Source organism: Coloeus monedula (genome assembly GCF_965178545.1).
Source record: "Coloeus monedula genome assembly, chromosome: 5".
Taxonomy (NCBI): domain Eukaryota; kingdom Metazoa; phylum Chordata; class Aves; order Passeriformes; family Corvidae; genus Coloeus; species Coloeus monedula.
The window spans coordinates 49,628,518-49,689,465 of record NC_138785.1 but is presented as its reverse complement, the minus strand read 5'-3'; the positions used below and the strand labels follow the sequence as shown (position 1 = coordinate 49,689,465).

At 36.9% G+C, this 60,948-nt stretch overlaps 1 protein-coding gene across 1 annotated transcript; it reads right to left on the bottom strand.

Annotated features, from left to right (window-relative positions):
* Positions 1 to 2,101: 2,101 nt before the first annotated feature.
* On the bottom strand, positions 2,102 to 59,401 carry GABRA2 (gamma-aminobutyric acid type A receptor subunit alpha2; the record flags this gene model as incomplete). Its single annotated transcript, XM_082282460.1, has 9 exons — positions 2,102 to 2,410; positions 6,445 to 6,647; positions 14,993 to 15,145; positions 15,948 to 16,091; positions 18,965 to 19,047; positions 21,384 to 21,604; positions 34,159 to 34,226; positions 56,672 to 56,787; positions 59,334 to 59,401. The coding sequence occupies 9 exons, from the start codon at positions 59,399 to 59,401 to the stop codon at positions 2,102 to 2,104; spliced, it is 1,365 nt and encodes a 454-aa protein (XP_082138586.1).
* Between the last annotated feature and the right edge of the window lie 1,547 nt (positions 59,402 to 60,948).

The following is a 60,948-nucleotide window of genomic DNA, read 5'->3' as shown; positions in this document are numbered from 1 at the left end:
AGTCCTAATATTTACAATTATTTGTACATATGTACATATTTATATATTTATTCATACCTGGACAATGTGATGTTGAAGGGAAAATTTATAATTTACAAATGAAACATTTTAAAAATGTATGCTTGTACCATGAAAAAACCCTTTTTTTTATTGCTTGCCTTCTAGCCTTTTGTTCATAATCACACTATTGCACACATCTCCATGTTACATGGAAGATCTACATTTACATATAAATATATATGAAAATAAGGATATTTTTATTTTAATGTTCTGAGTAAAGTGCTCATTTTTAAGCTACTGTTGATGAGAAAGGTTTAGTCTGACAGTTTAATTAGAGGAAATTCAAGGGATACACACCTTGCCCATGCTTCTCCCTTTCTTTTATAACCTACTAAATGTCTTTATTTTACTGATGTCAACTCTGTCTTAACTATTAATTCTATTTATAATATGCATTTGTGACCTTGGCATCTAAACTGTCACACAAAGTACAAAACAGAATCACATCAAAAGCAAAGAAAAAGCAAGAAAATAAAACAGCAAAAGAAAGCAGTGTTTCTCTTCATTGTTTTTAGCACATTTCCATGTCTTAAGATACTCTTTTATTTGATTTTAGAAATATTTGTACAACTTTTTTTAAACTTTGAACATATCTATTTTATGCACTATACTCAAGTTACTGTACAAAACTGCAATAAATGACACTATACGACTACATATGTCTCTACTAGAAGACATCATCATAAAGGTGTATCTTTTTTAAAGGTCAACTAATAACTGCTAATGTATGTGTGAATCAAAATATTTTTGATTGGCCAAGTATACTAAAATCTAAATACAGTACACAATTATTATTCATGTTATGATTTACCAGGCCTTTAGGGGCATAAAGAATCTTTGCAAAGGCTCAGATGAAAAACAATTTTACTGATAGTATTAAATGTTCTTATAAAATTGCCAATGGCAGATCCAATTTTGTTAGATTTGTGTATATGAAATACAGTTGATGCCTACTGATGATGCATGACCTTTTATTAAAAAAATAACATTCAAATCTTAGCAAAATCATTTCTAGTATACAAAGTTGTTGTAAAGTTATGTCAGCGAAATGTAAAGTTGCAATTTACAAAAGCAGCAGTAATTTTTATTTTATGGACAATTTCCTGAAATTAAATCATGGTTCTTGTCTCTCTTGAAAACAGTGCTTCCTGGGACAAATACAGGTAAATATTTTAATGGCAGGCTTTAGGAAAACATTAAACAAAGAAAAAAAGTATATTATATTACTGATAAACTTAACCCTGAAAGATTTCTGAGTGCTTTTATAAACCTGAAAATAATCCAATTAAGAACAAAAAAAAATAAAAATAAAATCCTGCTTTGCTGAACCAGACAACCCAGCTTAGTAACATCAAATAAATAAAACAGTGAAAAGAACAAGTATCTCACTAGCAGAAGTTGGTTGATACTGAACTTGATTAACCCTTTTCCCTGAAATCAATTAGATTAATTTATTAAAAACTTCAAAGAGGACAAAAGCAAGAAACTTGTGGCTTTTTCCATATCGTCATGTTTACTACCTCTTCAATCTAACTAGTATCCAGAATGTTTGTGAAGAGCAGAACTGCACGACCTCCGTACTCTGTTATGTACATGGGTACTGCTATTGTATGAAACAATTACACCTTTTTAAAAAAATCACTTTTTTAAATGACAGTTTCTTTCACTAAAGTAGAATTAGTTCCTTTATAGAAAAATATTTTAACTTTAAATTAAAAAAATACTGTTCCTAAATAATTATGTAGGATCACATCTTCATTTCATTGTACGGAGAGAATATAATTCTGTATATTTGAATCCTAGTTTAACAGAAGTCCCCTGGGTTTAACTTTTAAAGAGCTGGCTGTATTTGCCATGGGTGCTATCTGTTTACAGACCCATGAATTAACGCTGTGTCCCTCCTTTGGAGACACACAGACAAGACATTTATATACACACTGTACATAATGGTTCACAGATTAGCAGTTATTAGTCGGACTGTACATAGCGAACAACCTATCTGATTAGAATGATGCTTGAAGTCCTCAGTGCAAGTCAGCTTTTAGGTTGATGGCGCAAAGCCAAGTAAGACAGGCTCCCTGTTTAAATATGTAGCCCAATACACTAAATTAAAAGTACCAAATAAGACTGGAAACACTATTCTAGACATTCTGTCAATTTTGCTAACACTGTTGAATGTCTTCTTTGCTTCTTGTGGCTTCGCTTCTGGTTTTGCCTTGTTGGGTTCTGCAGTTGTAGCGCTCTTGGAGATGGTTGGTAGCACTGAGTCCTTGGTAATATTTGGAGCATAGTTGGCAACAGCCACTGCATAGGCATTGTTTTTCTTAATGACAGATGCTTTTTCTTTTTTCTATTGGAAGACAGCAGGAAGTTAAATATTTCATGTATATTTGCCAGAATAGACTTAGTAAAACATAATTTCAAAAGTAAAAGAAACAAGTGAGCATATTAAAATAGTACCATACTGAAAAATTCAGATATAAAGAAAGACATTTCCAGTCTATCCAAAAAGTAGGTTGAGGTGACATAAGATTGCTCTTGCACCATCAAATGCCCAACCGAAGTTATGTGAAGAAGTCTCTGTTACTGTGATTGTAAGCATAACTGGAAAAGAGTTGGTCTTTCTGTAGTGGCTTTGCATCTATCTCCTTACAATAGAATTGCAAGGTCTTTACAATGTTTTCTGTGAAGATTATCCGTCATTGTAGTAAAATTAAAATTAGGCCACCTTTCTCACATAAAACTAACATCACTATTATTTGGACATGTCATAACATACCACTAATAAATAAATGAATTTCAGTTAAGGGTGTACACTTTTTAGAGACTCTGGAGAAATGTGTTTACACATATATATACATAGACACACATATAGAAAGATCAGGAAGAGATTGCAAGTGAATTAAGGACTCCAGACTGATAGTTGTAGAACTGAGTTGAGATTTAGCCCTAGAACTATTTCTAGGGTTATTCATAGATTATTGTTTTAAAAAATGCATAACAATGATGAAAACAGGAATAAGAACCTAAAAAACTCTAGAAGAAGAGTGGGATGGAGTTAAAATAATTTAATGATGCTCAGAAAAAGGCAATTTAAGTCCTGCACCTGGGGAGGAATAAGCTATGCACCACTGCAGGTTGAGGCTAATGGGTTGGAAAGCAGCTTTGTAGAAAAAGCCTGGGGGTCTGGGTGGCCACCAAGGTTAACACAAGCCAGCAATGAGCCCTCACAGAAACAAAGGCCAACAGCCTCCTGGGCTGCATTACAGAGAGTGTTCCCAGCCAAGCAAGGGAAGGGATCATTCCCCTCAACTCAGCTCTGGTGAGGCACAGTTGGAGTGCTGGATCCAATTCTGTGCTTCCAAGTTCAAGAGAGACATAGACGTAATGAAACTAGTCTAGTGAAGGACCACAGAGATGATTTAAAGCCTGAGGCATCTGAAATATAAAAGGCCGAGAGAGCTAGGACTGTTCAGCCTGGAAAAGAGAAGGCTCAGGGGGAATCTTATCAATGTATATAAATATCTGATGGGAGAGAGTAAAGAAGATATAAGACTTTTCCCAGTGAAATCTAGTGGAAGAACAAGAAGCAATGAGCACAAAATGAAATATGGAATATTCCACTTAAATATAAAAAACCTTCCAACTTTTACTGTGAGCATGACCTAGTACTGGCACAGGTAACGTAGAGAGGCTGTGAAACCTTCATCTTCGAAGATAGTAAAAAAAATATCTTGACAATGACCCTGAGCACCCACCCCTAGCTGACCCTGCTTGCACTAGGGGAGATAAATTTGATGATCTCCAGAGATCAAGTCCAAACTCCACCAATTCTGTGTTGTTATAGGATTGTGTACGCTTTCGAAGGGCTAAACTTTAACCAGGGGCAGTTCAATGGAGAGTCCATGTGTACACATGGACACAGGGATGTTAGGGAGTGAATTCAGGCTTGGGGTTTTAGACCTCTATATAGGTTCACAGACTAGCTCTGCAATAAGACTATAATGCTATAAATTGATCCAGTGCTTTGCAGCAATCTCAAACTGAGGAATTTCTAATAACATACAGGAAAGAATGGAAGGCAGTTTCTCAGGAAGCAATATATATTATTTAAATAGATATAACATATATTATTTCTATATAAAATACAATACAATAATATAATGTCATTTAAAATATATGTATATAATTTAGAGACAAGCAAATAAATAATAGATTTAGTCAATCTCTTCCACGAAATACAGAATTAAGCAGATGAAGAAATAGTTAACTTCTGGAAAGAAGAAATAAGAAATCATCAGCTGCTGTATTGGTTTGTTTTGATTTTTAATCTAATGGAAGTGACACAAGTAAGAGAACTCTTGTGACATTTCTCATACATGTGCATTTCAATTTTTTACTTCCACTGGGAGGCATCTACTCCATTTGCAATTGTGGTTTTGAATTATATCCATTTTGATATTTATCTGGGCCATCTAAAAATCTTGATAAGATCTTCATGGTTAGATGTTGTGCCCAAAGTGCCTTGTCTTAGGTGCCTTGTCTTAGGAGATGGTGTCACATAAAAAGAGAATCTGGGAATCAGTTGGGAATTCAGCATTGCTCCTTATTGACTGGAGTGTGGAAAACAGTTGATCAAATATGTAGCTTGTTCCTGCACCTGCTTTCCCGTGAGACAAATTCCATGTCAACAGCACTTAGACAAGAATTTGCATATAATGTGAATACAGACAACTGTCACTGAGGAAACATATTTCATTCTAACTGGTGAAGAGTAAGCCTGGCTTTAGGTGTACAGATGCATTCAGCAAGAAAAAAGAGCAAATTACCGAATCAAATTATGCGGAACACTTTAATTCATCTATAAGTCCCTCCTTTCAGACACAATTAGCGTTTTTAAAAGGTATCTGTAATACCATTAATGAGACCTGCATAATAAAGCTGAACCATATTTTTGTATGAGAAACTATGACTATGTTAAAAGCTTAGGGTTTTGTTATGTCAGTTTGAAGAAAGTAGAGAACTGGACATGTGAATGGTATGTAAATCTTAGAATGTAATGGATAATATTGTCACTCCTAGGGAAGGAATACTGCCTAGCTGTTAAACAGTTGCCACTCCTAAGATCATGAGACAACACTGTTGTACAACTTTAAAGGAATAAGCAAAGGATGATCAGAGAGTTTGTAAGGGCTCCCTACATTCTTACAATGCCAGGGCAAATGTGCCAGTCTGAAAAGCTTTACTCATGACATGATGACAAACTTGCAGTAATTTGGTATCTACCTCTAGCAGGAGGTAACAGATCCTGAAGTTATGGATAGTTCATGCCATTCCAGAAGTCACAGGGAATCACGAAGAATGTACATTTCCTCTAATTCTTCTTTACTATCGACTGAACATTTTGCTTCTTTATGCATTCAAAATGATGAGAAATCAGTTGATGAATCCTGCTTCACATTTACTATAATCATTTAGGAAGCAAATAAAATTCTATCCTAATTTTAAGAAGAATCACAGAAATCTATGTATTTGTTAGAAGAAATCTGTTTTCATTGGTAAAATCAAGGACTGGGAAAGGACAAAATTATATAATATATTAAGTCAGTCAAAACAAGTGAGCTTTAATATTTTTTCTGTGTTATTCCAATTCTAAACTGCAAATACACAAATTTAGGTGTATCACCAGTTCATTCTTTTCATGAAATGAGAAATTCTATCAGGTTAAAACTTCTTCATGTTATCATGGCTACACCACTATAAAGAGCAGAAAATTAAGGCGTGACTGTGTTTCTGTGTACTCAAGGCATCAATACATCATAGGTGAAGAATTTTGTACATTTGCTATCTAAATTAGTTTTTAAATTAATGTTTACCTATGATTAGGGATAGGATTCAGAACTCTGGAAATGCTCAGAAGCTCTAGATTTTGTTATTCATGGTCCTTACATATATGGACATTAATTTGTTTTCCTAAACCTTATGTACCATGAAGATTAATATACATTATATATTTCTGGGGTTTTTTTTCTTATTTCCATCTCAATTGAATTTAAAAGAATTTAAAAAGTGATCAACCAATATAATCTGGATTAAATTTCATGAATAACCAGATAAACAGTTGTATCTGAGGAGTCAAAAAACAAGACAAGACAGTTCCCAAAAAAAGAAAAAGTTCTTGATAACTAAATCTGGATTAGTGAGACCAAATGAGATTAGCTGCAAAAGGAGTAGATATATTTCTGTTCAGGACAGAAAATACATCTACATTCTTTTGATTTAAAGCATCTTTTTATTTTTTTATATATTGCAAAATACCAAAACAATATATTAGAGCTGGTTTAGGAAATTGACTAGAAATAGGACTATTTCCTTAGGACTTACCTTATCATTCACTACACTTTTTCCATCCCAGGCCCATCCTCGTTTTGTGAAATAATTTACAGTTGCAAATTCAATTAATGCAGAGAATACAAATGCATAACAAACAGCAATAAACCAATCCATAGCTGTTGCATATGCTACTTTGGGGAGTGAATTTCGAGCACTGATGCTTAGTGTTGTCATTGTCAACACAGTTGTTACTCCTGCAAGGGGACACAAAAACAGAACATCAACAATTTCACTTGGATTTTGAATGTTAGCAAAAATAAACCAAAAAATATTAAGGTATGATTTTGAAACAATTTTTTTTATCTAAGTTGGTGACAAACATTGCTACAATTATATTAAAGGTTGTATCTGGATTTTCCTTTGAAGTAATTTCAGTTCAATTTCTTGTCTGAACTTCCCTTTTTTAATGAGCTGATGATCTTACTTACAGAAAATATATATTTATTTTAACCTATCAGGACAGGTAAGGAACAAAATTAACTATTCTTAATGGATTCATGATATTTAGCAACATTAGAGTGATAATGATTAATATGTTAATGTTTGGTAGCTGGCTTCTTTGCAATGGCTGCAGGTCTGGCACCCATATTTACTGAAATTACCACACAAATACACTTTTGTTATGAGAATTTTTTTTTTTTTTTACAGTAGCTGTCTAACTAATAGTTGAAGACATAAACAGGGTAAGTTTTCATTCAGGTAACGTGGATTGTTTTCTAGAACAGCACTGATTTGAAATGACAGATTATTATAACTGTCAGAAAACAAGAGTTGGTGATCCAGGAAGACTGTTCATTCACCGTGGCAGTTACTAAAAGAAGTTTGCAGTACTTTTTACATAATGAGGACCCAGTAAAAAAAAAAAAAAATCCCTCCCAAAAAAATCCAGAAAGAATATACATGGGAGGAAAGGAAGAGAAGAACATTTTTCTGAATCAGATTTAGCAAGCAGAAACCCACAGCCATAAACACAGTCTCCATTCCTTAAGTAAATCAGTTCTCCCACCTCAGGCTGAATCACACTTAGACAAACTAAACTATTCCCTTTGTGGCACACCATTAAGTAAATCTCCAGAATTAAAAGTGACACGAAGTGATATACTTAGCACAGATCAGCAAACCTACACTTCACTATGACAGGCAAAGGAGATGCCATGGCAGAAATATTAGTAACAGCACATCACAGCTTCAACAAATACACACTCATAAAATTCTTGTAGGAGGCTTCCCAAGAGAAAGTAAAGTCACTTTCCCTAAGCCAGATCTGATGTCAGCAATCTGTCACCTGGGTTCTGGGGGATTGACATAGCTCTGATTTTCCTTCTGCTACAAGAGAAGCAATTTTAACCACTGTGTGAAAGGGAAGAGAGGCAGCAATTACATCTACTGAGACCTCCTCAGGTTTCACAAATTTTCATCCCTCCAGTAAAGAATCTCCATCTCTGAAGGTGCTAAAAAGGGTGACAAAGCAAAGCTATATGGACTCAGCCTCAGTGCTTCCAAAGGTCTGTGCAGCAGGGAAAACAAGGCACAGAAGCATCCTGCTCTGAGTCACACAGTATCAAGACACCTCAGCAAACATAAATCTCTAATTGCTGTTTCTCAGCCTCCATAAATTAAAGAAGTGGATTTGGCCTGGAATCAGCCATGACACTGATGGAATCTACTAGACTATACAATGAAAAGGAAGCAGCTATCAACTGTACCAGATGAAAATGTGTAGACAAAATATATTTTGTAAAGAACCTAGTCTCTCCTAACACTTACACAACACACAGCTTAATTATTTTCAGAAGCTCAGAGAAAAGACAGCCTATCTTACATTTAAAATTATCACATGTAAATTTTAACACTGGTCCTGAGCTGCGGATAAATCATTATAATTATACAGAAGTATCAGTAAAGTGAATGTTTCTCAGATATAAGGTGACCTTATCCACATGTAAATATATACAGTTGCTAAGGTACCACTCTATTTAAGTCCCACTTTATAGAATTAATTAATCTTCTAGAAACCCTATTGACTTCTTCAGAAATCTGATGTAAGATTTACTGCTGACCTTTCCTAGTATCAGTTAAAACACTGTGAATTTATATCTTGCATCTTGCTACCACTTGCCAGTTTCTCTATAAAGATCAGCAAGTTACACCACTTTGTGACCCAAATGCTAATCAAGCAGCACACTGTCAACATGCTTCCATTTATTTATTTATTCCATTTATTCCTTCACTCTATAAATTCAGTGATGTTCAAGCCACCACAGTTATTTAAGCTGAACTGAATGGGAAAAAATTGGACAGAAAATTTAATCTGTAATACTTGTCAGTTTAGGATTCTCTAGTCCTTTTATATTGCTATTATTCTGCAGAGAAAAGACAGATGATTTTGCACATTCTAGTTAATTTGAAAAAATCAGTATTATGAAGTCTTCTTTATGAAAAAGGACTGAAAGGAAATAACCTGCCTCCTTGCCACTGCTAAACCTGAGAGGACTGAAAAATTATTAATGTGGAAGAACATGGTCAACTTGTAAAAAAACCTCATTTATTTCACAAAGATTTAACTTAAAAGACCAGATCAAAAGCATTCCTCATTGCTTACCTAATTGATAGCACTAGTGAACTAAAATTGGTATAAAAAACAGTGAGCAGATTTTCACCCCTATAATGAAGTAGTCAAAAAAATATTTAAAAGTCTATGTAAAAACTGCATGATATCTCACTATGATGTAGAAAAAAAACACAGTTTACATACAGATCAAGAACCATCTTCTATAGCCCAGCACCCAGCAGATGTGGCAACTGAATTGATGCCAGAAGAGATGGTCAGGTATTATTTTGTAAGGGACCATGAGCATCAATTTGTCTTTGAAAAAGATCCAAAAAATAAACCGTTGATATTTCCTTTCTCCAAAGCAGACCAAGCATTTTTTACTTGACAGTAAACATACTTACAAGGTTTGTACTCAGCAGTGCATAGCTATAAAGCTAAATATCTTCTGTCACTACAGGTTTATCCATTCAAGCCAAGACTGGAACTATTTGATTGCCTGGGAATTTTTTTTTTATGGTGCTGCTTTTGAAATGGCATTTGCTTACTAGAGAGAGAAAATCCATCTCCAGAGCTGCAAATTCAACACTTTTCACTGGCACTAAACTCACCTCTCTGGAAAACACCAGCTCTGTTATGCTTATAACAGTGGAAGACGTAACCTGAAAAACTAGAAATGTCTAACTAAAAGCATAGGGTGGAAATTGGAGGAGCTAGCACAGATATATTAAAGTTAAAATCTGTTATGATGACTACTTTATGCCCACATTTGTGTGCAAAAGTCAGGAAACTCCTTGACAGGGACAAATTTTTGGACCCTAATTTTACCTTTTGTGTATTGTCTGATTTTTCTAATTTGAAGAGATTTTAGTCAACTAAACATGTCCTAGCCTTTTTGTGCTAGAATGTAGATACCTTCTTTGAAAGTGAAAGGCCTAATTAATGAGTTACCAAAGGACATTTCTGTAATAAAGAGGCACTGCATCTTGGCAAATAATTTGTACAAAAGGTTTATAATGTGCTCTATTTCTTATAATTTCAGGCTACTCGTCCCACTATTTTATCATTTTATCACAGAAGTTTGCAAAGTTACACATAATGGTTGAAGAACATATCACAAAAGGATTGATAAATTACTTTTTTTTAAATTTAGGAAAGTAATTTCATTGTTCTAGTTCTTTTTAACAGCAAGTGCAAATTTGTTTTGGTAATTAGATATCCCAACCTGATCCAAAACCCAAATAGATTCATAAATACAAATAACAGCAGAAAGAAAAGACTTTTGACCATTTCAGAGATACAGATTACTACTTCATTTTATCACTCCAAGAGCAACTGGTTAAAGCTGTAAACAAAAGCTTGAAAATTCTGGATGCAGCATGATATTAAAGTATTGCACCATAACATTTCGCTACCCACTATGTTGTTTGCTTTTATTTACTCAATGTGTATGTGCTACTAGAAAATGCAATACAAAAGGAGTGTACCATGATTTTGCTCGAACATCAGGAGGTGCATCTGAACAACCACTGAAAGAAAGATTACAGAAAATAGCTCAAGCACTTTGTCTACCCTTTTTACTAAAAGAACAACAAACCACCCTTTTTAAATAGCTTGGGAGGCAAGAACCATATCATCATCTGTTTCTAGAAGAGTTGAATTCAATCAGTTGTGTAAGCTACATATCCATATGGTGAGGTTGCTACCATGCTGCTTCACTGTATCAATACTGAGCAGTGGAACACAATTTCCCATTGAGCAACAGACAAGCTTATTCCCAAAGCCGAATGGCAAGCGCTATTTACCCCAACTCCAGTAAAAGTTGCATGCAATTATGCCACCACTGTAATATGAGCTAGTGTCTTCCCACATCAGTGAGCTGAGGAGACATATTAGTTTGTTTGCAGCCAGCTCAGTCTCTTACTCAGGGCTAGTTTTTCACTGTCCACCATTATATTATTATATCTACATTTAGCAGAAATCCCCGATTAAGAAATTATATACAGAAATGTGTGAGTAGTAGGATATGTCTAAAGGCACAAAAGATAATCTGCAGCATGTGAAAGGAGAGAAGAATAAAGACAGTTGAGATTTTTTTCAATGAAGTGGGAAAAGGTACTTTGTATATATAGAACTGTTGAAAAGGACGGGTCTCTATTATTCAATTCCCTTGTAAAAATAACCAGAGAACAAATCTGAACTTTTCTTGGGTTCCTCTTTCTGTAGTGTCACAATTATAAAGTTGCTTTGGGTTTGTATGGCAAGGTTTTGGTAGTGAGGGGCTACAGCAATGGCTTCTGTGAGAACCTTCCAGGAGTTTCCCGCATGTCTCAGAGATCCAATTCCAGACAGCTCCAAGAGAGATCCACCACTGCTGACTAAGGCCAAGGCCAACAACAACACTGGCAGTGCCTCCAGGATGACATATTTAAGATGGAGGAAAAAAGATATTAAGCAGAAGCAACTGCAGCCAGAGAAGACAAGTGAGAATATGTGACAGAAACAGCTCTGCAGACACCCAGGTCAGTGGAGAAGGAGAGGGAGGAGCTGCTCCAGGTACCAGAGGAGAGATCCCCCTGCAGCCTGTGGTAAAAACCATGGTGAAGCAGCTGTGCCCCTGCAGCTCACAGAGAGGTCCAAGGTGGAGCAGAGATCAACCTCCAGCCCATGGAGGACCCCATAAAAGAAGAGGTGAATGCCTGAAGGAGGCTTTGACACTATGCAAAACCTGCGCTGGAGCTGGCTTCTGGCAGGACCAATCACTCCACAGGGGACCATGCTGGATCAGTCTGTTCCTGGAGCACTGCACCCCATGGAAAGGACCCACATCAAGAACAAGTGAAAACAGACACAGCAACTCAGAGTAACAATAAAATTATCACAGTGAACTGACAAAAGAACATAACTATGTGAATCTAAAATTCTGCATTTTGGACAATATACTAAATAATAAGACTAATTTTTGTTCTTTCCTGCTTCACTTAGAAAAGAACATATACCTAACTACATTTATTTTGTCATTTTCATTGACACTCCAGGTGAGTTAAAACATAGATAACTACAGCACTAAGAAAACTAATTTCTGACTTACTGTCACCTGCATCTAATGCTGCTATTCAAATACATGTGACGCTTCCAAATGCTATGACCCATTAAAAATGAAGCAAGAATCCAATAAGCTGTAAAAGATTAGTTTTGCTAATATTGTTGACACTAAATGCAAAACAATAAACACATTACTAAATGAAACAGATTGTAATCTTGCACTAAACGAAGGCATTATGAACCAGGCTTATCCTCTTTCACTAAGAATGCAATCAGATTTATCTGCTAGAGAAAACAGATTCAAGATTCATTTAATCAACGATGACAAAACTTCCGTCTTCTGATAATTTAAAGCAAAGTTGAAGCAATATAGCATTAGGCCATAATTCATTTGGGATAGGGTAGGTCAACAGTATTAAATAGATACCATAAAGTAAAGGGATTAAAGAGCTCAACTATAAAATAAGCCTCATTATATCAATCCCTTAATGTTAGCCTAGAACTTGAAACTACATTGCAAGAGAATAGAAAGGGAAAAGAAAAGTAACTTCTTTCACCCTTGAAATAATACATGCTAAATGGTGCTTTGAATAACTATAAATTATGTTTCTTCGAAAGGAACACTATTCCAGTAGTTAGTCCTTAGCTCTCAAGAAGGTCACTGAAATAAATTTTTCATTGATTATCATTGATTTTCAAAAACACTTTGTCAAAAATGAGTAACTTCTGTTTAACTATATTTTAATATGGATATATTTAATATACAATGCAAAGATGGGTATCTAGCAAGTGACTATTCCATATAAAAACTAAAAATTAAGTATAATCAGTAAGAGTGTAAAGGAATACCCCCTACAATTTTTATATTCCCTGCTGAATGTAGGTTGTTTTATTAACTGTAGTATGGGCTTCTTGTGTCACTGGATGGAGTCTACCTGAAAGTATCACACAGATAAAACTTGAGTGTACCTGCCCAGCTCTAACTGACAAGAATAATTCAGTACAGCCAAAAACCATTAAAGAGCAATAGATGAACTTTGTTTTGAAACTCTGGCTAACTGCATATTTTTGTAACACATTTGGCAAGAGGCCAGAGTGTATCAGAAATCCCAGTGACAGCTGCTGCCAGTAGGTACGGAGAAAGACTGGGAGATCCACCTGAGGCGGTGGATTTAGAGAGCCCACTGGCAGCTTATGCTGACAATCCCATCTAGAGTGTAAAAGAATGTTAAGAAATAGCTCCTCAGGGAAAATCCAGCCCAACGAAATGAAAAAGGCTAAGTCTGAGGAGCAAATGCCACATGCTGGGGCTAAGGCTTCTCCATAAGGCAGAGACTGGATGTGTCTTGTTTCCCCAGGTTCAGTGTGCCAGGCTAAGATAGCCTGGAGGGGACAGAGCCCTGAGTGGCACACAGGGTGCATGTCTATGTGGCAGGAATAAAATACTAGCACAGAACTGCTATGCCTGCAATAAACCCATCGTTCTTAGTAAACAGATTTCAGGATTCATGTCACTGAGTGGTGTGATTCTGTTCTTGCGGCCCTCCTACGCACTTCCCTCAAGACATCCTGAAGCAGGACACTTCATTATCCACATTAGACTAAACCCCAGGAGAGCTAAGCATCAGGCTGCCATGAAGATACTACTTATTTCCAAAAAAAGTAAACAAAAAATAAATCAAGAACAAGAAAGAAGTGTGCAGGAAAGGACACATTTCAGGAAAATTATCCCAGGGCCTAGTTATGGGTGTAGTAGCTTGTTAACAGTGACACAGTAACAGAAACTGCATTTTAGGAAGAGCAGATGTGAGACTTTTTTTGGACAAACCAGTCACACTGTCCTAAATGTATTGGAGTGGGTACAGAAAAGGGCAAAGACACAGGTTTAGAAGGATTTGACTGTACTTGCAAAGCTGGAAAACAGGAATGTACATTTTCATAAGCAAAAACAGATAAATTCACAGAAGATTTTGAAGAGAGACAAAAAAAAAAGTCTTCCTGATAGCTGCCTGGAAAACCATGATAAATTCTGGTCCCACTGTAACCACTGACCTATTTCATCTGACTTCAATAAGGCTCATATTCAAACCTGCAATTTTCACAATGCTTTGTGGCATTTTCTCTACCAGGAGCGACAGTAAATGCTTTGTTGTGCATCATACTTAATATGCATTTGAGTTTGGCCTATTTTTTGAACCGTACATGGTGTTTACTGATGACTAATAATACAATTTTATGCAACATTTCTGATGGCTGATTCCACACAGACATTAATTTTATTGTGCTCTCTTTCCCTTCAAAAGCAAACAAACTAAATGAACTTTGTTTTGCAAATAAGAAAGACATTTGTTACTTTGCTTAAATAGAGAGCCAAACCTCACTGTAAGAGAAACACCATTACATTGCTCTGCTGAATCTGTTTGCTGCCTCATAGTAATCTCGAGTTTGAAGTGTTGCCCAAAATCCCAGAACAGGGTTTCTTTAAAAGAACTGCAGTTTGAAAACTTTAACACAAATAATTCAGCAAATTCAAATTCAATTTGCCTTATTGATAAATTAGATACAGATAAATTTAGAAATTTGTTTATCTACCAAGTACAAGAATACTTGGATAATATCAATGAAAGTAAGATATTTCAGAAAATCATCTAGGTTTACTAAATTTACTTTTAAAATAGAAACATTGTCATCTTTTTCTATTCTGTGCATTTTTTTTTCCTCTTAAAATAAGTCAAGGATATATGAGGACATTTTGCTTGTATGTACTAATTTCCAAAATCTTTGGGATTCTCAGATGTGTAAAATGCAGTTGAAAGCTGTTTGGACTAGAAATTGTATCACATTCTACAAACATTTTAACTTGAATGAAAAGCCCTTCACTTCAGAAGTACTTCCTAGCATCTTCAGCTGTTGCAAACAGACAATGCTACTCAGTATACTCACCAAAGACTGTCCTGGCAGGTACAGATTCTCTGTTCAGCCAGAATGACACTTGAGAGAGAATGACAGTCATGATGCAGGGGAGGTAAGTCTGAATGACAAAATAACCAATTTTTCTCTTCAAGTGAAAATGAGCCGTCATTACCGTATATTCACCTAGGTGCCACAAACAAACAAAATACAATGAAACAAAATGTTATCATCTTAAGAATGTCCATTTCTTTGATAAGAGAAAGTTTGCTGCATTTATGTGAAACAAATGTTCTGGGGTTATATTGTAGCACAGATATTTTGTAATAAGAAGCATCCTACAGAATATAAGAAAGATTTTGAGTACAGCTGTATCTTATTCCCGCTGCGTTCCATGAAAGGTGAGTGTTAAGGAACTTCCAGGAACTCTTGCATGCACTGAGAAGAACTCCAGCCCTGAAGGTTTCTGCTCATAAGCAGCACTCTGTGTTCACACAACAGCTCCTTGAGAGCTTAATCACGACTAGAAAGCAGTCATGGGAGTCCATCACAGCCCGGCACATGCAGGAGAACAGTCTAGAGTCTAGTAGAATACTCCAGTGTTTAATGTCAAAACCAGGATGGAAGGGAAACGTGGTTGAAATCTGTCTGCTTTAGACAAAATCTATGTCATTTACAATATGAAATTTAACAAATATCCCAACCCTGGGTTACAAATATTAGGATTCAACATGGAGCTCCAGATATCATTTAAAAAACCAGTTACTGAGGACAAGTTCACGTCTGTTATCACCAGCTAATTATAATTTGAAAGAATCAGTAAAGTGCTGTTTTGTGTTACTTGTACAGTACATTGACTATGGCTTGTACAGTACATGCCTAATAGATCATATTTTGCAACATTCTTTTTCAGTAGCTTTTAACACCACCTAAAATACAGTCTTCACAGTCAGTAACTGCCTTTTTCTCCAAAATATCTTTTACTAACCTGTACTTGACTTAACTGTCTCTTTTCCAATTGTTTGGCCTAGAAGATCATACTGATTCAGTCTTGAGCCATCTGGTGCCACTTGCACTGAATCTGAAGCATTATAAGTCCAAATGTATGTCACTTCTGAAGTTGTATATGCATCTGTGAGAAACAAGGTAAAATACTTCGTCAGCAATTCAAATTAAACAGTTACCATCAAAACTCACAGAATTACAAGAGATACTTATTTTTCAAATAAAAACTCACCCCAAAGAATTTTAAAAGATATGGTAAAAAATATATTTGGCTGTTTAAAATAGCTTTACTGTAAAGTAAGTGCCTATTGTAGCACAGGAACAGGGCTTATTAATCACAATTTATTATTAATCACAATTTATTAAACTACAAACAACATCTCTTCTACACTGTTAAAAGACTTGTCAGAGATTAGATATTATACGTATCCTATAATTTGTGATAAGGCAGCTGAAAAGAATGATAATTTGCAAGATTTAGACAGGCATTTTTGAAAATTCATTGCTGTGTAGTTCTGACCTTCCATTGTCTCCACCCTCAAATTCAGGGACATATCACAAGCATTTTATTATTAGTTGAAATTCAGACTTAAACATGGGAAGCCAGCAGTGACAACACCCTGGTACCTTGCCCTGCCTACCCTCTTAAATCTCCTTAGTTGCCATTGTATTGGTGGACACACTGACATTAAACAGGCTGCTCTCTCAGTACATTCTCGCTCAAACATACATTTAGCCTGGGGTCTGTCAAGATAAACTAGTATGAAAGCAAATCAACCCTGTATTTTAAAAAGCGTTAATGCCTCTCCACTAAGTAAGAAAAAAAATGAGTATGTCCTGAAAATTTTTCCAGTCTAATATCCTATTAACAAATGGAGTTTGAAAGGAAAAGAGTAAACCACTGATGGAAGAAGTTGTATGTTCATTTTGATTGACTGAGACAAGTGCATTTTAAATCTTACACAATAATTGCAGTGCAATTAAAAAGTAAAGCATCATTACTGTTGGTCTGCAAACATTTTCACTTAAGAAATCTCTAGAGGCTCAGAAAGTAGCTTCTTCATGCAACTAGCCATAAATTGCATGACTAACAAAATCTAGCAGGTGGGTAGCAAGTAGAGATTTTTAACACTTCCCATCTATCCTTCCAGCTTTCCACAAAAATATCTCTGCTTTAATGCAAACCAGCAGTATGGCAAATTGTTGATTTGTCCCCATTCTCTTCACTGTCAGCTAAACTTTTTGAAAAGAATAAAGAAAAGCATCTATTAAGCTACAGTTTCTCTCATACATTCAGTTTGGCTTTTCTCTTATGTATAAAAAGAGACATTCATACATGCTGATGATCCTCCTAGCAATGTAAGATTAGCAGTGTATATCACAGGCAAACTTGCCTTAGTTAAACCAAAATCCTCAGGATTCCTGCTTATTTTCACCACTACTCATCATTCAGATTCTATCCCAGAATAAAAGCTGAAAAATGCACAGTTCTCTAGAAATGACTCCTACATAAAGAAATAAAATGTGTGTGAAGCCATTCAAAATGAACAGAAATAAGAGTCCCCTGGATGTGCCAACAGGCTGGAGCACAGTGACTTTGAGGGAAATGAAAGACAGGCTTTTTTTAAAATCACATTGCTCACATTTAAAATTCCTCTGATTATTAGAAAACCACAGGCAGGGAATAAAGGACAAGCTGGTAAGAAAAGCAAACAATCAAGCCTGAAAAAAAAGACAAAAAAGGAAGCGGTTCACGCGAAGTCCAATATACCTAGTCATAAGGGTTTCCAATTTAAAAATGCACATGCAGAAAGTAGCCTTTTGGCCTGAGTATGAGTTTCATTATCACAGGAGTTTTCAAGTTGTTTTCAGGCTACATAACAGTCTTCTTTTCCTGCAACACCTTATAAATCAAACATGCCTTGCTGGGCACGTATATGTAAATATTATCAGTCAGTAGCCAATTTTGGCTAACATCTCTGGTGTTAGTTATTCAGGCTGCATTATGTATTATAAATATAATATTGAGGGGGCAAGAAAAGGCTCCATGATGCACATTATATTCATTTCAATGATCTTTTATCTCCACAGCTAAGATTTCCCTCAAGTGTGGAAACATCATCAGAAGAGCAGGCTTGGTTTAATTTGCTACAAACTCCAAGGAAAAGGGATATGAGCACAGTGGAGAGAATGCACAGTGCTATGACAAGCATCATCTGGTTAATGATGTCCTTAGTGGCAGCATATCCCATTTTGTATTCTGGGGTTGCTACAATTATTGTAAAATCAGCCAGAACTTATATGTTTTAACTTGTTGCCTCAAAAAGACCCCATTTCCTTTCCTGGGCCCAGAAGACAATGTAGGCTGCAGCCAAAGGGAAAAAAAGAGAAAACTTTTGTGTAAAAGATCCAGAAAATATATATAATAAAGAAGAAGAAGAAGAATGGCTGTAATCTAAGAAAGTGAAATAATGCTGCTGTTAACATAATACATAGTGAGGTCAAATTCCACCTGTCTATAACATGCCGATGCACTAAGGAAAAAATTTTTTTATCACATAATGCCATTCATTATTGCCTTCATTGACTAGGAACATAAAAAATATCATTAACAATAAGGAGAAACTAAGCTGTTGTGATAAATGAGAAAACCCACTCATTGAAGACTTTGATCTGCTCTTTGTCAATACTGAACGGGCTACGTGCATCCAGTTCTGTGTTCATCTGTATGGTTTGCACACTGCAATCAAAGTACACCAGTGCAGAGTTGATCAGGTGCAGGGTGTTTATTGATAACTGGAGTCATGAAATCTTTAAAATACACTAGAAGACACAACTCTGGATAGGCAAAAGAGATTTTGATGTGTCAGGTTACAACTTTTTTAAAAAGTCCCATCTTGCGGTTTACATTTCTCATGTAACAATTTACTGAAACAAAATTATGCTGAGAAATGTTAGATATTCACTAATCAAAGGCTGTACTTCACATTACATACTTACAGCTGCCAAATTTCAGTGGACATGAGTGAGCATCCATGGGGAAGTCTTCCAAGTGCATTGGACATTCGGCTTGGACTGTAAGCCTAAAAGGCAAAAGACCACTCTGCATTTAAGTCATTTAGTAGGACAAGAAAATCAGTTCCACAGAAGTGAACAGAGTTCATCCTGATCTAGTAGATTAAATTGAAATTTTATATTAAACTAACAAGAATTTAAATCAGCTTTTACCTCTCCCATTTTATGTGCTCCTTTGAAAGGCATTTACTTATCACATCAAGAACCTGTAAAAGCTGACCTCAAAATTATGAGCCAAGGGCATTTAAAGAAAAATACAAATTAAGTACTTTCAGATTGTTAAGAACAGTAATTTTCTTCTCATAATATTCTGAGGTACATGTGGGCTAAAATGGCTCTTAAAGGCTCATTATAAAAGCATCTAGAATACAATTAACTTCCCAAGGAACTGTATTCCAGTCTTCTGAATTTCATTTTTTTACAGTTTGAATGGAAGATATAGAGAAAAAATATTTGTGTTCTTTCAAAAGATTGCTGCTTCTCATTCTCCATGTTACTTGTGATTATTCTTTATATTTATGTAAAGTGTGGCCACATATTAACAAAGCATCCACTTTTGCTCATTTTGTGAAAAAACCCCACCAATATCCCAGTTTCATATATGGGGATCAGTACAATAAAAAATAATTTAAAACAGTTTGAAGAAAGCTTTTCATGGACTACCCCACTATTGTTAATTTAAGAAAAAAAAAACCAAAAACACCCCTATGTTTCTCCTTCCTATCCTGTAAGTCTCCTCTGGGTAGAGATTTCTTCTCTCATTTTGTATGCCCTCTCTTCCTCTTCACTCAGCCTCAAACATCAGTTACATCCTTCTGTACTCCCAGTGGTTCCTAGTCATTGTACTCTCTGCTATTTTCTCCCAGCCTTCCACCAAAAGATACTTCATGTTTCTATTCCTCCACTCCCCAGGAATGTTTTTCTAAATTCAAGGGGCACTGAGAGATAAGAATCAGCAAACAGCTGAAGGCAAAGGAAAGAACTGCATGAGCCTCTGATATAAATCACACAATCATTTTATGTAGACACGATGAGAATAGCTGTTTAAAGTCTAGACAAAACAGTTATAACAGTGCACATATTAACCTCGTACCCTGAGAACCAACAGACTTACAAGTAATGAAAATGGTTAGTTAATTATAATTAATCTGACCCAGTTTATATTTCACAATGGTTTCAAACAGTATTTCCTGTATTTATAGTGTATGATTATTATACCTTGTGGAAGAAGAGAATTTCAGTCAGCTTATATGGACAATAGCTCAAATACTGATTTGAGCTCCAGCAAAAATACAAAACATGAGGTCTCAATTTACACCAAGCAAACTTTCCTGAATCTCTCTGACCACTACATTACCCAGCATCATTAGCAGCCTACCCATCAACACTCAATACTGTAAGGGTTTCAGAGTTGTGTACTGAAACTGGGCTTCAAGGATGCTGGCATGGCTGCACGGAGAAAGTACCACGGTACACGTTCACTTTAGAGCTCACATTTTCTATCTTACTTAGGCTGGGGTTTTTAAGTCTACATTCACCTTCAATTTATTAAGTACTGTCCAAAAAAAAAGAAAGAAAATAAGTCAGGGGCTTCTGGCAATTTGGTTAAAAAATTCAAAAAAATTCACATAGGTAACATTATTGCAAAAAGAGTTACCAAAGAAGAAATCAGTCTTATAAAATGCTGATTTATATCTATGTATACATGGTTTTTTATAATTTTGCATATTCTATACTCTATTTTCTAAGCAAATTTTAACATTTTATCAGCTAAATATTTATCTAGCTACTAATGATGCACAGGATGAAAAAAATTCTAAGTAAAATATTATAATTAGACATAAAGAAACAGTAATTACAGAGTAAGACATATATTCCTTGTAGCTCTTGCTGGAAAGAGTTTGAGACCTTATTACTTCTTTATTCTTTCTCTGTTTTTTAACTGCTCCTGACCTTAATAATAAATTTACTTAGGGGCTCACATATTCAGTACAATGGCTGCAGTAACAGGAAAAACTCTCATACTATTTTAATGATTCTAAGACAGAGTTGGTAAACACTATCTGAAGGTCTCAGATAACTTTATTCAGGTGTTCAGTATCTTTAATATATTACAAAAATATGAAAACTGAGGCATGGGTAGGAAAACTGATCTAATTCATTATCAGCCAAGAGACTTTTAACAGAACTGGAAACTAAACACACATTTTCCTAGCTTTCTATCTCCTTAGAGAGAAATAAAACAAGGGAGAGTTCTCCTGAAACCTGATTTAATTGTTCAATGGAAAAATCACATCAAGAAATAGCTTGAGTGGAGAAGAGATGAACAGATGAACAGACATACCTCATGGTGTACAAGAGTGTCCCATCGTCTTGGATTCGTAGAAGCTTGTTTGGCATTGTCATGTTATGTGCCACTGACTTCTTCCCGTTGTGAAAAAATGTATCTGGGGTCCAGATTTTGCTGGCCATTAGGTTGTTCAATCGAAGAATGTTCATTGGGCCCTTAAACTTTAATCTCTCATCCTTCCATCTCTGACGGAAGAAAACATCTATCGTGTACTCCTGTAATGGAAAAAATACATGCTTTTTTTGAAACAATGAAACACTAATCTGCTTTCTGAGAACAAAGAATAGAAAACCTCTGTTTGCAAAATTCCCCTGGTAAAATTGTCAAGGGAGAACAATCATCACAAGAAATTGTATAATACTGAGAATAATAAACAGGAAGTCAATGCATTAAGGGTATGACATTCTTCTTCATGATTGGTTTGTTGTTCATGTTGTTTTTATATTGAACTCTTTCAATATTTAGATTTCTGTATCTGATACACAAAGTATCTGTGACATGGGTATCTTCATTAAACACAGTAAGGAAGGAAAGTAAGGAAAAAATACACAGGAAGACATTAAATAGTTCTTTCAGCATCTTCTCCTGTAGAGTAACCAAGCATTTCAAGAGCATGGAGAATGGCTGAGACTGGAAGTAAGGAAACAAGGCAACCCCTAAAGGGTAGAGTATATACAAGCAGAATGATATAAGATTTCTCCAAAGAGGAATGCAAGGCTCTGTAGTGGTGTGGATTTTATGAACAAAAGTACGTGGGTAGGAAACAGTAACTGATGATTAACAGGTGACACTCACTGCCTGGTGAACATTACTCTGATGCCTAGTCTTGGGAAGGCAGTACAGTCTGCAAAAAAAGGATGCAAGCAAAAATAGATGACCTAGACCAGATGCCTGTGTCAACCAGTGCTAGGTATCCCATCTGGTGGGGTTTGCTGCTGTTTAGCTGGTTGCTGGCTGGGGTTAAACCACAACACAAGCAAACAACTGATTAAACACTGATAATGTAAATTCATCAACTATCTTCAAAATGGAACTGTAAATGGATTTAATGTTTTGCTACTGTCAGCACAGCACATAAATTGGATATGGGAGAGCTTAAAAACTATGTTGGAAGCAAACTGTATTCAGCATATTGGCAAATGCTACCTTGGTGCAATTTTGTTTTGTTGGACAGGTACAAAATGGTCTCATGATTTCAAAGTATTAGTATGCTGCAGCAGTCTGTACTACTGCAACTGCTCTGCACAAACCATTTTCAAGTAAACGATCTTTGAATGGAAAAGGCCTGATAAAATTTAACCAATATAAAATTTTCAAGGGATTTCAATATAAAAGTGACTTCAAAGAACTCATCAGCCTCTATCATTTTCTGCTGGCTCCCTTGTGTGCTGCTTAACAAGCATTAAGGTTCTTCTCCATCAATCATACAGCAATACAAAAGGAGTGCTGACTAGACAGCGACAAGTGACAGCTCTCTTCAGCTCCTTTGGTCTGTGAGCCAAAGAGCTGTGAGGACCTTTTCCAGGTCAGGGCCAGAGGCTAAGGAGAGCATGTGGAATAAAGGAAAGAGAATTTTTTTATGTGAAGGAGCATGACAGGGGCAGGAGAGAAAGCAGTTCTCATTACGAACTGTGACAGGTAGGAAGAGATATTTTGGAAATTATGGATACTTATAAACTAATTTGACAAAAAACAGAAGCTCAATTTTTAACTATACCAGAAGGTCGTACATTAATGTGATAAAATTTTGTGAATTTTCTAATTAAGATTTTAAATATTTAAAATAATATTAAATAAAACTAACGTGACAATACACTGAAAATTAATTTGGTTCTCTTTAACTCCATTTTCTATTATCTCTAATAATATTTCAGTAAATATATCTGTTTAATACAAAATTATGAACCTCTAAAACATGTCTTACTTTGATATTATACTCGATTTTGTACAGTCCCTTATCACTGCCAGAGACACTGCCTCATAACAAGTGGTTTGTTCATTTGTCTATGACAGACCACATTCAATTGTCCTCTTTTATTTGCTGATTTATATGTTGTTTTAGTTGTTAAACATCATGTGACTTAAAATCCCATTTACAAATAGCAGCTGCAGACAAGGCAAAGTGACAAAATGCATAGTATCATGGAGGATCAGGAGCAGCAGGGGAGTATATGAAATCTGGATAGAAATACCAGGTAATTAAAGGAAAATAATTGCCCTAAGAGCTTCCTCATGGTTTTTGTCTGAGGGGCTTACCAATAAATCATTTTTGTGGTAAGATTGATGTTTGAGGTATAAAGAATTGGGAATAAGAGCCTGAGGGAGTAAGACTTTGAAATTCCACTGAAATTCAACAGGAGTGAGTGATATGTCCTGCAGGTTCTTTTGACAAACACCCTTGCACATAAATGATTAGAATATAAATCTGAACTTTTTTTGCAATATTTCCATCAATAAAGAACTTCAAAGATCCTGCTTCTTAACTGTCTTCCAACATACATAAAAAGAATTACAAGAGAAATAAAACAGGAAAAAAAGCAGACATGAAACACCAATAAATCAAAACAGCAACACTTCACAAAAGCTCACATCTGCTGCAAGGCAACAACTAAGGAAGTAGAATGAGCAGGAAAGAATCTGAACTGCAGCCTTGAGAGATCCTGCTGATAAATCTGACTGGTCCACAGGTAATGGTTAATGGCTCAAACACTCTTAAGGTAACCACCAAAGGACTTTGCCCACTATGGCAAACTGCATGAAGAAGCAACTGCTCATCTGAGACCACAGAACTCCCCTCTCTCCCTCTCCCCGGTATGCCTCTGTGAATTCCTGGAATCTGGACAGTAAGTTAAGCCTCCTGATGGGAACTTGAGATAAGATAAAGGTGCTGCTTTTGTCCAATTATCTCAGGTCTAAGGGGAAGTAAACAAGGCTGAGAAGAATGTATCCACAAGAAAACCCAACTGAGCAGATGTGCTGAAAATAAGCCCTGGCTTGGTCTGTCAGGGAGAGACCATAGCCACCAGACTCATTTCTGGGGTCTTCCACCAGAGGACTGTACACGATCCACAGTTGCAACAGATCCATGGTGTTGCAAAAGACAGGATAAAAATCCCCTCTCCAGGAGAGGTGTCTGGGCATTCCCATGTAAACCTGAACTATATTAACCCACTGAACTCTATGCTTCATGGGCTTCCTCCACCCCGGCAGATCAAAACTGAGACCATCACTTTGACCAGCAAACACTGAAATTACAACAACCAAGTCTTGTCATTGAATCCATGAGTGGGGATATCTTTCTGCTCTTCTCCTTTCTTTCTATTTCTTTCTTTTCCTTGTAAATTTTCTTCAGTGTTATTTTTATGCTTTTGTATTGCTATATTGCTATAGATATTAATAACCAAAATGGCTACATACCTCCTTTCCCCCGCAACCAAAATTTTCCAAAATTAACTTTTTTATATAGAACCTGAGTTACCCTCACCTTTGGGGTGGTCTGTAACACCATCCAGCCTGGGCTGGAGACCTTTATTTCAGAACATCTCATTTAGAAGATGGAAACACAGAATAAACCAAGGTTTGGTGTGAATGATGATGAACACCTTCTGCTTCTGTTTACCACAATAGTAGTAAAATCTCACATAGTTCTTAAATAACTTAACTTTCTACAGACCTCTTTGCATTTTTTCAGTGGAAGTACTGGGATCTCAATTTTGTATGAAGGGAAACTAAGGCACAGAGGTGAAATTAATTTGTCAAGATCCATTTAAAATGATTATGAAAAGCAAAATACAACTTCTGCCTGTGCAGTGCTGTATTCAGTGATCCCATGTTCCATTCCATGCCAAATCTATTCTACTTATGATCATGGATATCCCTATTGATGTTACCATATAAAATAAATGAAAAAATAGGAAGGTATTGAAGTACTTTGAACATAATCAACATGATAAAAAGCCAGCATTTATCAAAAGATGCTACATAAAGATTTTGAAACTAATTCCTATTTGATGTATGTGCCACTTTGTGGTAAATCCTGTGTAATGTTTTTTTTTCAATCAAGACTAATATTCTGTGAGAAACACAAATCTGGACTCTAGGAAAAAATACTCCGATTAATACCTGATGCTAATTTCATTCATTCTGCAGATGTAAAAAAAAAAAAACCTATGTAAAAAACCCTGTGCTCTTTCTGGACATGACCTAACCACTCTCCGGTATATAGTGCAGTATCTCCACAAAATCACAGGAGCATAATTCCAGGTCTTCAAAGGACTCCTGCGATCATTTCTAGACAAGAAAGTGTTTCCTGCTGTGTGGTGTCTAAAATGGTGCTTACACAGCTAGACTCTAATACAGTACAATTAAACATAATCTTTCAAATATGTATTATAGCACCTTCCATGAAGTTTAGGTACAGATGATGAGATTCTTACTGCAGTTTTAAGAAGCACTTGACCCTCTTCAATGGTCAGAAGAACAAGATGGTGGGGAAATTTCATTCCTCTTTTAATATGGGGTTGTTGTGCATAACAGTATGCACCATAAAAAAGACATTAGTATCTCTGGGAGAAGATTAACTGACCTGAGTATAAGCAATCTCCACTACATGGTAGTCTTCTTTTTTTTTTTTTTTTTTTTTTTTTTTGCTAAGGCCAGATTTGTATGGGAAAAGTTCAAAAAACAAAAACCATACTCCTATCCTTTCCGATAATGGCTGGCAGATTTTGGCAGTTTTAGCATCTGGAGTAAAGATGGACATGTTCCAAATATCTCAAAAATTGTAAGTGTCCATTAGCAAGCAGTATTGTCCTGAAGCAGATTGAACATTTTTTTTTAATTACCTTCTAAAATACAGCATTTTGTTTAATGAAGAGTTCAAGCCAGAGTTCCTCATTCCCTACTTGTAAAAATTTTTAATAGTCATTTCTCTAAAGTATGTTTGTCTTTTTCCTGACCACTCTTAAAGCCATTAACTGATATATATATATAACCACAAAACCAAATTTTAAATACTATAAGATAGAAGTCTTTTAAAAGACAAATAAAAAGAAATTAAAAACAAGCGAAGGGGAAATGGCATATACAGCTTTTCACTGAGTCCTTAAAACAGTTAGAAATACTGTGGTTGATACACTATCAGATAAACAGTTCAGATTCATGGACCTAAATCTCACCTAGATAATATAGGATCTGCATATTAGTATTTGTTTTTACATCGGTATAATTTCTTAAATTTAATTCTTAAAATGTACAGTCTAGTTTTCATATCTGCCTTAAGGAAATGTGTAGTTTTACTTTCAGATTTGTTTAAAAATGTTAACAATATTAGTATGTAACTGGTGCTGTAGAATACTAGCAGGATTGGTATGCATCTGAGCATCAAAATCACTTTCAAGAAAACCAAGTAGAAGTTTAGACAGAAGAATCAAAAAATGTAATTACTCAAAGCAAAATTATCTGCCCGGTATATGCACACTTATTATAACCTGATGATATTCGTCCGTGTGATGAGTGTAAGTTTGTGATGCAACTTCTGCAATTCAATTTATTAAACCTGCACACTAGACATTTTCAGTGAATGCTGAAATTAGCTTTACAGTAGGAGGATCACATCATTAGTTGGTTGTCTTAGTGGTTGTCTCTGTGGGCAGATCTATGCAGGGTGCAGATGGCACACTGAAGGAATAACACACTACAGCAGTCTGCATAAACTAGTTCATCATGGTACGGCTTGGCTTCACCTAGGCCCACCCACCAGATTGGACAACAATCTATCTCACTTGCTACTTATCTCTTCTCTAAAAGCAACCAACTGTCTAACAATATGAGGACTGAAAGAGTTCTCCACTGATCCTCCTCAAAGCTCCAATCACAAGCATTGACTACTCAGGCTCTGCACAAGCACTTGTGTATCAACATCAAACCCCACTGCAGAGATAAATAAACTGAGTCCATTTCCTCTCTCCAAAACTTACCTTCTGATGTGTGCGCAGCACAGAACATAGAAGGAAATAGCAGACAGCCAGAAGTTCCCTTCAGGTCTTTCGGAGTGTAGATCTTACATACTAGTGAATAGAATCCTTGAAAATACTCTGATGAAGGAGGACTGTGGTTTGAAACTGCCTTGTTGGTTATTTTTTACCAAAACCCTTAACAGCCCTGTTAAAAACTGAAACACTACCCCATCAATGCATTTCAAAGGAACACGTATTCATTTTTAAATACATAAAGTAATGTCTGCCAGATACATATGACCTTTAATACTATCAAGAAAATGTGGAATATTTCTAGGGAATTGCAGCATGATTTTTCTCTATTTGAATAACTCATTTCAAGCCTTTTATTTCTGCCTAATCTGTCAACTTCAGTCATTTTTGTCTAAGCATTTAATCTAAACATGAAGTATTTTTAAAAAATTTGTAAAAAAATGTGTTTAACCAGTTTGAATGATAGTGTCTAGGGAAGAGAATGTCTTTCTATTCATATTAATGTAAGAAAAGGACCTTCTCTGAATAAATTTCTGTCTCTTTCTTTCCAAATAGCTGATGTACAGAGAACTCTGAGTCTAAAAGAAGCACCAAGGAGAGATAAGAGGGGCATGTAAGAGATACGAATAGGGATTACTTAGAAGAGAGACTATGGGACATTTTTCCCACTACTGTCACTAAAAATAAAAACACTTCTCATTATCCTTTTTTTATTCAGACATGGAGAAAGAGCAACCCTGAAACACAGTGGATGCCTGGTGACAGGAACAGGAAGTCAAACAAAGGTACAGAGAGAGCTAACGGCAGTGACAGGCTTGGACACAGCCTCTGACAAATCAATCTCCAATATTGATCCACTTTGCAGAATGTTGCACATCCTGAGGAAAAAGACTTCCCAACAGAATAAAAGGACAGAAACTCTGCAAGAGATCATGTGAGATATTCTCATCAAAATTTCAGCGTATGGATTTAACTTGCAAAGGTAATTACCTGAGCCGGTACTAAAAGGGAATAAAGCAACAAGTTCATTGACTTTTCAGAAACATATCAATTATAAAAACACAACCTAGATGCTCCCCAATGCTCCCCAATACCCAAAAAATCCAAGTGTATTTACCATTTCTTTTACTCTTTAGTCTTCTCTTACTGAGTTCAAATAATTACTACATAAAAGTAATTGCAGTACTTTTTTTAATCTTTTTGAAAAAAAAAAATCTTGATGCATTCCCTTATTCTGTCCAGAATTATATATCCTACCACTCCTGTAAAACTTCTCTTAAGTTAAGGAATTCTAGCTAATAATTAGACTTTGAAAGAGCTAAAAATAAGTTGCATAGGAAAAATAACCAAAGCAAAATCTGAAATGCAAACTGGAATGAGGAAATCTGAAAAACAGACAGAAAAAAAGAAATAGGGTTCCAAGCTCAGTCACTATCTCTAAAGAACCATCCTCAGTTGTAGGGAGGAATGCTGTAACAACCCTTCTGATCATTTCTGTATTTGACTTTCAGTCTTCATTGAAAATTTCTATTCTGACTATATTTGAAAAATCAGAAACATTTATTGACATTTCAGTTGAAAACTTGACGAGATGGAAGTGTGTGTAGTGATGAACTAGCTGTGTATGACAATCTCTACAGCTGTGTATGACAATCTCTACTAGCTGTGTATGACAATCCTGTTCCTTGACTTCAAAGTGAAAAACTGCAGGTCTATCATCAAGAAACTAGGAAACACTTGTTTACAAACAACTTGGGAACAAAGGTGTAACCACAGTAAACAAAACTCCCCAATAACAATGAAAATCTAAGACTGAAAGATGAAGTACAAAAGTCTCAGAAAGCTTCTTAGCTTTTAATATTCAAGCTAAACTGATTCGAGTCCTGCCACCTACTAACCGTGTGTTGTAGGAAAGCTGGGAAGATGTTCCCGTGATAATCAGAAAGACTGTTCTGAGGCAAAATTTGCTAAATCTTGGCAAAGCTTTTTCCACAGCAGACCTTATATAAAGGGTCTCAGTACCTACATAATCTATCTTACATAAAATAACTATTGCTTGAGGAGTAAATAAGTCTCATTTATTGTAGATATATTTTTTCAGTTATGGACATCAGCACTTACTGTGTCTATGGCTATGGGGGAAATTTCAGAGCCAAAGTGTCAGAAGAGCCTGTAAAGACACCAAGTCTGAGAAAAAGAGGTCAAAGTACAATGCTTTCAGTGCCGAAATTCAAGCTAGCAGCATGCAGAGTTATAATGATGGTAGAGTTTACCAGACTTCAAGTAATTAATTTTTAAAAACAGAAAAAATAATTAGGTTTAATGTTCAATCCTTTTTACCCTACAAATTACAATTCAACCAAGTTTATCCTTTACCTCTGAATTTTCAAATATTAAATATTTTAATTTCACGATAAATGCTTTAATTAGCATCTGCAATAATAATTTAATCCTATAACTCTTTAGAAAATTCAGAGGTGCTTTGCTTTTCAGTTGCTCTGTCCAATTTTTCATTTGTTTGTTTTTCTAAACAATGCAGCTTTTCTTCTCTCAGGCTAATGTCAAAATAAATTTGTATCACTGATTGGGTTAGAAGCCTATAAGGCATAGCATCACAATACTGAACTTAAACATTTCTGAGAAATAACAGCTCAAAAAGACAGAAGAGTGAAAGTAAAATCTGTTTGATCCCATGTTTTGCTTTGCCTTCCTTGATTCTCACTAGTTTGCAAAAGGAAGTTGAAAATTCTTATATATTGGTATTGTATATTTGACATTAAATAGAGTGGTTGACATAAAACAGCATTTCTTTGACACAAATGATACAGATACCCAAATATTTTTGTTCATTTGAAGCACAGTTTGCAACATTCTCCTGGCCAAGAGTGAACAGATTTGGTAGCTGACTATTTTGGTCAGAACAAAGAGTAGCATCTTTTTAACTTTGTCAAAATGTTAATCCACAACAAGGACCAAATGTTTTTGACTCTTAACACATTTGGAGAAAAATCTCAGCCTCATCTTCTACCTCCTGAATTTATCAATGGCAACTTCAGCTAACTTAAAATCAGTCAAAGACCAAACTCTCCTGGACTTAATTATTTTTTGGCAAAATTGTGATACTGGAAAAATACAGTGAATGTGAATAAAAACCTACATTCTAGCAATCATACCAAGTCACAGATTGTACACAATACTGTATTATCATTAATGGTAATATGCTTGTGAGGAAAACAGAAACCTCACAAAGTCATAGCAATTCAACAACAAAGGTTAGACTTACATTTTATCAGCTTCGTGAATCATCACTGCGTGAGAACAGTGTCCTTAGCTCCAATCCAACCCATCACTGCCTGTGTGCCACTTCCTTCTTCCATACTCTAAACACATATTAATCATCTCCCATGTATGTGAGTCCCCTTCCTATTTTCAAAAGCACCCCTTTTCTTCTAAGCACCATTATTCTTCACAAGATACTAACCAAGGAGGAAAAAACAAACTGGAAAATAGATCATGCAAAGCGGTGCAGTCACACACACACAATGCTTTTTCTTACTATAAGAAACCCCAGCTGAAGGAATCCTAGGGGCAGCAATAATCATCAGAGTTTTGGGCAACAGCAATGTTCAGCCTAAAAACCTCATGTGACTGAGGGCCTCATCATTCACATTGTGACAGCAGAGGACCTCAGGGGCTGGGACCCAACCTTCCTGAAAAATCTGTTTGGGATGCTCTGAAAATTCTGGAGGACATGGGCAAGGGTCAAACTATTCTTCCAATGAAGCCTTTTAAAGAGGAAATTTAAAAAATTATAATATCCCAGGGTTTCCAACATTTACAGAAGAAAATATCAATGAATGGTCTGTATAATAGTTTACATTATCAATTCAGTCATGCAGGTCCTAAATGAAAAAGTCCTCATGGTTAATACTCTAATGTCACCTTCATGTTCGACAGAATACGTGATGGTTTGGAAGCTATTATTTCAAAACTCACATGTTGAAATTTTCTAATTGACTGCTCATACGTTTCAAAATTATTTTATAATTATCAACAGAACAAGCTAAATTAACCCTGAAGCTTGTAGTAATAAGAATTAAACTGCTCTTACTTATCTATCTACTTATCTGCAAATAAACCTACCCATTACAGCAACAGCTGCCGTTCTGATGCACTGCACTCTTTGATTAACACCTCTGCATAGATCTCTTAGAGCTGTAGCATCAAAGGACCTGACCCCTTACTGCACTGTCTATATGTCTATGCAAATAGACACCCAGAGTTCTCCACACATTTATCCACTGATATCAAAAGTGTGTTGGGAGCAAGGGAATAGCTCAGGCAGCTTTTCATTACATTTCCATTTAAGCACAGATGACTTGCACAGCCTTGGGTAAGTCTCCTCGTGTCTCAGTACTCATTTTTAAAAGTGGATTAGTATCATGTCCCTGTTACACAGGACTACAATAAATGCAAGACTTTACCCCTGTAAAGTCATGAGATACTAGACCAACAAGGTCAAGATGCTCATATCATCTTTGTACATAGCTGTGGATACCTTTTTTACAAAATTATTAATAAAATAAAAATTTCAAAAACCTAAAATCATTAGGAAAAAACACCTCAAGAGAATCAGCAACATGTAATAAAAACAACAAAAAAGTGTATTTCTCCTATGAAATGGCCTTTCATGTGAAGCATCACTAATGTATTCATAAATATCAAAACGTAACTTGAAAATTGAAACTATCCCACACAAAAAAACAAACACAAAAACCCACCAGAATATATTCTCCAAAGCTATGATTACCTGCTAGTCAGTAAGCAAATAACTTTTAAAATATACAATGTACCATGAAAAATTTAGTTCCATAAATTTGTTCATAACATCACAATGTTCCCTGTTTTGTATGATGCATAACCTGACTTTTTTCATAGAAAAAGAAATGTTGCCTGATTTAAAAAATATTCATTTTTAAAAGCTATGGATACATCTAGGTACTGTTTTATATGTCTCATATATAATAATGAATGTTCAAAACACTTAAAAAATAATTTTGTGCAGGATTGGCAAGGGTAGTGTGGGAGACTGAGATGTTAATGGTTAATGGCTCAAACAATCAGCCATTTGCAAAAGCAGCCAGGGCTTTGCTGAGGATGAGCCCAGGTACAGAGGGTTCGAGTCCCAGGAGATGACCACTACAATGCAACTTCTGTTTAGCAAGAAGCTGGGGTTTGAGACATATAAGGGAAGAGGCCAAAAAGAAGCAGATCCTGTGAGGTGGATTAATACTTTTTATCATGCTGATGTCCTTCCTTACACAAGTGGCTCAGCTGTAAAACTCCCCCCGACCTGGGACATTCACACACAGGCCTGATGCTCATCCCTTCTGATGGTGCACAACCGGCTCAACTACGCTGACTGAGAGGCAGCTGTCTTGTCTTAGAAGGTGTCATAAACCAAAGACCCCTGAAATGCCCCAGATTCATTTCTGGGGCCTTCCACCAGAGGACTGCGCATGATCTACAGTGCTGCAACAGATCCACCGTGTGGCAAAAGACAGTTTAAAACTCCCCCACCCCGGGAAAGGTGCCTGGCATTCCACCTAAAGCTAAGCATATGTTAACCCCCTGAACTTTGTGTTTCGTGGGCTTCTGCCATCCCTGATGGGTCAAGATTACGACCACTATTTGGACCAATGGACATTAAAATTGCAACAATCAAGTCTTGCTGCTAAATCCACAGATGGTGATATCATTCTACTCTTATCTTTTTTTCTCTTTCTCCCTTTTTTCTCCTAACTTCTCAGAATACATTGTAAGCCAGACTAAAAAATTCCTGTCAATGCCTTAATAAGTGCCTTGTGTCCGGATTTGTTAAGGCTGGCTAAGTTTAAGTTTGCTAAATTAAAATTTATGAAGTACTTACTTTGCCTGGATATTGTTTTAAAATGTGTCAAGTACCTTATTCTACCTTAATGTTCTAAATTTTGCAAGTAAATGTTTGCTGTTGAATCTGCTGAGAATTTTGTTCTCTCCTACACATTGCCCAGAGTAAATTAAACAACCTTGCCCTAAACCTGTCAAGTGGACAGGGGCATAAGAGGTAGTTAAAGTAAGTTTGAGATTGTCCTTCCCTTCCCTTTTAGAGAAGCTATATCCATCAGGTCTTCCTACCCAGTGTGAAACATTCTCCCTCATCTCTGTATTACTCGCAGTGAGCCTACAAACAATTCTTTATAATCCAGAGCAATAATCTGAAACTTTCTTTCTTTTTTAATGTCACTGACTTCCTTAGATGCTTACCAAACAATTATGAATTGAAATGAAATTACGAAGGACAGATCTGCAAAACACCACAACCATGTTGATGACCCAGCTTCCAAGCTATGTCTTTCAATAAGTTTAATTTAGATTTGACTCCCATCAGGTCCTTCAGTCTATTGCCAACATTAAGAGTGTTCCTTTCATTCCAGGTTTTCATCCAAGAGGAATCCAGTTCATCCATCTCAAGATTGCTCCAGAATATAAACCAAAATACAGTCAGTGGGACAGTCTGAAGATTTATAGGTCTAAACTAAACAGCTAATACAAGCACACTCATCATAAAGTCTATAAACCAGTTTCCAAATTTAGAACTACATGGGGTTAGGCACTTTCTGATTTCAGTGAAACTTTTAAATTCATCCACAATAAGTAAAAGAAGAATACAAGTTTAAAGGAATTTCATATATATTTTACACCATTTACCCACATATGCAAAAGATTCAGGAACTCACCATATCAGTATCTGACACAGGTCCAAAACTGGTCACATAGATGTTAGTGAAGACTTCAGTAATACTATCTGATATAAAAAGAAAAAAAAAAAAAAAAACAAGCAAACATTTTAAATTGATAGTATTTTTTCTAACTCTCTATGCAAGATTACGGGACATTGAACAGATTTCTCTCCTTGTTTACTACCCCTAGCCAGTATCCTGTTGTAAATACTGGGAGATTAACACACAGTTTGTCCCACAGAGTAGTTTGTTTCAGTTAAAGAACTATACAATCATCAGCAACTACACACGTATATCCCATTTCTCTACCAACAAGAATAACCACAGCATCTTGGACTTAACATGGAAGTACAGTTCTAAACACAAAATGCCTTTGTTGCAGAGGTGTTATCTCTGCTGTCACAGATCTCTCCTATTAAAGCCTTTCTAGTTGAAGGCTGTTTTCTACATCCTCAACAGCTTTTCAAAAAAAAAAAAAAAGACAAGAAAAAGCAATTATTGACTGCACCAAATGTAACAGAACAGCATCCTGCTTTTTAATTGGGTGTGTTTTTAAGTGGCACGTATTTTAACATAATAGTTCCTTTCCTTGATACATAATGCTCCTGATACATTGCTGTGGTACTGTGAACACTGAGAAAATGTCCTTCCTAATCACTGTAGCCAGACAGCCATGAAATCAGAATATTAGACATTGTACTGCAGGGAAAAATAATTGCTTAGTTTCCTATCTTCAGTTTTCAATTAGGCTCAAAATAGAACGATATTCACTAAGAGGGGTAGTACACACAGGAAATTTCTTACAGCAGTTGCCAATTAAAGTCTGCATTCTAGACAGTCAACACAAGGAATTCTCTGCCTTAAAGCCAGCTGCTGATTGGAAAAGAAAAATTTGAATATAACTAGGTGCAATTTGACTCATCACAGAATTTCCCATTCCCAAAAGTAATACAACTGCCTGTTACATGAGTGATCCTGCTGTTACATTATGATAGTATGTTATATTGTGATTCTATTTCCATATTTAATCACCATTAAATGCAGGTAATTAATAGCTTCTGCTTTCCTAAAAGCTACCTTTTAACAAATATGTGATGTAAGCAAATTTTACTTCTAATTCTATTGAGGCCAACAGTATAATCACTGCTCTTTACCAGGAGAACCCAATGGTGCTCACTCATGACAGCAGAGTCTCTATCAGCCACCAGGAAAAGGCCAGGACTGATCCATGAGCAGCTGCATGGGGAGCAGTGCATTTTCAAAGGGATGTAGCTGCAAAGATACAGTGCTTTCAGACACCCTCCAGAGCATGGGCGTGGAATATTCATCCATTCTCATCTATAAGGAAACTTCCTTCTTCAGCCAAACACTAGAATACAGGACTTCATAATCCCTTCCTAGCAAAAAGAATCTTTTTTCCCAGGATCATGTCTGCTTTTCAAGCGAATAAATAAAGACTGACTCCTACAATTCCTCTGCATGTCCTGAGATATGTTTATTTGTGTGATAGAGACTTCTGGAATCCCTTATGAAGCATCCTTACACAAGCTGAGTTGATTTCTACTCCAAACATCCTACAAACAAATTTTAAATCAGTGGACAGAAAAGTTGCTGAGTCTGCACTGCTCTTGGTATTCAACAAGGATAAAGTATGGGTCTGGCTGAAGTATTCATGCTGCCCGTGGGAGACTCTCCAGAAAAAAAAAAAAAAATTATTATCTCCAAATGGTTACCTGGCACAGACTGGAATGAAATGGAAGAGTGACAAGAGAGCTACTGTTCAGGAGGTAAAATGGTGCTGCAGGGACTAACTGGGAAATTTGGCCTGTACTGCGATGACTGTACAGAATCTTAATTATAATTCCATGAAAAACACTGGTGTTACTAAAATATGACTGGCAATCAAGTATCCCAACAGCAGAGTATCAAGACTAATTTCAAATATACTTGTATAATTTGAAGGGACCCTACTATAGGTAACAAGGTCACTTGGCAAATCGTTACCTGCACACGCCCCACCTCCCAAATGCTTGGAAGCATAGTCCTCTTGTAACCTCGCTCTATTGCTATCAGTTATCTGCATCTGATTTATTATTTGACACAGAGGAATAATTTTAATATTTGTATATAACAAACTACAGGGCATGGAATCTTCAAGCTTGCCTTGCATTCAAAGTTTTAATTTAAAAAAAATCACATATTCTATTATATGATTTCTACACTATTCTGGATCCATCCTTCCATCAGAAATGAGCAAAGACAGAGAGGAGAACAAACATATTGACCACAACTCATGCTATTAAAACAGTCTGTAGATTCCCCCTGTTGGTGTGTGTTAGGAAAGAGAAAAGTACACTACAGAAGAAATGGCAGATTTTTATTTCTGCATCCTATTTTCCAAATTCTGCATAGTTAAGAACTTTCTATTCCTAGTCTACCTTCAAGAAAACAAGTTCTTAAGGACAAAAGAAGCTGAAATGTAATAAATCTTGAATTACTCATGTTACCATCCACTGATGTTAGCAGCCTGAGTGTTGCATTTGTTTCTTCCTTGTTACTTTACATATTGTTACAACAAAGGTTCCTCTGAATTAAAAAATTGAACTTGGGGGTTCAGAATCAATGCCTACAAAAAGAAAAAATACATCCTCCTTTTCTTACAACAAATATTGTAGCTATTGCTTTGAAGGAGTATATGCTTGTCAAATAAACAATTCAGAAGCACAAAGCACAGTTTCAAATGGACTCTCTAATCAAAATTCATCCAGCAGGCGTCACAGTTACAGGCTTTTTATAACTCATATTCTGTCAAGAACAGCACAAGTCATCATACTTAGCCCACTAGAGATTCAAAGTGTTCTGGATAATCAGTTCTTCTGGAAAAGCCAAGGAATATACTCAGCTAAAAGATGTTCAATGCAACATGTGTTTGTGAAATCTAGCTTGTTTTTTCGAGAAAAGTTAAGGACAAGCTTTTTACACTTGGATTATAAAATCTGTTTCCTCAAGTGACATGCAAGCACGTAACTAAAAGGCCTGATTTTCAAAAGTGCTTAAATCAACGGAAGCCTATATTGAAAAACAGTCTAGATTTTAAAGGATCCTCATTTATATTTGTGGGCTCTTTAGTTATTCTGAATCACTGCTTTTGAAGGTTATACAAAGAAATGGGAACAGGAAAGGGTAAGGATGTAATTTCTATTTATGATGCTTCTTTTAGGGGAACAAATCTCAGGCTAAGAATATAACATATAGCTGCCACCATCACATCAAGTCCTCTAAAATTCTGCAAATGCTATTACAGCACCATTTCTAACTTGCTTTGGTCAGAAATGTTACAATAGAAGCTCTATCTTACTTAGATCAAGCCAAAGGTAAACCGACAAAATATAGTCAATAAAGTTAATAATAAAGGCAGGAATAAAAGCACTTTCCATGGAAGTAATTATTAAGATCATATTGCACATGGTTCTCAAGCACCGGTTTCTTCTGATTCCCTTTTCTTACTTGAACTGACATGGTATCATTACTGGAAAAAATAACAAACAGAAAGTAATAAAAAGCAACACATATACCAAATTGCAGAAGATTTATACATCCTTATCTGTCCTTAGCTGGAAGGTTTGCTGTGCACTTTAATTACATATAGGACTTTAAAAACATTAATTATAACAACTCCTCTATGAAGATAATAATTTTATTATCCTCAATTTTCCATACTTGGGAAACTGAGGCAGAAGGATTAAATTCATTGTAAGTAAGGTGAAGTACAAGTGTTTGCCAAGTCTGGTTACAGCTGTCCAGCACTAAATAATCACACTGGAAAATGTCAACATCATTGTCTTGTCAAAATTAGTGGTTCAGAGCTCAGCTAGAGTTGATATCAGTGGTATTGTCAATTCCTTTATGCCAACTCTCCTGCTGTCGGGATACCCTTTCTGATGGTCCCAAATCCTGCTGTCTTGCTCCTCAGTAGAAGAGCTGGCTCAGCTGAAGCAGGCTGCTTGGCAGAGAATTTGCAGCAGCTGAAGTCTAAACCAGCTCAAGCTGAGTAATGGAGATGATCAGAAAAGTCAGATGAAAAGGTTCCTCATGAGAATTTACCAATTTGTCAAAATCGGAAGATTCCACAGAGGCATATAAATTTTCAGTAAGTTTTTTTGGTCTGCTTTCTGACAGTAGTTTTTAAATTTTTTTCGCATTCTTTCGTATGTCCCTTCTCAGCTGCCTGCACCCCTGACAGGGAACACAGAGTTCCAGTATCTGTGATGTGAGGTAGCTAGACGTGCAGGATTCTGCATACCTGAGTGCTCTCCCTTTTCTGGAGAAGGCTGACATCACTATCTTTCTTGAAATAAATTTCTGAGTATTTCTCATATTTGAGAATGACCTGGATATTACTGATTCCCTCTCGCACCAAAATAATCTACAGTCGTTTCTTCACAGAGAGTAGGGACAAAACATTAATGGCTCATTCTATGTATGCTTAAAAGAAGAGAAGAAAGGAGTGTGATCATTGCAAAATCTTCAGAAAGAACCATCAGAAAGGTTCCAGATGTTTGTTTGCATGAAGCTGGCTATATTATTGATTAAAGTGTCAAGGCTGTTTTCACAAGAAAACAGGCTAGTAGGTTGGGTTGGACTTTTTATTCTTTTTAATTTGAATTTTCAGTCAATAAAGCTGTAAATACAGGTTTTGGGCAGCTAAAATAGAAGACAATCTCTTTGAGGTAATCCAAAACCATTAAAAGTGTTATTGGTGGGACAGAGCTTTTAAAATATACAGAGGCAGTTCTAATGTATACTACAAAAAAATTCAGACAAACACTATTTTACACATAGAATTAATAGTGCCTGGGAGAACACTGCAAGGCTGTAACTGAAAGACTGCTACAGCATGCCAAAAATAAAGAAAAGTGAAAATAAAATACTGCTCTTTAATAGTCAACAACAACAACAACAAAAAAGGTCAAGTTGCAGTGCTATGGGAGCCTTAACTGAGGATTTCTGAGTTTTTGTGGAAATGCTGTCAAAAGCTTGATGTTAATTTAATCGTTTTTCTAAAAAAATTATTTAACTGGAATTGACATTGTTCTGACATTGTAATATGGTCTCCAGGGGCATGCCTGGCAATGTTGCCCAAAGGCCTTGAAAATGTCATTCATAATACAAGTCAGAAATTGCACAGGTGAAACAGCCAGGGTCTTAATCCATCAAACACTGTTCCAACTCAACATGCTGCCCTTATCTGACAAGCTCCTTAGTGTGTCTGTTGGCAGCTCAAGACACTGACTGGCTGGCAGGGAATGGGGGTCAGAGGAGGTCATGCAACATGGAGCTGTAAAAGCAGCAAAATCCATGAGAACACAGATATTTCAAAATCCTGTTCTGACAGTTCTTTATTTTTGGTTTTGGTGGTTTATGCGACAATTTTATTTATCCAACTTCAGCATCTTCATTCATTATCCACTATTAAATTACAACAGTCTCAAAGCCACATATGCCCTACATAAAACCACTTCCAATTTTTAAACTGAAGTCAGCTGCAAGAAGAAAAGAATGCATTTCTCTCACTTCCAATGGCCTCACTCTATCCATGAACTATAAGCAAGAAAATATCTTAATATGAGCCATAATTCTCTTTCAATCTCCATCTTTAACAAAGTATATGTAGAATAAGCTTACCAGTAAGAGCAGTAATACCTCTAAGTATTACTATTAACAGTTTCATTCTTGATTCACATTAGTGTAAAGAAGACCAGAATCAGACACTGTACTTAATTTCTCATGGTGTTAACTGGAATGAGAATACATTCTGGAGAAAATGTCTGGAGGAAGAGACAGGAATTGAAAGCCAGTAGACACAGAGATCCCAACCGACTTCCCTCTGAAGAGCTCATATCTATTAACAGACATTCTATCACTTATTAAACTGACAACTCTATGTAAAGTCTATCGGGGCCCTCCAAAGGCCTATTCAGAACTTAGGAAATTCGGCAGTCCTGTAAAGCAATACCATAAATACCATTATGTCATTTACACTAACAGAATACTTGGGCAGCCCACATTGCCCAAGCTCACACTTATATTTCAGCAAAGTAGTATCCATTATTCTGAAATTAATAAAACTGGTCCAAAATAGCAGGAAAAATTACTTGGGAAAACATTCTCAGATATGTTTTTAGCTAAACTAGCAGCTTTTTTTAGGTGTAGGTTACCCACAAAATGTGCACAGAATGATATGTAGGCACATCTGTAACACAAATAATGTTTTATTATCATAGTATTTACTCTTTGTCCTGTATGTAAAAGACACTGGTGCAAACTGCCTTAACACCATTACCAGATACCAAACGAAAAAATTAAAAATTCCCTCTGTGCTTAGAGAACACTTACACATTACTAAGATAATTTTCACATATTAAAAATTTGGGGTTTAACTCTCAGTCAAAAAGAAGTGTGCAGATCACACATACAAACATTATATTTACTACTTTTTCTTCTCTCTCTCCCAAGAGACTAATTTGCAAACCTTATTACTTCAGGTCACAAAGTTAAACACATATCCATAGGGTCCTTTGAATGAAGAACCTTGGATACAAGTGACATCTGAGGCACAGTTTTTATTATATGCTTTCTCCACAAATTTGAGAAAGTCACTCAAGGATAGAGCTAAAAGACTGATTTTGGCACCCAATTATCTCTTAAAGTATATTGGACAAGCTCCACAAAGTTATTTAAGCTCCAAGTTTCCATTTAAATCAATAAAAGTTAATCTGAATGTCTCTGTGGTCCAGATCATAATGACTAAATTTTGCACTTACATTTGTCTGAATCCCCTTTATTCCTAAATTGCTGTCTAACATTGTCAGTACCTAAAATTCCCTGGCTGCTTATATTTCTACCTTAAGGCAAAAATAACCCAGTGCTGCCAAGCAGCCTAAAGAACTGGCTCTCAACCAAGTCCCAACGCGTTCCTCAAACTATAAATAATTACAAATTTACTGAGCCAGAAAGATTTTGAGAGAGAAAGCAAGAAAACAAGCAAGAAACTGATTCCACAGCCTAGCAGCACTCGTGGGATAGAGAAGACATAAACTGAAGCCTCTGCTCAACATCTAATTATTTACACAAAACAGAACTCCTTCCAAAGACTGAGGAAGCATGCTCTACCTCAGAAAATTCACCTTTGTGGTCAAGACAGAACCTGACACACAATAACTGAGTTCACGTCTCTGCTCTAAATTAGAGCATGCACTTGACAAGAGCTGGTCTCTATTTTAAAAGTTTCCATTAAACCCGACTATCAGCTTTCCCTATAGCCCTTTGCAGGAAAGGAGGAATGGCATGGGCTCTAGAGGGGGAACATCCCTCTGAATAGATGAAGAGGAGACTGGTAATGTTTTCAAATACAAACTTGGCTGTTTCACGTGTGTTGGTAAGAAAAAGGGTTCAGCTGCATGCCTCTCTTCAGCATTTTTAATTACTTAGCTTGACAGATACCTACTCAGTTTATCCACTTTACGAACCACATTTGTAGACAGTTAAGGCTATGCCCACACCATTTCTGAGCTGTGCCAACATGCTCAGCTTTACCTATGTTCCACACAGGATGCCCACCCGTTTGAAGCCATGAATTCCACTGTATGTGGGGTCCAGAAGACGTGGGAACTGACAAACCTAAGCCCTCAGTCTGGGGGGCCAACTGGCCAAAGACCGTGAATGCCTCTAGAGGCCAGTGGGAAAAAGAGATCTCAGTCCATACTCTGACACATATGCAGCTATTTTATACAAATAAATAAGTAAAACATCTCCAGTGAAGAAGCCACTTTCTCAGAATGAACAAAAGCCCTGTCTCTACATAAAAGGTTTGGAAAGTGAGAAACATGAATTCAGATTCCTTTCCAAATCAGATAGGGAATAACTAAGACATTTAAGGTAGAATGTACTTTATCTCTGATGAGAAGGTTATTGTACTGACTGGTGCAGCTCATATCACATTGGGCCAATCAATCAACCAGTGTCTAGCCTGAATAATGCCAGTACTTCAACATGAGAGAGATTTCAAAGCAACCCAAAAGTGCATAGCTTAATTGGTTCTTTGCACTGGGAAAAGACCTATTTAGATACTCTCACTCATTACTATTGGACTTCATAGGCTTTTGTCACCTCCGGCAATATTTTGACAATCTCAGAGGTATTGACTGCCAAGCGATTAAGAAAGCAATTAACTATCTAGACAGCTTTTTGGATTTTATTCCTTATCATTTAAACAGAGCAGTCCTCCAATTTACAGGTTCATTGTAAAGATAGTAATACAATATGGATGCTTTGGTTGTATAAAAACTTGCGATAACTGGGTAATTAGTAGTGTAGACTATGGTACAATTAAAAGGAGAGAAAATGTTGCAAAGAAATAAATCAGATCATTGGGAAGGACAGTCTAAACTCATGGGCAATATGAAACTTGTTCCCATAAGACTGCCATGAAATCTGCCAAATCTCCATTTCTTCCCTTTTCATTACATCCTCACATACAATTAAAAAAAAAAAAAGAAAAATAATTTTAAAGTATTCAGCTCTAAAATAAACTACCAATGTGAGTAATTTTTAGTTAAAGTTGCACAAAATATTCAATGGAAATGTGAAATTGAAAACATAGTTGAGTTTGGCTGGAAGAAACTTGATCTTCCTGAAAAGGGTTACTTAAAAGGTTAAAGGTAAAAGCTAACACACAACATATTTGGCAGCAAACCAAAACTACATGTTACTCAAACAAAAAATAAAACATCAGCACTAAACCTTGTCCTTTAGACACTACAGCTTCCATCAGGATGCAGAGAGAGTGTTTATAAATACCAGGCCAAGTAACAAATATGACTACTGCATTGTTCAGATCAACTGGATGAGCATGACAGAGCTAAAATGAACAGACTGCCCCAACACTCTCTAAAGAATGAGACAGAAGACAAAAAGAGCACTCAAACAAGTCTGGAAGTCTGGAAGGGAGCAGACTTTGATAAAGTAAAGAAGTAATTATTTGAACTGGCCTGAATCAGTCTCATCACACAAGTAGGGAGGGCAAAGTTATTATTCGCATGAGACCATATTTCTGTCTACTCTGCTCAGAGGTTTGTGCTATTAGGAAAAAAAACCATAACATGTAGGTAAGGCAGAAAAACCCCCCAATTTATTTCAGATTGTAGAAACTTAGAAGTCTTTATCTCTTTTCCCTTTTTTAAATGTTTGAATTTTATGACCTCAGTACTTAAAGTCATGGAACACCTGGGCAAACTCTGCTGCTGCATTACACTTCTAGGCTAATTTCAGGTTTAATCTCTGTGCTCCATTCCAAGTCACTTATAAATCATCCCATTTGATACACTCACTCTGACAGTCCCTCCTGTATTTCAAACCACATCAACCCCTAACAGCAGTATCATTTTTAAAAAGAGCAGCTTCCAATTTCTCTTTGCAGTCATAACACAGCCAAATCTGGGCTTCCTAAGCAATGCTTTTGTTGTATAGTAGCTATTGACTCACTTGATTTTTGTTGCTAGCTTATTTGCTTGCACATCTCTTACACAGGCCCAGCTGCTTTTCTAACCAAGATCACTCATCCTAGATTTTATCCAAGTTAGATTTCAGAAGGCACTTTGGTTCATATATATTAAATATGTAACATGTCAACTTGCCAGTGAAAGTACAGGTTATGAAAGGAGGCTGTCCTTCAGGACCTTCCCACATTCTAAACATTAGAAAAACACAAATTCTCATCGTTTCCTGGAAGAACATCAGAAGTCAAAGTCCTTCTTCATCAAGCACCTGTGAAATGGCCACAGAATCCAGTGGGATGGCCAAGAAACTGTGATAATACACAGATACACACAGAACATTTCATTCTTTGGCTACACACTACTTTGTCTAATCGAAAACAGACACTGTCACAGTGCTTATTAGCCTCGTTAATTATTTAATGAAGAGCATGCCAGAGCCCACCGAAGTCAGTGAAAAAGTCTTCCCCTAGTGATTATCAGCTTCAGCAGAAGCCTTTGGAGTGTGTCTGTCTCTGTGGTCAGCCATGGCAAAAAAGTTGTCATCCTAGAGCTGACAGAAACTGTGACGAAGCTCTGGGAAGGACTGTCTTGCTTGTTTTGTGGCAAGCACTCATGTCACCAGAAGCTGGCATCTTCCCAAGGCTTGCTGCTATCAGAACAAAGCATGAAACTCACATATTCCAAAGTCCCAAAGGCTGACGGAGGTCGTCTAGAGATCAACAGACATGAGATTAATTTTACTGTCTGTTCTTAGTGCCTGGATACTACAGTCCTGGATTGTATAGTCATTAAAAATGGAGCTGCAGTTCTTTTATCTTTTGCTAGCCTTGTACTTTGCATTCAAGCATGACAGGAACCAATGGTAGAAAGAGGTAGTGCCTTTATTTAATAGAGTTGAGTATTAGTGGGCACTTTTAATGCTTTTTTTTTTGCAGCAGGGTCCTCAAATATATTTTTAATAGGTAATGCTGTATGAAATTCTATAATAGCATTTCAGAAGACTGTGACACACTATCAAAAAAAAACCAAAATTAGACAGCATTTTAGTCCTATCAACCAGGCAGCAGTTCCTATTTTAAGCCAGGTAAAATAACTATGAAGTACAGGAAATTAATATTTATCCAGACTATTCTATATTCTCAAAAAAGCTAGCATGGATTACTAAAATCACAGAGGCTGTGTGCATGTTAACACCCTAAATACGTAGCGTGCTTAAGAACATGTAGACACACACTTTCCTTACACATTCCTGAGTCCTACAGTTGCTAAAATGCAGGGAAAGAAGGAAGAGAGAGAGAAGAATAGAAGAGAATTATATAGAAATAATAGAAATTAAGTTTCAAGACACAGCACAAATCAGACCGGTTGCCAAGCTTTTATTTTTTATTCTTAACATTTTTTGCTTGGCAGGATAACTCTTGGGATGGTCTTGGGTAATAAGCTTCTTGCTAAACAGGAGACCTGACAAATGAGTTCATGGCTTGATCCAACAGAGAATCATTTCAATTAAACAAGCATCCTCCAAATAAGCAAAAAATATTGAAATGGACAGCAATGGAGACATTTTTGAGTCCCATTTTAACACGTTACAGAGTTGTCAGTTACTCTTCTGTTATCCAGTTAATACTAGAAAAGGTCTTCCTCTAAGGCTGTGCAGTGTCTACAAGAAGTGTACTGTAGCACTAAAAAATCCCACAGCTGAGTCACTTGAATGTCTCCAAGCTACTTTGCAGATAACAGTGTTTCCCAGCATCTCCTCTAAAACATACTCCCAGCATACTCCCAGAGCTTGGATTAAGCAGCCTCAAATCTGTCTTTTATTTTTGCCTGTGACAAGAGAATTTGCCTCTGGCTGTCCATGGGACTTTCAGAATCTACCAGGCTTCTTCTATATGTGGAAAGACTTTATATTTGGGACTGGAATCTGCTTTTAATATTAACAGGTTGGACTTTTTACAGGAATAAATTTAAAAACAGGGTCTCTTCTTTCAATTTGAAACAATGCCTGGTATGAGTTTAATTAGAATCCAGTTTCTTAAAGTAAATATTCTCCTAAGCAGAAACTATGGCTTTGTGAAAATGCCGACAACATCTCCATAGATATTATTTTAAAACAATTGGTTATTTTAAAAACAGCATATTATGCAGTAGCAAACCAGATTATCTCTTCTTTTTTTTTTTATTTTAATGGTCATTAAAGACAAAATGTCTAGTAAAACATAAGGAATTCTCTGACAGGTTTTAGCACCCAGCAGATGGAAAGGGATTATTAAAAATGTGACCATTTCCTTATCTCAAAAAACAGGCATTTATATTTCTCCCTTCTCATCTTTATTTATTTATTTATTTATTTATTTATTTATTTTCCCAGGTGGAAGTCTCTTCCCTTTTCTTCAGAAACTGCATGAGACAATGCAGTACCAAATTCACATTTAAAGATCTGTTAAAAAGAAGTTCACTGTTAGAAGCTCAGTTGAAACTATTGACACAAACAAGTCCATGAAATGCTATGGAATGCCTTCAGGATGGCAGAGGGGTTATACAAACACAGCACTGCATCTACGACTAAAACATTTGGTTTTCTCACTTATATACACCACAATACAACTCTCTCTTCAACTGCTTCTCATTCAGTGAGCCTTTAAATTATTATTTCAAATAATGAGAATAAAAAGGCATCTACAGTAGCCTTTAGATTGTCACTCAGAAGGAAATACCTAGAACATTATGCCGGTGTATTAGTTCCTTCAACCCACCTCTAAACTCTTGAATTTAAACACAGACTTTCTTACCTGCTCCACTCTTTTTCTGCTGTCTGATGTTGTGCTGAGAGGCTTACATACTTGAAAGAATGGAAACAAGAACAAGTTCTAATAACTCCCAATTTCCTGATAGAAGTGGTCTGAGGAACCTATTGTCTTAGAACAACTGAGAATGGATACAAGAAAGAAAAAGGAAGGAATGTGTTGGAAGACCATTACCTCTCTTGGGTGAGAGAATCAGCACCAAGCAACTGAGACCAACAAAGAAGAACTAACAACATTCAGGGCAATCACTCAGTCAGAAGATACATTGCTTTCATGCCATCTAGGTATTTAGGGGGTGGAGAGTATGCAATTTTTTTAATTAAAGCAGAAGAAGGTGCTAAATGAAGATAGGTAACTCCAGGAAAGTACTTTCCCATCCAAGACCATAAATGCAAGAAGTCTATAAAACAATCATGTCATTTTACAGCACACACCAGTTTTTAACTGATTTCTATTGAACCATATGTGAAGGTCAGTGGTGTGTGGCACTGAATTTGCACTTCAATCAACTCTATCAGTCATAACACTACAAGATCATAAATACTTAATTTACAGTCTGCAAAAAAACACAGATTAAGCAGATGGAACATGGGACACACAGGTTTTCCCAAACAAATTGCAGATAAGGACATGTGATCTCTACTGGTTCAACAACAGCAAAAAAATGCATGGGGAGGACCAACTATGTATGTCTACACATTAAAAGTTAATGCAATTTGTTCAGACTAGATCCAATCTCTGCAGCTGAACAACTTCACTAAAGTGTTTCATATCCTCTGATGTGCACAATAATAGCAGGTAAGAGGGAAATTGATTTATATTGCTTTCACAACGTTAAATGCTCTAATTATTAAATAGCCCTCAACATATGGCAAGGAATTAAGAAATGTAAATCAGGAGCCATGTGCTACACAGTAATCACATAAATGGTTCCCAAATAGCAACACCACTTCTGGAAGGCTAGCAGAATCATACTTTTCTGATTTACACAACATTTCTGCAAACTCGTGGTGAAATACTCTGCACTATAAAGCAAACTACTAATAGGATGGCAATGGTAAACAAAATTTCCTTTAGCTTGTGATTAATTTCATTAGAGCATTAACATGGAAAAAAACAGATACAAAAATGTGTTTAAAGATTAAGCTTGGCATATTAAAGGGCTTTGATTCTTAAAATTTATTAGACTTTTGACAGTATTAATTCAAAATCTTCTGCTGATGCTTTAATTTAGCAGTTTGGTGAATAGTACAGCAACACATCCTCTATAGCTGTTTCTTGAGATAGATGACTCATTGTTGAACAACACTAATACCAGAAATTTAAAGGCATGCATATACCATAATGATAAAACTGCTTATCTATTCTACTTTCAAGTTTCCAAAGGATATTTGAAAAAAACAGCATACAGCTATTTAAACTTGCCAGTTGTTTAAAAGTGCTCAATGTTTAGTATGACAATTTTATCTCCTTCCTTCACTCTTCATCTCTTTTGTTCTGCCCTCCTTCCCTTTCCCATGTTTCTTGCTCATAGTGGTTTTTCACCTTGGCTTGTATAACCCTAATGCTAGGTTGTTGAAAAACAGCTTTTTTTTCTTACTTGTTATTTGGAGTCTTTAGAAGCTACTGTTAGATATTAATTGTAGCCACTAATACTGACAATTAATACAGACCAAAATACTGTTAAAAAAACCCCCATGTGCTGTTTTAATATACAGACAATTACAATGTCCTTCTGCATGATCCTTTCTGATGAAATACCCCTCTCTCTCTCCACACTATTAATTCTAAAAATTGGATGCACTAGATTGTGCATTGAAAAGGTTATTCTTAAAGACAGTCATGAAATGGTAGCACTGATAGAAAACAGAAACAGGAATATGTAGTCAGGAGTACTGCCAGAAGCAACAGATCTATCTCAGACCAGTCAACAACACCAGAAAACTCTTCTGGCACAAAAGGAAGGCCACGCAATCTGTGGGTAAAGGATAACCTTTGCTTTCTACCTACCCAGGAGTCTGCCTTTGCATCATTTCAACCTCCTCCATCCAGTTCCATTAGATAAGAAATCTTTCACGCAGCCGGATGTTAGTGGCTGTACCTGGGAGAAGGGTAAGGCAAGGCTGGGTTTCATGCTGCAAAAAAAAAAGTAGATAGCTGCCATCTACATGGCATGTCTCACCTGGATTTGGGTAAGACCATACTTAGGTGGAATTAAATAAATTCATCAAATTTTGGTCAAAAAAGACAGCTGGAGTTTTCCATAAGAATGGACAAAATAGGTGTTTAGAAAAGAAAAAGGCTATATAAAAACAGAAGAAAAACACAGGGGGAACTCTGGAAGGTGTCTCAGAGTACTTCAGAAGGTAGTGATTAGAGGTTCCTGGGTGCTTTCTGAGGAGGAGTTGATCTCTAGGATACACTGTGCTGTGCAGCATTTCAGTTCCCTGTACACTGCCAAAGCAAACTGAGAAGGAATCAATTAAACACAGGGTCTGTCATTTAAAACACTGTCTTTTCACATATTTAACCCTTTTCAGGACTTCAGCTTAAGGTGATAATAGGAAAAATGTGGCAAAGACCATAAACAAGGATATTTCCTCTTCATTTTTGCAGATCCTTCCTGTCTACCCAAAATCTTATATTTATCAGTGGAGTGTTTACGAATAATAAGCCCAAGAGTCATAAAAGACTGTGCATCCTGCAATTCAGAAGCAGTTTAAACCTTTCATTTACAGAGATGTTTTCCTTCAGCTATGTCTTCAAGATCTAACACAATAAATTTAATTTTTTTCACCTTTTCCAAGTAAGATGGAAAGCTGCAGCCATTAGTTCAATGTCCGGCTGGCCGTCAGTAAAAAAAATCTTAGAATAACTGAGTTCAAAAAGAACCTCTGGAAGGTCCAAAGCAGAGCAATCTCTGAAGACAGATCAAGTTGCCTAGGTCATATTCTGTCAAACTGTGAGGGTTTCCACAAAGGTGGAAACTCCACCACAACTCTGAGCAGCCATTATCTCTGCACCTGTTGAAAACTGCCATCATTGGCCTAATAGTTTTGAGTTTGCCTAGTAAAGCTAAGGAGGGGAAGAAAATAATTGTTCTTCATTTTTTTGGTCCTATTAGATTATGTCTCATAAAGAAAGACAGTATTGTTACACTGTTTTTGCCACAATCAGCCCTTGAATGTAGTAGAAGCCTGTTGCGCTGTGCAGAATTAATGTCTTGTGGCAGCTTTTTCTTTATGGGTGCTAAAATACAGAAAATGTACTTAATTGTATATTTGCCATTACAGGGTTCAAGAACAAAGGTTAAAAAACCCCAGCCTTTTCTACACAAAGAAGCTGAAGGAGTTCTCCATGTCCATTTAATCCCAGGTTTTTAGTTTTCATTTAAAATAAAATGTCAAAACTTGCCAATGAATTGTCTTGAGAGTTATGCATGACTATTTGCTTAAATATTGGTTGTTGTCACATACACAGAAATCGACATCACTAAAATAGTGATGCCTAACCATATCACAGTACAATAACATATTCTTAAGGTACATTTTTTCACCTTTGTGAAGGGCAGTGTATTCCAAATATTGTCTGCATCCTATACAGCTAAACACAAAATATCAAAGACCATCAATGCTTTATTATAACTGGTTTAATAGTTCTTCACCAAAATGTTCATTACATCTTTAGGTGATTATGTAACTGAATGAGACCTCTATAGCTTCCTTCTTACATTCTTAATTAGCACTTTTTTTTGGGGATATCTTATTAAAAAAAATATTTGAAATGTAATTTGAAATGTAAGTGTGTCTCCTATAAAAAGAATATACAAAACTGAGTACTCCATGGATGCATCGTAGCAGCAAACATTAAAGGATTTCCCTGACATTCTTTATAAGTATACCCTTTAGCATAACCCAGAATACTATTTTTTCTGTATTACAAAATCTCTTTGTTCCTATAGATTAACAGTATTTTTCATTGTAAGCAACATATACATTGATTACTACATTTTAAATTCACTTTTTTCTTGGTTAAAATCCACTGCTAAAAATCCATGAAATCCATTAAAATCCCCAGAGTTATCCTGGATGAATTTCTAATGCACTTAAATATTTCTGAAAATGTTTCAGAGTCAGATTATTTAAATAATAATTATTTCCAATTCAGGTAGCATTATGTAAATTGTATCATTACACAAGGGTAATGAAAACTTTGGAACTACGATATTGCATTCCTTTGGTACTTAGCTATTTAAACTCGTCAGCCTGAATGAGAAGTAGTTGTATATTTCAGATAGAAAAAAAAAATCATTGCAAGATTTATGTAACATGATGAAAGGCCTTAATGCAAAGCAGTCAACAGTAGAATACCTTGGATATCAGCAAGACCACTGCTTCTCAAGCATTTCCTAAATAACCCAGAATAATTGCATCACAGAGAAAAGGTGATGGTTTTGATGTCTTTGTCCATCAAATCTGGCTGAAAAATTTAACCACCCCATCAGTCTGCTTTACAATGAGCACCAACGAGCTACACAGAAACCTGCAGCATCTGCTCTCACATCTTCCTTGTAGATGAGACAAAAGTAAGCAAAGCTCTAATTCATCCTTCGTGTCGTCAGCAGTAATTCTAGCATTAGAAGCAAACGCTGATGCTTTGCCAGGAGAGGAAAAAAAAGTACTGAATATACATGTTCCGTGAACTGGGAGAGCCTCCCAGACTAGCTCCTCGATAGCCATATACAACGCTACTGTAAAGTACCTACATTTTTGTTAACTCTTCTGATGCAAAGCATTTGACTCTTGGGGATGGTGCTGTGCAGGGCCAGGAGTTGGGCTCCTTGGGACCCTTGTGGGTCCCTTCCAACTCAGCCTATTCTGTGTTTCTGTGATTTTTTTCACTTTATATTGTGCAACACTTTCCCCAGTTGTAGTACTCTGCACAGTGGTAGCATTAATTTTAATTTTACACCTTCACTGTTGATTTATTCACAGACTTTCAATAAATAAATAGATAAATAAATAAATAACCGAACAACCTCTGCCAGCTACTCAGTCCTTATCCTGTACTACACAATTTTTCTGTTTTTTGCTTTAGTATCAAAGAGGTTTCTGTGGGTTTTTTATCCTTCCACTTTCCTAATGAATCATTCCCTGGAATGCTTATAGCTACTGAGTTAGTTCTGTTCTTGGATTTAAGCACCGTCTGCATGCCCTGGATAAGTTATTAATGAGATTTTCATATCCTCCTCTCTATTGCTTTTCCATTTTTTACAAGGAATGCTTTTTGCCAATATACATTATCCACAGCTCTAACATAATTAACCTGAGTTTCTCGCTGACTCCTCTGAAAGCACTATTATGGCCAGATTCCATGTGGCCCTTCCAGGTATGCCCAAAAAAGGAGCATACAGTAGTTTACTCCTTTGTGTCCCAGCATTTACAAAGATAGTGGGCTTTCAGAAGATGCAAGTGCTGCTCAGAATAGCTCTGCACCAGCACTGGCAGAGAGATACTACCATTTCCAGAAGATGAAACTGGAGCAAAGAAAGGCTAGGGAAGCAACCAGAACTGAGCAGGGGAACTGCACTTTTTTCCTTTAAAAGCAGAAGTGAAAGCTTTCCAGTAGTATTCTGCAGAAAAAAATAGTCAAAGAACCTTCTTTTATGATACTCTGAATTTGCATTAAGCATGTTTGGGGCTGACAAACACTGCTAGGTTTGGCTAGGGCACTTGCCAAGCGAGGGTCCCCCAGCTAGGGACTGCTACAGCTACAAACTCTTCTCAAGCTCATTAAAAACTCTGAATCATAGAGATGTATAAATACAGTGCCCTAAATTTAACATATTCCAGATCATCAGCATATGATCATGGCCGTGTTTCCTGGCAACTGAAAACATCCAACTATTTCATAAACACACACACACACATATGCATATAGCTCTCCTGATCTGAGCAGGGGACAAGGGTAATCTGTGAAAAAATGGATTTCCCTTGTGCTCATATTGGTGAGAACATCGCACAGCTTTTAACCACCAAGTCTGATATTCTACACCATTACACTGATTCTATGCAATAATATATCCAGTGCTCCAAAGATGAAAGATCACACCTGCAAGTGCTCATGGCTGACCATCTCTCTGACTTGCAATAGTCAGCAAGAATTCCCCTCCATTCTCTTCAGTTTTCCTGTTCAATTGATTTACAAAATGTTGGGGAAAAAGAGGTTTTGGTCTGTCTGTAAGAGAAATGCAATGCAGATGCTTGCTTAAAGCAACCAGAACCTTTGAAAGCAGTGATGGTTCCTTCAAAATGGAATCACAGTGCATTTAATTTTCATCTGCCTACTGACTTATCTTCCTCTTTTTCTAAACAACCAGCATTCACCTCTTTGGTTACAATAAGAATGCCATTCCTGAAGCTGGTGAGACTAACCAGTTTGCAGAAGGGTCCTCAATTTGTACACATTTCCATAGATCTTTTCAACGTCAATATGGAATTTGAAACTTCAGGCTATGGAGTCCAGTCCTCTGTCCTTGTAACTTCCCTTTGATTTTGTTTTTGGTTTTTTTTCTCCAATATTTAAGTTTTCTATTCAGTTATGTTTTATAAATTTCAGAGAGTAGAAAAGACAAAAGTTCTATAGCTGTTGGAAAGACCAATTTCAAATATGAGAAAGAAGGCTAAAAAGCTTATGGAGATAATCAGAATACTGAAGTATCCAGCATGATCATGTTCAAAGGGCAGAGGAGAGCAGACAGGTAATTCAATCACTTCCAGTTTTTTGGTCCCTTGCTCAGTTTTAGTGCCCATTATTTTGTGGATTTCCTTTTCTACATGCTAATAAAAAGCAAAGTATTTATGAAAAAGTGCTACCCTAAGTGTCTTGCAAATATTACAGCAAATAAAAAGAAGAAAATACCTTCATGATTTGTAGAAAGCCAAAAACAATAAAGGTCTGTATGACTTGCCATTTGCATGGCTGTATTTAATACAAATTAATGCTAATGACATAGGGAATTTGTTTTGAAGTCAAACTTGTAATTTATTTTGATGACTAAACAGAAATAGCATGGAATGTTTGGGTAAAATAGTTCATTTCAGAGCTGAAAGTGCAGTCAAGAGTGTTCCAGCTGCAATCCTGTGCTTAGCATAAAATGAGTACAGAGAAAAAAATTATCTCCCCTTGAATAAACCCATGCCTATCCATATCAGTACAGTAGGCTGGGGAATATATCTAAGTCATATGAGATGTCTCTGGCCTCAGGGGACGGTGCAGTGTTGTCTTCTCCCTGCCCGCACCCATTTTGCAGGTTATGTCATCATTGTAGTGTTCATACATCATTCAAGGATCCCAGCTGCTAGGACAGCCAATAGCCAACAGCCAAAACTTGTTTATCTGACAGAGGTGTACCACCAGTAAAAGTTAAACCTTCCTGAGCAGTCTATAGAATATAGCACTCAGTTTTGAAGTGCATCGGTGAAGCATCAAGTTACAAACTGTCAGTACTCACACCAAGTCTGCCAGTAAAACAAATAACAAATCTATCCCTGAATTCAAGAACTATCTCCCAACCAGACATTTACTTGGCTGAATTTAATATACAGTCCTTCAAGAAGCCTATACACTTCCCTTTTGTTGGTCAACAACTAGATAAAATGCCAGTATTAACCTAAAACTTTTCATTACTAAATGAGCCATTTTTTACAATGAGCTAAATTCTTGCTGTAAGACATCACAGGAAGTGAAAGTGGGCTGATGAACAGCTCTTGCTTTCAGATGACTTTAGAAGAATTCATCTCAGACCCTGAACCATTTCTGTTGTAGCACGTTAGGCCAGATTGTGATCCCAGTCATAGTAGTGATATGTGCACAATAATGCAAACTGCTGTGCCTAAGTAAACATTCTACTGGTTTAAAATGAGTTATTTCAGATTCATATGAATGGAAGTGAAACATAACTGAGACTAAGTATCTTAGATTAATGATGTGTGGCATGGTCAGAATGCAGTAATCTCTCACAAAAACACTTTTAGAAATTCCCAGGTCTTACTAGGCACGTAGTGTTAAAAAAAATGTTAATTATTTCTACATCTCTTTTCAGACTACAGGTCAATATAGAAAAAGGAATAAACTGCTAGAAAATTCCAGAAATATGAAACTACATAATTACTAAGCACTATGTACAAAAGCATTGTTTGGTATGTTTTGTGTCGTGAATTATCACAATGGCCATTTGCAAGTGTTCTTTTAAACCGTAAGAATCCATCCACCCACAACTGAAGTATTCTTGACGATTAAGATTAATGTGTCATGAATCACCATGGTTTAATATGCATGACACAGTTTCATTTCACACATATTCTGCATGGGTTGATTGCCACATATACCAATATCAAACAGATGTTAATTCTTTAATTTTTTTGCTCTCAGAGTATGTTTTAATTACCTATGAGGCTTCATAAAGAAAAAGAGGGAGGTTATTTTGAAGCAAATTTAATGAAAAATATAAAAGAAAAATCCATTCAATTTTTTTGCTTATTTCATGTTCTCAACAATATAATTTCAGTATTAAAAAAAATACTTGATATGTAAAGGAACTGCAGACTGCTCTCATTAAATGGCTCATTCATTGTAAGCAAGAAAAATTTGATTATTTTTCTAATAAAATATATTATTTTAAAAGCCCTGCCAATTGAACATGGGCTTGGTGATATGAAATGTTTGTGCAAGTCATTGTATATTTATACTATGCCTAAATTCTTAAATTTGAGTATTTTGCAAAGAAATCAAAATTCCATGTAAAACATCACTATATAAATTCTCACATCAACAGTGCTCATATGTCAGCTAAATTAAAAATTCTCCGAATGTAAAATATTTTACAAGCCTCCACTGTACAGAGGCCAGAAATGGAAATGAAAAGACATCCTAGGTTAAAAGTAATGTATAATGAGAAAGCTGTTTCAGTCAGCGTCAGCTCCCACTTTCTGCTGTGTCAGATGCAAGCCACCATTCTCCAGGACCAGAGCAGCAACAGAGCCACAGGTCAGCATGGAATATTGTGGGATAAAACCTCTGAGCTTTAACTAATTCCTAATTTGATCATTGTAATTGTAATCGTTATTGTAATTTCCATGGAAGTGTAGCATCAGCTTTGGGCCTGACCTTCCTGAAATCAACAGGAACAGGAATGGGTCCCAAGGATTTTGCACTAGAATTAGTTTCACCAAGCTGAAACTGTCTCCAGGTTGAAAATTACAATTACCAAAACTGTTACAAATAAAAATATTAATAGCAGTAGGAGTGTATATTTGAATCATACATGTCAATGTTAGTATAAATACAGATAAACAATAATAGTAGATAAAATATTGTCAAAACTAAGATATTCAGCCCCTCCCCATGCCATAGAGATTTTTCTGTACACAGTAATATTTTCAAAACTATAAAAATTACTTCAATTTCTTGCCTATATAACACATATTGACATAAGATGGCATACAGCTTTAAAATCAAAATGTGAACTGACATTTTGAAAAATAACTGACAGTCATGGCACAAGAGTGCAGTGACCTCTGTCCTCCAATATTCTCTTTTCCTGTATTTTTTTTTCCAAATGCCCAAATAAGTGCAAGATACCCAGAAACAAAATGCATGCTACCAGTGAAACCCTAATTTCAAAGAAGACAAAATACAACCTTTTCACTGAATTTACTGGGCCCAGGAATGAATCTAAAATGTGGAATTTATACACATCACACAAAACACTTGTGCAGATTTCTGAAAACATACACCTATCGCATTGCAGGGAATTAAGCCTGCATTCCTTGCTCAACCAAAATTCCCTGACTGGAATAACAGCTTTAGATGTTATTTTTGTTCAAATTCTGGTTTACTATGTTAAAACACCAGATATTTTTTCTTTTTACTTAAGATAAATGTGTGAAAGTGCCTTCTTTCCATTCATAGATGTTATCTTTCTCCAACTTCAAATGATTCATCTGGGTGAATGTAGTTATAAATAATTTATCAAGATACATACCAGTTGTTAGGGAAAAAAAAACCCTGAAGGAAGAATATCACTGCATAAAATCTGAACATTAAAATTGATTTTTTAAATCAATCTTTAATTGGTTTTATTACCTCCTAATCCAGGTCTGAGGCGATTATCATAACCATCCAGAAGTCTGTCTAGAATTCTTGTAAAGATGGTGATGTTATTCTTAGCTTCATCTTCCAGGGAGTCAGCCAGCACTGATCTAAACGGATATTTTACATTTTAGAAGGTGCTAAGTATGCTTTAACATACACTCAACATGCATTTTTTTTTCAGGCTGGCCTTTAACTTGCTGCATTCTAACAGGAAGGGTGTATTTAACAGTATACAAATACACAATTTATATATAACAAGTTCAGACATGTAAGAGTCAACAACATACTATTTAAAATACCCAGGCAGTCATTTTCCAGTTAGCCTCTACTTGTAGTCATCATTGCATTACTGTGAGTGCTACTTCAAGCTCCACTAACACTGTTAGTGGGGGCTGTGCTGGTGCAAAACCCAAGAAGAGCTTCCCAGGCTTTGGTGGCATGTCACTCCTGGACTGATAGCCCGGGACCGCATGCACAAACCCATCTCCTTCCAGCTCTATCTTATCTGTCCTCACCTAGCTATACTCTATCTCTGGATAAATCCTGTGGATGTGCTTCCACCCAATGGTCATGTAATGTACATGACCAGAAGAACTAACATGAGGGAAAACTCCAGCGATCATGCTCAGGGAGTCCTCTGACGCCAGCAGTTGGTGGGAGGGAACACCAGTGCTGACTAGCAAGCTGCAGGATAGCTGTGGACAGCCTTCATCTTTCTAAAATGTTATTTTGTCATAAATAGCACTGATCTCCCAATAGATGCAGACAAACCTTATAAAAGTTGGATGGAAAAAGGAATCATAAATGACATATCAAGAAGAATCTATAGATCACTGATTGTTTCAAACTTCCCCAATAAAGAAAGAGACATTACAGGCTTTATGGATCAAATCTCTGTGGAACATGCTACGGGCTGAATATGAACCTGCTGTCCAGGCAGCTGGGGTGTTCCACAGTCCTCCGGGACCTGGGCACCCAGACCAAAAGGGTTTGTGCCAGGGAAACCCTGACATGCAGAAAGCCTTACACATGCAAATGTTACCGTGCCAACAATTTTAAGCACTATGCATGTGAAGTACATGAGCTCATCAGTCTTATCTACTTAATACCAGCATACTAGTATCAAGGAAGTAAAGCATCATATGCTACACACATTACCATTTATACCTTTTTCAGCCACCTAAATTTTTAACCTTAAATGTTTGAGTATTAATCATTTCAGGATGAAGGCATTCTGAATGCCGTAATAGCAAGCATGTTTTCCTCCTCTTCCAAACCAAAAGTAGGTTTGGGTGATCTTTTCTCTAAAGCAAGCTACAAAATTATTAAAGACAAGGTTGTCTGTTGGTCCCCAGTTCAAGAGCATGAAGGAAGTATTTAAATGTAAATCATTGCAGTCTGTGCTTTCCATCATATAGACTACAGAATCGACCCAAATCAGATAACTTATAAAGAACCCATGAAAACATCATGTGTGATTTTACTCATGTGTCAGTTTTTTATTAATTGCAATTACTGCATGGTTCCTTTTTGATTTGTAAAATGTATCACTGTACTCATGGTAGTGTACATCTCTGCCATTTTTAAGCTTCTTTTTGAGATACAGCAGTTTTTGAATTCAAGATTCCACTGAAAAAAAATTAGATCAATACAATTACATCAAATTAGGGTCGAATCCCGCAAACTTTACTCGGGCATAAAGTCCTTAATAACGCATGTAGTCTCTTTGACGTCAGTAAGATTACTCACTTGAGTAGGGTTTGCAGGATATGGCCCACTGTGACTCAACTAATACTGCACCATAGTTAGGTATAAAGTGAAAGAGAAAACATAGTTTCAGGAAATATTTTGATCACTAGGAAACAAACAAATATATTGGAGACTTGTTTAATCACAGGAAACTTGCATTATTTAGCATACAATTCTTACTATATTAGGACAAGACCTACTGCAACCAGAACTAAAGCAAGTAAATCAAAGTTACAAACTATGATTAATTACATGCTTCGGGACTGTGTGCAACACAAAAGTATAATGTGATAAAAATTACTTCCTCTTATACTGTCACTTTAGAAATGGAGAACTTTAAGCAACATAAGAAAAGTTGATTAATAAATGATGCTATTGTTTTATTATATGTGATTGTGAAGTTGTATGCTATCTCCACCTAGAGGTTTAAAGCTTAAGCATCATTTTGAATTCTATTATGCTTGACCAAAAAAAAAAATCAAGAAAAAAAAAAGGCATGCCCATATTACTAAATATGTGAGCATTGTTTTAAAGACTGTGATTTGCAGTGTGACTTCATGATAATCTATCTCTCCATTTTGTATGGTACAGAATCACAGTGATACAGTAACTCAATAATTATTTAGGATTCAATAAGGCATTTAAAGAAATTGTTATTTTAATGGTGAAATAAAGCATCAATTCAAAAACCGTTTAAGGACAAGAGATCGGGCTTTTTTGGTCCCTAAACTACATTCTACTGCATTTGCTCTAGAAACTATGTAATACTGCATTCAAACACCTAAGAAAGGTATTTTAATACGTTACTACATACTATACTTTTATAACCACTCACACAAGCTTACCCTTAGTAGATTGTAACATACATGTTTGCACTGAATAACAAAACTAAATATCCTCTCACCTTGTTGGTAGCCACACCAATAAAACGAGAACCAACTGCATCTCGGAGAGTGCCAGCTTCCTCTTCATCGCTGCTCTTTGCAAAACCTAACGGTGTAAGAAAAACACAAACCCACTCTCAGCCACAGTCAGTCTCCGCCAAGCAGTGCTTTCAACTTAACCCGAGGAAAAATATGTCACTTCACTGGAGAAAGGAAACCACTGGATTTCCGCAGCACTTTTCAGTACTAGCAACTTATTGTATCTCCATCTTTCCCAACGATCCTGCTCTGTGCAAAGAGGCAACGTATGATCAGAAGTGGCATGTGAGCCGGCGCATCAGATGCTTTCCTGTTCCGTGATGTGAAAGCCCCGAGACGAAAAGGAACAAAAAATAAAAACCGTATGTATGGGAGGATGGGGGCTTAACCACCCCTCGCCTCACTACGGCACACCGCAGCCGGGGGGCGGGGGGGCGGGCGGGAGGCAGAGTCATGCCATTCGCCGGGGCTCGGTGCGGGGACCGCGGGCGAGCCGCCCCCCGTCGCCGCCGAGCGCCCAGCACGTTTGACAGCTGCTCGGCAAAGCACCGCTGGCCGCCGCCGGAGGGGGCGGAGGGGGGCAGCCCCCGCAGGGCGACAAGTTGCGGAGCGCAGCAGAGCCCCCGACACGGGCAGGCGCTGCCCGCGCCCGCGGGGGACCCCCGGGGACCCTACCTGGGAGCGGGCGGGCGGCCGGGGCGGGGAGGGAGGGGGAGAGGAGGGAGGGGAGGCGGGTGCCGCCGGCGAGCGGGGCAGGCGGCGGCGGGGAACGCGGGGCGGCGGCGGCGCGAGCGCGGCCGGCACCGAGCGCCTCCCGAGCGGCGGGCGCGCGCGCGCGTGCCTGCGCGTGCCGGGGCGCGGGCGCGGGGCTGCCCCGCGGGGCACGGAGGGCGCGGGGTCCCCGCCCGCGGCACCGGCCCGGGGCGGCTTCCGCGGCCTGGCAGCCCGGAGCGGGCGGGCGCGGCAGCGTCGCCGGTGCGCGAAGGGGAAACGGAGCGAAAAGCGCTCCCCAGAACGGTACAACACATTTCCCGAGGGCCTCCCTCCTCAGCCTCTCAATCGCCTCTGGTCAAGTGCGCGTTTGCCTGGGTACAGCCCTGGCAGCCGCGCCGAGCTCCCCCGGACTGCGGCGGGAGCGGGGAGCCGCCAGCCCCGGCTCCCACCCCGCTTCACGGCTGCCTCATTAACATTCCCTTCCCCACTTGCCCATTGGCACAGTCTAATTGGAATGCAGAGAGAAGAAAAGTCTATCATTTAAAGTGAGCTCAGGATGCAGGCAGACAAGGAAACAAACCTCGCTTCGCCCCCCCTCCTTCCCGCCCCCCCCGCCTCAAATTGCATTACTTTCTGTTGTATTGTCTTCAAGCACGTTGCCCTCCTTTCGTATATGTAGTCCTGCTCTGGTAGTAACTGGATCGCTGCTAGGATTCATTGCCATTGATTTCAGGTTTTCCAGTACAAGTAGAACAGGACAGGCTTGATAATTAAAGATAAGGATTTATATTTAGTGTACCCTCATTTTGCGTTGTTAACTCGGAAATAATTAAGTAACGCTGGCAATAACATTTCAGCTTTTTTTTTCCTTTTTAAACCAAT